The 72,089-nt window shown below is 45.8% G+C and overlaps 1 protein-coding gene across 5 annotated transcripts; it reads right to left on the bottom strand.

Moving 5' to 3' along the window:
* Positions 1–38,258: 38,258 nt before the first annotated feature.
* On the bottom strand, positions 38,259–40,954 carry LOC125532579. Of its 5 annotated transcripts, XR_007294171.1 has the most exons (5): positions 40,521–40,954; positions 40,276–40,371; positions 39,756–39,963; positions 39,585–39,663; positions 38,259–38,547 (listed from the first exon to the last, which is right to left on the bottom strand). XR_007294171.1 is itself a non-coding variant. In XM_048696589.1 (4 exons), exons 1-4 carry the CDS (start codon positions 40,523–40,525, stop codon positions 38,323–38,325), a joined length of 474 nt encoding a protein of 157 aa, XP_048552546.1. In that variant the 5' UTR covers positions 40,526–40,954; the 3' UTR covers positions 38,259–38,322. The 5 variants fall into 5 exon arrangements, 2 of the variants coding, with proteins under 2 accessions (XP_048552546.1, XP_048552550.1); XR_007294170.1 differs by lacking the exon at positions 40,276–40,371; XR_007294172.1 differs by lacking the exon at positions 40,276–40,371 and having other exon boundaries at positions 39,585–39,660.
* Positions 40,955–72,089: the final 31,135 nt, after the last annotated feature.

The raw sequence follows: 72,089 nt of genomic DNA, 5'->3' as shown, positions 1-72,089 counted from the left end.
AGTCAAAGGCGGTCTTAAAAATCTCATTACGCCCTATATAGATGGAAGGAGGGAGTATGAATCCATGTTATGTCCGATTAAATTTTTTCGCTTGCTGTATAATGCATGTAACCTACTCATACCAACATTTTAGTGCATTCCAAATGTCTATACTACCGCTGCAATTCGAACTAAATTTGAATTCGTTTCTCTATTTCAATAAGAATCTACAATCATGATTGTTGCCAACTTCAACCATCATAGTTTCCTTGCTATTCGCCGGATATAAATCAGACGGCCTATAATGCAGGATGGCAGGCACACCATCATCAACAACTCCGTTTTTTATAAGAATAGAGATAAAATATATTAAATGTAGTATACCATGTTCATAACCACACCATGTGTATCACCGTTATATATATTCACACATCCGTCGGTTTGCACTATGATAAATTCTTCAAATATCTGAATTCGCCCTATAGTGAGTCGTATTACAATTCACTGGCCGTCGTTTTACAACGTCGTGACTGGGAAAACCCTGGCGTTACCCAACTTAATCGCCTTGCAGCACATCCCCCTCATCCCTCTCACCCTCCCTCAGCATTCTCTAGCTCCATCGCGCAAATTCGTCTTTTCACTTTAGGTCGTTCACCCACGGTGTATGTAGGCCCCCCAGCTCCTTCTTTACAGCACACGTCGATCGATATGCCTCTCTAGCCAGGTGTGCCTAGCAAAAACACAAGCTTCCCCTCTTCTCTTGTCACCGTCCATGCCTCACTCCCACCACTCTTTTCATCGTTCTCGTACTCGCACACTCCTCCCCCTCGATATAGTATGCCTCTTGTACCACCTCCTACATGCATCCCTCTCTCTCTATCCTTCTCCTCGTGCCTCATTTGCTTCTAACACACACATGCATGTATACCGATCGATCTCCCAACATATACCTAGATCGACTTTAACTACCCCCCCATCGATCGACGTACCTCACAAGTTATGTCTCTCCTTTCTCTTACAAAGGGCGATTGATCTTCCTATGTAGTTACGTCTGCTTACCACAGCCACATCGTCCCCCCTCATCATTCGTGCATGCCTCCTGACCCGTCTCTCACACGCACGTGCACAGACAACAAGCAGCCATCTCCTCTCTTATTGATATTGCGGGCGTGCCCTCCGTTTGTCTAGCAAGCCTATCCCACCATTTGTTAGAAGCAACTCCACTACCACCCCCTCCAACACTCTAGCTCTGTCTCTCTCCCAACCTTATTCATCTCCTGCACATATGCATGGATGCCGATCGATCTCCCTTAATACATGAGGCAGATCGATCTCCTTAATACATGAGGTAGGCCTCTCTCCTCCTCCACACATATACCAGCCATTGTACCTCTATAGTTAATTGGGCCTCCCTCTTCCCCCACCACACACCGATAGTCGAGCGCTGCAGGTAGGTATCCATGCCACAGAGACAAACTGCACATGTCCCATCTCACGTTCCAGTAGGCCAACCACTCTATATCTTTGACGTGGGCACACACAAATTCGATGGCACTCTTTATCGATCGCGCGCGCGCACACACACACATCATCCCTCTCTTCGATTCTATGGACACCTCAAGCCGATGATACCTCCACTCTCTTCTCGTGGATCGCCCCCTCTATATATATGTTATATCCAGGACTCTATTTCACACACATTGCATATGTTAAAATTTTTGATTGACCCCCCCCCACAAAAAAACTCTCAAGAACCCACACACTATATCTCTCTAGGTTTTTATCTATCTCACACAACCCCACGCAGGTGGTGTACGTATACAAGAAGAGAATAGGTGCACCGTGCACGTACTCACGCTTCATGCCCAGCCACACCTGCGCGGGTACACGGTGGAGCTCATTTCTTTACGAAATGGCAGCCCACGTGCTAATTTCAACGCCTGTAGTGGTTGTTTACCTAGGGAGGTCGTGTACCACGCGTGCACGAAACAAAGTTCGACTTGACGCGTTGTCGCATTATTTTTAAATAAAGTTATAGTGCTCAATGGCACGTACACAGAATATAAAACGATTTTTATGGAGGAAAAGGTAGTCCGCTCTTCAGAGTATCTCACACAAGGCTCCAGTGGCCTCTCTCTCTCTCACCGTTGGTCACTGATCCGGCCGCATCCCGTCCGCCGAGGGAAAGGGAGTGCGGTGGCCTCTCTCTCTCACGTTGGTCACTGATCCAGCCGCATCCCGTCCGCCGGGGGAAAGGGAGTGCGGTGGCCTCTCTCTCTCGCCGTTGGTCACTGATCCGGCCGCATCCCGCCCGCCGGGGGAAAGGGAGGAAGTGCATCGTTTCTCCGTTCGACGGTGCCGAGGCAGCATGTCCCGATCTGCGGTACACGCTGTTCTCTCTGACCAAGCTCCGGCGCGGCAGGGCTTACGCCACCTGCTCGCAGATTCCGCCCGCTGCCGCTCACCTAGTTACATCCTGACGACCTCCAGGTATCCCCTCCGGCCTTGCTCCACTGCTTGTTTTACCCGTCGCTGCATGTGGATCTTCCATAGTTCTTTGCCCAAAACGTAGCTCGTCCGGCGTACTTTCCATATTGCATTCTCGTCCTCACACTGTTTTAGACAAACACAACCGTGTTGTTATCTTCCCTTATGACAAGGAATATGCTTCTTTTTTGTCATCGCATGTGTCATCAACTGTTATTGGCCAGTAATTGTTTCCTTTCTACCTCTTTTTTGCAAACATGGCTATCCATTTCACGTCATTGCTATTGCGACCTTTTGGTGAACTGCACAAATCACTTTTTTCTTAAGAGTGTTTTGTGAAGTTGTACTAAAATGTCACACGGGCAACGTCTCTACATTTCAGTGCGACTGCACAAAGGGAGATTGGTTTTGCTCTATCCTCCTCATCCAACTCTGAGCCTAATCTTCTCCAACTAATTAGTCTTAAGAGAGACTCCAAAGGTGACCGGCTTCTATTTGTGTGTTTATTGTTTCATCAGCAGTCCTCTATTATCATAATCACACTTGATATCTTTGGAACAGGGACGCTCAGCTCTATTTTTAGTGGAACTGCACAAAATGATCGGAATGTTGCATGCTCCAGACATCTACTTTTTTTCCCAACATGCCTTATTGATTTAGACAGAGCTGGGAGGATGTTGCTGCTAATGAAAGTATGGATCAATTTTAATTTAACACCTTCTCACAACTTTGTCTTCAGTTGTGATGTAATTATTAGCTCCGATCTGCTAATAATTTACATGCATTAGCAAGGAAGTTAGTTTTTTATTGTTTCCGAAAGAGCATCGATGGCAAGACATGCAAAACAAAAGCTGAAAGCTCACATCATTGTACAATTTCATGTCGCTGGAAAATTATTTGTATAGTACGTCAATTATGTAAACAAGTGATGGAAGCTTGATAGCATTTCCAGAAGCCTCTTCATCATCCGGGTCCATGTGCCATGCACAAAATTATACTCCTTCGTTCCTAAATATTTGTCTTTTTACAAATTTCAAACGGGCATATTTTACAGTGTATTCACTCATTTTGCTTCGTATGTGTACTCCCTCCGTTCCTAAATATCCTATTCGTCTTAACAGAGATTTCAACAAGCGACTACATATGGAGAAAAATGAGTGAATCTACACTCTAAAATATGTCTATATACATCTGTATGTGCCAGTCCATTTGAAATCTCTAAAAAGACAAATATTTGAGTAGTCACTCATTGAAATCTCTAGAAAGACAAATACTCTGGAGTATATTTAAGAACCGAGGGGGTAGTGCACAACCGCATGGGAGACTCGGCCCGGTCGTTGCGCCACATTAATAGTGAGTAATGAGCAGTCAAATCATAAGCCCCACCTTTCCCACTGTAAGTTGCTCTGAAGAAACAACCATCAATACGCTCTTCTTTGAATCCGCTCATACTACTCCATCCGTCACTGTTTATACAGCGCGGTTCAGAAAAAAGAAAAAAAATCTGTGGGACCAAGGCGACTAGCGATCGGCCTGAAAAATAGCATTGGTAGTTATAGCACGACGTCTATTACTAGAGGGAATAATGCGTACACACATGCATGCAGTGCTTCCACCCCGGGTACACACATGCATGCACTCCGTAGTAGTACAGTACATGAAGAGAAAATCATGGACTTGATTGCGGGTACCATGCCCTAATTAATTGAGCATTATACCAAACGCATCTAAAGTCTCTATAGCGGTGGAAATGCATTGAGAGAAATGCATCATAATGAAGCGCGCCCTGTAAACTGTGACGGAGGGTGGAGTAGTATGAAGGTGCAAAACCAAGTATGCGTATTATTGCGCTTGGCTCTTCGCCCCTTCGTGAAGTCGAACAATGATGGTACTCCGCATGTTGGGTACTACAGTGTATGCCTCTGACAATCTGACACCGAATGGACTGATGCATGTCCACAGAGGGTAGGTTGCATTAGTCAAAAGGCGTAAGCGAGCTTCACCTTGTCCTACAAGCTTCTCCTCGTTCTACGAGTTGACGGGACACACCAAAAAGTAGTGCTAGTCCATACTCCCTCCTTTCTGGTTAATATGGCTTAATCTTTTTTGCGGGTAAATGAGAGAGCTTTATTCATATATAAGCATTCTTAGGACGATCAGCCAAGACACTGGTCACTAGGAAGCGAGGTACCCCGCAAAAAAAGAAGTAGGAAGCGAGGTGTTTCATCAAGCCAGCTCTCGGCCACATTCAAAGTGCAGCAAGCACGGTTCGCACGAAGATGCGCCGCAAGGTTTGCTGACCTGTTTACATGCTGAATAAACAAAAAAGAGGAAATATTACTGAGCGCTACTATTTGTAACAGGATATGAGCCAGAATTAAGCGAGAATTGTGGCGAGTGTTCCATGCAATCAACTTCCATTATCACATGCGAGAACCCTCGAAGAGAACCAAATGTCTTGAAGATTGCTTTATCACATTTTAAAATTATAATAAGAGTGCAGACGCTCCTCCATCCGGTTCCTAGTACTAGTATAGTATGTACCTTTATGGACTATAGTAGTAGTACTAGTAAACTTTGCGCTTGGCTGTTCGGGAAGTCGAACAATAATAGCACTAGTAGTATAGTGTATGCTTCTGGCAATCTGACACCGAATTAACTGTTGCACGTCCACCGCCTGAGCGAGGGAGAGCTTGCATTAGTCAAAAGTTTCTCCTTGTCCTGCGAGCCACCGCACGCAAGCTTCTCCCACCCTGCAACCTTCTCCTCGTTCGGCAAGTTGACGGGACACAGCAAAGTAATGCTAGTCCATGCTGCCTCCTCTCTGGTTAATATGGCTTAATTCCAAACGAGATAAATACACTGTCTGTCACTGTATATTTGTAAAAATACGGTCGGTGGACTTCATAATACGCTCATTGCGCTCAATATATATATTTTCCGGTGTTCATACGGTCACTAGCTCACCCTGACTAAGTATGTGTGTGCATGCACGTGTAGGTTGAGCACTTGAGCGTGACCGTGTGTGTTCCGTCGTGTGCTCGAACATGCATGCATTAGGGCGTCGCGCGCGTTTTTGCGTCCATGTGTACGTGTGACTGTTGCATACACGTAGGGGGAGTACGTGTAGGGGCCACTAAGGAGCAGTCAAATCACACAGTAAGTTAGTTGGAAGAAGCAACCATCATTTCACTCTTGAATGACACGTACGCAATATAAAACGGTTGATATGGAGAGAAAAAGAAAACCACTATATATACACTAGCAGGAGCCTAAGCTACAAGCCTGCTTGCTTAGGTTTCTCTCTTCACAAGCATAGAATGACAGGCCTGATCCCGCAGCTGGGGGAAGGGAACAATGTTCTGCGTAGACGCAGTCAACATCGGCGAGGGAGAAAACCCACAGTCGGTGCATCCCAATCAGGGGTCACCATGGTATGGGCCGATGCCGCGTCCCAACCGCCCTTCTAGCTACAGCCCGACGTCCCAGGTAGTCCATCTTCCTTTTGGAGCCGGCTTGCTCCACTGTCGTAGCTCCATCTCCATGTCGATCTTTCTCTACTTCTACCGGCTTCTATTTGTGATGAGTTTATGTCTCATGAACTAGTGCCAGTACTATTATTCTAATCACACTTCTTCAATATCTTTGCCATCAGGGATGCTCAGGTCGATTTTAGTGGAACTGCACAAAAGCATCGTATGATCCGAGGGTGCCAGCTGTCTTTCCTTCCTGACATGGAAAGTGCTATGGAACAAGAGGTACCAGAAGGTGGAGAACCAAAGAGTGCTGCTTCTATTGTTACTGACATTCTCACTAAAGAATCTCCCTCTAGCACATTCCTTCGACAGGTTCTACCTAGCCAGGAAATTAAATCATGTTTAGGGTTTAGGGTTTAAGTTGTAGTGACCCCATCAGTAGTTTTTCTATCGTACACGCTATCACAACTTTTTTCTTTAGTTGTGAAGTAAATATTGGTTATGATCTGTGAATCATTGAGATGCATCAGCATGCGTGTTAGTTTTCCTTTGTATTTGATGGAATGTTGTAACGGGGCAACCTTGGAATAGGAATGAAAATGGAGTGGAAAAGTTTCCGTTCTTCCGGAGAAAAAATGGAAACGGAGAGAACCAACGTTTCATTTCGTTGGATCACGCCATCGAGCAAAACCAACGTTTAAATCACGTCTGTCGTGTTCGTGTCTCACCCTCCTCCACGGCTCGACCCCACACGGTCGCTCGGCATGCCACTCACCGCAAACCGAGTAGTATACCATAACTTTCCCGCCTGCATGTCGATGGATCGCGCCATGGAGTACTAGCACTACTGGAAGAGATTGACGAGTTGGGGGAGGATAGCTAGCTGTAGCACGGACTCCCAAGAACTTACTACTGGAAGAGATCGCGGATGTTGTAGCCGGCTATTGCGACCTTTGAACGTGGAGCAGCCGCGTGCACCCGGAAGTGGCACGGGCGACACTCTCTCGGCCGGCGCGCCGCAATCAATGTCGGCGCCAGTGAGAGGTCGCGTCCGCTCTAGCCGGGCATGAATGCGGCACTGACCGTTTCGGGCGAGAAGCACGCGCGGGTGATGAAGAGGGTTCGGGTTGGTCAGGACCGGCCGTGGCAGCGGTCCGGACGTGTGCAAACAAGAGATGTTGTACGTTAATATTGCTGCGTATATAATTAACAACGTAAATAATGTGCCAGTTGGACAAATATGATTGGAGATGGAGATGGAAATGGAATTTTACGTAAACACGGATATGCATGTCTATGTCTATGTGTGTGTGCGCGACGACTCTCGCGACCTGGAAGCGGGGGCGTGTTTTTGATCGAGTTTTCTTTCTTGGTACATTAGAAAATCAGTTTGTCTAATTCACATCTAGATGTTATTTAAGGATATCACATCTAAGCTCCCACAAGTATATAATGTAGCAACAAGAAACAAAAAAACTAGGAAAAGACCACAAACAGAGTGGACATCAACTTATATGTGACATAACTATGTCACATCTAGATGTGTCCTAGACAGACCCTTAAAAATTGTCCGCCAGTTTTCATTTCTTTTTTCTAGGAACGCGCGTATTCTATTTAAAACCACTGCTATGGAGAGATTTTTTACTCCATTATAGCCTCTTGTTTGATAGAGTTTCTCACGTCTCGCTCTCTCACCCTCTCCATATCAAAACAAGATGACAGTGTCCACTCTATCTCTCTCCTCACCGGTGGTCACAGATCCGGCCGAATCCCGTCCACTGTAGGAGGTGAGGAGGTGCAGCATTGACGTTGTCGCCGTCGGTGACGGAGGAAGCCGATGCGCACCGTCCTCTCGGAGCCGGCGCTGGCGTGGACGAAGATCCTCCGCGCCCTTGTTCGCTGCTGTCGTGTGGGCAGATCCCGCCTGCCCGTCTAAATGACATCTCGCCCACCTGAGGTATAACTTCTTGTACTGGTCCAGCTCCCCAGGTCGCTGCGTGCGGGTTTTCTTCTATGCGACTACTCCCCAGCTCCCCATGCATAGTAGCTAGGGTTCGTCGGCTGGTCCAACATCACCTACTAGTACTATTATAGAGGAAATGCCACTCAAAAAGTTGTCCTAATTTATGCCTCGGTGGAGGTATACATGTTGTTTCGACAAAAAAGTACATGGTGGTTGTGCGGTCATTGTCCATATGGTGGTAGTACTATCACTGGTTAAATGAAGAAATGCTTTTTTTCTCGGGTATCCTGGTTTAGTTCCCATCAAGATAATTATGATGCTTCTGTTTGTTGGTGTACTTTTCATTAATTCTTATTGACAATTGAGATGTCGTTGCTAACCCTTTTTTATATTTTTGGAAACAGCGATGCGTGTCTCCATACCCGGGCATGTCTTCCTAAATTTTAGTGGAACTGCACAAAATTGGATGGCCATTGTTGTTCCACCTCACTGTCCTCTGCCACGTGGTTCTTCCTTCCTCGAGCTTGATTACTGAGAAGAAACAGACCACAGTGAGGATTTGTCGAACTTCTTAGGTGCCTCACCCAAACTTGATGCCAAATGGATGATTCATCACCACGATGACCTATCGATGCTCATGGTTGCGCCTCATGGTTGCGTCGGCTGGTGAAGCTGATCGATTTTCGACGAAAAACAAGCTGTCTTCCATCAGTGCTCTTTGCTTGTTATGCACAAAGATGATATCCTTCGTCAGTTCACCTTGGTTGCGTTGGAGACGCGGTCGTCTTTCACGTTGGTGCAATTTTCGCCAGGGTTTTACGACAGGTGGGCCCAAAATGTGGCTGGCTCACCTGTCATACAGCCAAAAGCAGGTGCAGTGAAGGCACCGGAGCTTAGTCCGTACTATAGTAGTATATATATAAGAGGGAGCCTCAGCGCTTGTTCGCTAGGGTTTGCACTCTCCACACGCTTGCCGCACTACATATATGTTACTCCCTCTGTTCCGAATTACTTGTCTTAGATTTGTCTAGATACAGAGGTATCTAGCACTAAAATGAGTCTAGATACATTTTCTAGGGTTTGCTATATTCACAGTCTCTCACCCTCTCTTCACCAGATCTAAACAAGACTGCGTTGGCCTCTTGTCTCTCTCTCCCCCCTCACAGCTGGCGAAGGAGGCGTCCGTATCCCGTCGCACCGGGAAGGGGAGGAGGTGCAGCGTTCACTCTATCGCCTTCGGCGAGGGAGGCAATCCACTGCCGGCTGCGCTGTTCTCTTTCACCCAGCGCCTGTGCGGGAGGGCCACCGACCCCTTCTTCCTCGCTGTCGTACTTAGTGTGGGCAGATCCGGCCTCCCACCGCACGCCTTGCCACATCCCGATGACCCTAAGGTATAAGTTTCTTTGAAACACCGTCGTTGCTCTAGCTGCATGTGGGTCTTTTTCAATCTGTAGTCGAATCTAGGTCTTGGTTCAAAGAGGAAAGAAGGGTGCGGTGGGATGGAGCAAGAATCTAGGACGTGGTTCAATGAGGAAAGGAGGGCGGAAAGTAGTATAGACTGGCTATCCAGCCGCTTTGTAGGTCGAAAAGGGAAAAAGGGGGTAACCCAGTACACACATCTGTAAGGAACCGATCTCTTTGTTGAAAAGGGAAAGAAACTGGGGGGTCGGGTAGTTTGTGCACGACTAGATTTACTGCCCTCACATAGGAAGAAGGTTCAAAGAGAACAAATATGGGACCAGCGGATATATGTTGCTTGGCTACATACTCTGCATCACCCATTTATACGTGTGGACGCACATGGTGCTGGCATGTCCCATGCAACTATTTTGTTGTTGTTAATCTCAGAATTAACTACTGATCTATTTTAAAAGAATTTCTCTATTAATATGAATCAATGCAACTGTTTTAGAAATGCTACTGTCCTATACTTTGTTTTCCATCAAGATAAGGTAGATGCTTCTTTTTGTGGCCGCATGTTTCATCCTCCTTTATTGGCCAGTAATTGTTTTCTTTTTTGCCTCTTAAAACAGGGATATCTATTCAAATTGTTGCTATAGAAAACTTAAATGTCACACCAGCAACTTTGCTTGATTTCAGGGCAACTGCACAAAACTTGATTGGATTTCCTATTCGTGTTGGTAGATTCGTATTTTATGTTGGTCGTCTCATGAAAGGTCAGTACAGGCCTTCATCCACATGATTGTGCAGTGTGCTTTGAGATGCTGTGCTACTTGTATTGGTACTGTTTTAAATAAATGATGAATTAAAGCTATTGTATTGCTGTCTTTTCCCATTTAGTGAACAAAAATGGGACCAACCCAGACATGATGCTTGTTGCTTTGTTACAACAAATTCAGCATCACCCCCTTTATAAGCCAGTAATTGATGCCACTCTCAGAATTAACTACTGAATCTTATTTCAAAACTGCAACACTTGTTAGGGATTGGCGGGATTACCATTTTTGTGGCCGCATGTTTCATCCTCCTTTATTAGCCAGTAATTGATTCCTTTTTTGCCTTTGTTTATACAGGGATATCTATTCAACTTGTTGCTATTGTGACATTTTGCTTCGCTATGCGAAACACTTTGCTTGATTTCAGTGCAACTGCACAAAACGAGATTGGATTTCCTATTCGTGTTGGCAGATTCGTACGTGATCTTGTGTGTGTCATGACAGGTTGGTACTTGCCTTCATCCACATGATCGTGCAGTGTGTTTTGAGATGTTGTGCTACTTGTATTGGTACTGTTTTAAATAAATGATGAATTGAAGCTATTGTATTGCTGTCTTTTCCCATTAAGTAGTGAACAAAAATGGGACCAACCCAGACATGATGCTTGTTGCTTTGTTACAACAAATTCAGCATCACCCCCTTTATAAGCCAGTAATTGATGCCACTCTCAGAATTAACTACTGAATCTTATTTCAAAACTGCAACACTTGTTAGGGATTGGCAGGATTACCATTTTTGTGGCCGCATGTTTCATCCTCCTTGATGAGCCAGTAATTGATTCCTTTTTTGCCTTTGTTTATACAGGGATATCTATTCAACTTGTTGCTATTGTGACATTTTGCTTCGCTACGCGAAACACTTTGCTTGATTTCAGTGCAACTGCACAAAACGAGATTGGATTTCCTATTCGTGTTGGCAGATTCGTACGTGATCTTGTGTGCGTCATGACAGGTTGGTACTTGCCTTCATCCACATGATAGTGCAGTGTGTTTTGAGATGCTGTGCTACTTGTATCGGTACTGTTTTAAATAAATGATGAATTTAAGCTATTGTATTGCTGTCTTTTCCCATTAAGTAGTGAACAAAAATGGGACCAACCTAGACATGATGCTTGTTGCTTTGTTACAACAAATTCAGCATCACCCCCTTTATAAGCTTTGTCATTATTTATACATGTTGAAACAAGGCATTGTTAAGATAATGTCTCAGTCAATATGAATGAATCACATTGATGGAGAATTGCTACTCTCCTGCTTTGTTTCCCATTAAGATAAAGTAGATCAGCAGATGCTTTTCTTCTGGGAGTACAAGTCATCAACCGTTATTTCTTAGTAATTGTTTCCCTTATACCTATTGTTGCTTACATGGATATCAAAATTAAAGCTCGGTTTTATTCTGACTTCGATTTTAGTTGAACTGCACAAAAGGAGCCAATGTATAAGGCAAACTGCTGCATTACTGGGTCTAGTTGGTCGTTCCACTTTGCAGAAAGAAGCAGTCACTGTTTGCGCTACATTACAGAAGGAATGACCGAGAAGCTTTACAGAGTATTATTAGACACCGGTGACATGACTAGTCTGCAGAGACCATTGGCAATTTAATAATACATGGAGTGCCCTGGGCAAAAAGTGCCCAAACAAGTATAAAAGCTACGACAGGACTCCACGATCATAGGCATTGCATATTTTGAATGGGAAAAGCTTGTCAAAGTTTAATCATTGATGGTAGCAAGAATACGTTAGTTTAATATATTGGAATACGAAAACCTTGTCAAAATTTGCTCATTGATGTTAGCCAGAAGACATGCATTTGATATTTTTGAGTGGGACGCCCTTGCTGTGAGCAGCGTCGAGTGTTTTTTCCTATTCCTGTGTTCAGTTTAGAAGTAAATAGTTACTCTGCTGAGATATTCCTGTGTTAAGAGTTTGTTCTGAATATTGTCTATGTAATGCCAGGCCTTGTGTTTGATTGCAAAGTTGAGCTTGGAATGTTGTGGCATGCGGCATCACGAGCTGTTCACCGTGCCTCCTGAGAATAATGCTTCGTATTGTTTTGCATGTCGATCTAATGCCAGTTATTTGCTTGTTAAGAAGATCATCCTCTTCTGTTGTTTCCGTGCTTAAGAAGTTCATCGTCTGATGTTTCATTCATATCCTATATGACATGTCGGGTAGTTTAGACGTGAAACCATATGATCTTCCGACCAACTCATGATATTAGGTCGTGATTGGATCGTCGTTTTCCAACCAAAACCGCTTGTAAAACTGACGCTTGTAAATTAAAGCAGATGGTCTCGGGCGAAGGCGCTTGGTTGGTCGATTTCGACTAGTAAAATATTGGAAGTACTTGACACGCGATAAAAACACTGAACGACACTCGGACGATTGCTAATCCAGCCGTTAGTTGCTGTTTCAGCCTTGCCCATGGATGGCATGATACGCACGTCGTGCATGTATCGTCTGGTAATGTCGTCCATATAGCAGTGCTCGTAAAATATACACTGGTCTCTCAAATTACACGCGTAACCCGCCGGTTTTACTTACAGACCTCGTGCCCTCGGTTTCATTACGCCTGTATTTTACGCGTTGTTTTCGATGACGAGTAAATTACACTTGTATGTTAATACATGTTTGAAATAAACCAGAGCTCCCAAGCGCGGCCTTACCGTTTCATGCCGTCTCAGTTTATCGAAGGTGCTCATAGGTGTTCGATGATCCTGGCTTCCTGAATGAGCAGCGGGCGCTGTATCAGACCATCCGTAGGGCCCGCGAGGCCCTCTTCGTTGTCCTTCGAGTTGTTGCGCTCGCCGTGGCGCCGAGCATTGTTAACATCGTCAACGAACATGAGGATTCAGGAGATGACTTTATTTTGACTGGCTGACACTAGGGACCCACTAGGGCCATAGCCGTACGTACGCAAGTGCCTCCTTATTATGTACAACTATATTTTTTTTGCTTTCTCCTGGTTTCCTGACATCACGGTCCCACACCATTGTCAACTATGTAGTCAATATAACCGAGATAATTGCACAAGGTGCGGCCGACAGCTGGGACCAAGCAGCTCGAGCAGTATTTGTGTTTTTGAGGCATGATCACTGCAGAGTTTTTCTTGGCGATGATTTCGTTGTTGTTCAGAGGAGAGCAGGGTATTAACTGGGCGGGCTGTGGCCCGTCTAGCCCAGGCCAGATATCCAGCCCAGATACTAATTTTTTCAAGATGAAAATGGCTAGCCCAACTATACGTCTTTTTGAGGAATACCCAGGCAAGGTCAACTTGTTATTCTCTGGCCCGCTGGGCTGCAAATCTTTCCTAGGAGGGATGCATTAGGCTTAACAGGAAAATGGGCTTTAAAAATAATAAATGGGATGTAATTATAAAAACTGGGTAGTAACTATAAAAAATGCACCAAACACGAAATTAGTTTATTAAATATTATTTATGGATTTTGAAAATCTTAAATTTTCATTGTTGCGCGCGCAATGTTTCGTTGGATTTTTACGTAATACAAATTTATATTCTGACTAGAAATTTCGGGATAAAAATATTTAGGAGCCCATCAAAATGTGGGAAATTTTATTGAATTCTGTCTTCAACAGTTGGTTGAAATTATTAATCATTGTCCTAGCTAGAAAATGGGCTGTACTTTTAACAAACTGTAAATGGGCTGTTGTAAATTCCATTAGAATTCCAAAATGGGTTGTACATTCTTACAAAACGCAAATGGGCTATAAGTTCTCTGCCACACACTTGTGGGCCTACTAAGTGACGCGTCCCCTAAAAAAATAAGTTGACGCGTATGCAAGGCTTTGCCAACTTATTATAGTCAACACACGGTTCTAGCAGCAGTGGCCGTTGGATGTCTATCCAACGGATGTCGTGCTTCTTCTTCAATCTCGGATATTCTTAGCTTCGGCCGCCCAAAAAATGATTCCTCCCCCTGACATCTGGGGCGCACCATTTCGGAGGCTGACCTATGGGCCTACTAAGTTGGAGCGTACCAAGGGCTTTGTCAACTTAGTCAATAATAAACGTTTCTAGCTTCAGTGACCGTACGATGTCCATCCAACGGCCGTAGTGCTTCTTCAACCTCTGGTCTTCTTGGTCCAGCCGCCCAAAGCAGCGTCGGTCGTGCCGCCTGCTCCTGCCTCCCGTGGCCGGCTGTGCTGTCGCGGAGGCCTCACCGCCCCCATACTACTCCCACCGCTGGCCAGGCCATCCCTCCACTCACCCACACCCCCTGTTATTCTGTGGCGATGACAGCCTCACACCGCAGCCGAACCAGTGAACCCTCGTACTCCTCTCCGCGCGGGCTTCCACTACTGCGTCTTCCCTGGCTTCGCGTTGTCCCCTTCCTAGGCCTCTCCGTCGTCCAGACCACCGCCCTGGTGCTCTCGGCGCGGTGTGGTCAACGACCGACTTCCATTGGAAGAGTACTGTACATGGAGAGGCTGACAGCTGGGTCTAGGCGGCCGCAAGGAAGTGCCTCCTTATTACGCGCAAAATAATCATTCCTCCACCTTACAGCAGGAACCCACCGGACGGGCCACCTTATTTCGTGAAAAAACGTTTTCCCCCTGACTGCTCGGACCCACCGTACGGGCCAACGTATTTCATGAAAAAAACGTTCCCCCAGTTGTCAGCTTGGACCCACCTGAAGTGCCTCCTTATTACGCACAAAAAAATGAATACTCCCCCTGCTAGCTGGGACCCACCATGGTGGGAGGCTGACTTGTGGGCCTACTAAGTTGACTGGGACGGGGGCCTTTGTCAACTTTAGTCAATATGAACGATTCTAACTCCAGTGACCGTACGATGTCCATCCAACGGCCGTAGTGCTTCTTCAACCTCTGGTCTTCTTGCTCCAGCCGCCCAAAGCAGCGCCGGTCGTGCTGCATGCTCCTGCCTCCCGTGGTCGGCTGTGCTTCCGCGGAGGCCTCACCACCCCTACTATTCCCATCGCTGGCCAGGCCCTGCGGCGATGGCAGCCTCACACCGCAGCCGAACCAGTGAACCCTCGTACTCCTCTCCGCGCGGGCTTCCACTGCCGCGTCTTCCCCGGCTCCTTGTCGTCCCCTTCCTAGGCCTCGCCATCGTCCACTACCTTGGTGCTCTCGGCGCGGCGTGGTCAACGTGGTCAAGGAACGACTTCCATAGGACGTGGACTGTACGTGGAGAGGCTGACAGCTGGGTCCACGGCCGCAGCAAGGAAGTGCCTCCTTATTACGTGCAAAATAATTATTCCTCCACCTGGCTGCTGGGACCCACCAGCTACACCTTCGCACGCAAGGAAGTGCGTCCGGGCAAAAAAAAACGATTCGCCCCCCTGAGTGCTAGGACCCACCAGCTACATCTTCGCACGCAAGGAAATGCGTGACAGTCGGGACCCACCTGGTCGAAGCGTACGTAGCGTTGTCATTCTGGTCGCGAACGTGTATGTACATATATACTGGTCGATGTAGAGGCGCGCACGTGTCGTAGTAGAGGCGCGCACGTAGCATGTACACGTACGTACAGCGGTCAGGGTGCAAGAAAGAAAATACGGCCACAGATGTGTACATACGGGTGGGGTCTCGAACGCCTACTCGCGCATACGTATGGCGAGGGCTCATGTACATGGCTGGGTCGGAACAGAGAAACAACGTCATCGTCGTGTTCATGGGGAGGCAACGGAATGTGTCGTGTTCATGGGGAGGCAACGAAATGCGTCATGTTCATCGGTAGGGCTTGGACGGAACAGGCGATGGAAACGAGGCCTGGCGTACCGCAGAACGGAGGAAACGGCCTTGTGTTCGACCGGCCACGTTCGAAATGGGATCATGTTCATCGAGAGGGGTGTGGCGTACCGCAAAACAGAGGAAACGGACCTCCTACGGTCGAAATGGGGGTCCTGTTGATCGGGAGGGGTGTGGCGTACCGCAAAACGGAGGAAACGGACTTGTGTTGAAGCGCTAGTGTAACACCCCGGATATAATTTACCCAATATCTACTCCTACTCTTGCCGTTTCTGGCATTAAGTTATTTTATTTTCTCGGGTTCGGGTTTTTGTCTCCGTGTGTTGTTGTCGTTGTCATGCATCTCATATCAGGTCATCATGTGCATTGCATTTGCATACGTGTTCATCTCATGCATTCGAGCATTTTCCCCGTTGTCCGTTTTGCATTCCGGCGCTTCGTTCTCCTCCGGTGGTCAATTCTACCTTTCTTTCGTGTGTGGGGATTAAACATTTCCGGATTGGACCGAGACTTGCCAAGCGGCCTTGGTTTACTGCCGGTAGACCGCCTGTCAAGTTTTGTACCATTTGAACTTCGTTTGATACTCCAACGGTTAATCGAGGGACCGAAAAGGCCTCGTGTGTGTTGCAGCCCAACACCCCTCCATTTTGGCCCAAAACCCACCAAAACCCTCTCCATCATCTAGAGCATTCGATCACGATCGCGTGGCCGAAAACCACACCTCATTTGGACTCTCCTAGCTCCTCCTATGCCTATAAATAGACCCCCCACGAAAAATCCGGATCTCTTCCCCGTCCAAACCCTAAAATCGCCCCGCCGCCACCGGACACGTCCGGCCGCCGCCGGACGAAGTCGCCACCGCCACCCGCCGCCACTGGCAGAGCGCCACATGGCCCGGCCATCCCCCACCACCGCCGGCCCGCTCGGGCCCGAGGCCGGCCCCCGCGGCCCACCTCTCCGCCGACGCCGCCCGCGGGAGACCGCGCGCCCCCGCCGCCGTCCGGCCACCCGAGGCGCCCAGCGCCGCCGCCTCCGCCGCGCTCCGCCGCCCGTCGCCTCCAGCCCCGGCGAGGGAGCAGCTCTTGTGGCCCGCGCCGAGGTCGCCAAGCCGCCGCCCGGCCCGCTCGCCGCCCTCGGCTTCCATGCCCGACCACCACTCCGGCCACCTCGTCGGCGAGCCCATCCTCCCGGCCGGCAAGTCCCCCGACGACTCCGGCGACCTCCTGCTACAGTGCTCCGGCGGACCTCGTAAATCATGCCCGGATCCCGATCTGGATCTAGATCTCGGTTGACTTTCTCCCGAAACCCTAGTTCATATTGCCATGTTCGTCATGCTATAACTTTGCATCCATAGCTCTGTTTTGGGCATATAGCATATCAAAATGTTCGTCTCAGAGAGTATATCGTTTCATCTCATTGCATCATATTCATTTGAGTTCATCTTGATGCCCTAAATGCTGTTAGAAGTATGCTATTTGAGATATTTGTCAGATCTGCTGCTCCAATTAGTTATTTGTCATTTTTGCCATGATTATTGTGTGCATGATATGCCCCTGAGCTCTTCATGAGTTTTGTTATATGTTTTGCCATCTATCCAGAGGTGCAACCCATGTATTTTTGTGATGTGTGTGGTGACTAACACAAGCTTGCAAAGTGGAGCATTCGTTAATGCTGATTTCAGGGACTTAGCATTTCCACCAAGTCCTTGGACTGTTTATCTCATATTGCCATATGTCCATGTTGTTTCCTAGTGATCCGTGCCTATTTTGATGATGATCAGTAAGGATATTTTGTTAATCTTGTAGTGCTCTGTCCATCCATGTCTTTGTTTGCAATTATGGAGCACCCTAGCTTGAGTCAATCGAGCTCTACTTGTCATTTCGTGAATCTGGGCAGATTGTCTACTTGTTAGCAATTTTGCCGAGGATGTTGTAGTTGATCCGTGCATGCTATGTTATTGTTCTTGCCATGTCTAGCTTGTATTTTGTGTATTCTTGATGGGGGCATTCTTAGATTGTCATGACTTGCTCTGTAGTGAGTGCATCGAGCTCGTAAACATGCCTACTTGATATCTGTTTCAGCATGCTCCAGTTTTCACCCAGTCTGAGAACTGATTATGTTTTTGCCATGTTCACATGCTTGAAAATGTATTTTCTGATCCTTTTTGGCTCAAGGTCACTAAGGGACTTTTGTTAAGCTCTTTGAGTGTGCAAGCGTCTGGCCAGTTGAATTCGTCATTGATCTTGAGCCTGGCACGGAACTAGTGTGCAAGCGTCCTTACAAGCTCGGACCTGAAGAGTTGAAGGAGCTGAAGAAGCAACTCGATGTTCAAGAGAGAATGGGTCTCATCCGGCCTAATTCTTCTCCATGGGGTTGTGGTGTTCTTTTTGTGAAGAAGAAGGATGGAACGGACCGACTTTGTGTTGACTACCGTCCATTGAACAAGAAGACCATCAAGAACAAGTATCCACTTCCCAACATCAATGAGCTGTTCGAACAACTCAAAGGTGCCCAAGTATTCTCCAAGCTTGATCTCCGTATGGGTTATCATCAGATTCGAATCCGTGAGCAAGATATTCCCAAGACGGCTTTCAGGACAAGCTATGGTTCATATGAATACACTTTCATGTATTTTGGCCTCGTCAACGCTCCTCCGACTTTGTCTCGCATGATGAACTTCATCTTCAACGCCTACACCAGTGACTTCGTTTTGGTCTATCTCGACGAGATTCTGGTCTTTTCGGAGAACAAGGAAGATCATGCCAAGCACTTGCGTTTGGTGCTCGATAAGCTCAGAGAACACAAGTTCTACGCCAAGTTCTCCAAGTGCGAATTTTGGCTCGATGAGGTTCTTTATCTTGGTCATATCATCTCTGCCAAGGGCATTGCGGTGAATCCTGAGAAGGTGTCTGCAATTGTGAATTGGGAACCTCCTCAGAACGTGAAGCAACTCCGTAGCTTCCTCGGTCTCGCAAGCTATTGCCGAAGATTCGTTGAAAACTTTTCTAAGATTGCGAAGCCTCTCTCAAATCTTCTCCAGAAGCACATCAAGTACGTTTGGTCTCCAGAGTGTGACATTGCTTTCAACACTTTGAAAGAGAAATTGATCACTGCTCCAGTTCTGACTCCGCCTGATGAATCCAAACCGTACGAGGTCTTTTGTGATGCCTCTCTCCAAGGTCTTGGCGCAGTGTTGATGCAAGAGAAGAAAATTGTGGCTTATACCTCTCGCCAGTTGAATCCCAATGAGAAGAACTACCCCACTCATGATCTCGAGTTGGCGGCAGTTGTGCATGCTCTTTTGACTTGGAGACATCTCTTATTGGGAAGAAAAGTGGACATTTTCACTGACCACAAGAGTCTCAAGTACATCTTCACTCAGCCTAATCTCAACCTCAGGCAAACTCGATGGGTCGAAATGATTCAAGAGTATAATCCGAGTATCGAGTATACTCCAGGCAAGGCCAATGTGATTGCTGACGCTTTGAGCAGAAAGGCTTACTGCAACAGTCTGATTCTCAAGCCTTATCAACCCGAGCTTTGTGAAGCTTTCCGCAAACTTAATCTGCAAGTTGTTCCTCAAGGTTTCCTCGCCAACCTTCTAGTCTCTCCTACCTTGGAAGACCAGATTCGCCAAGCTCAGCTTCTTGATGCTATGGTGAAAAAGGTGAAGATTGGGATTGCCAAGAGTCAACCCAAGTACAAGTGCTACCGCCTTGATGACAAGGATACTCTCTTCTTCGAGGATCGTATTGTTGTGCCCAAAGGTGACCTTCGTAAAGTGATCATGAACGAGGCTCACAATTCTCTCCTCTCCATCCACCCTGGGAGCACGAAGATGTATCAGGACCTCAAGCAGGCTTATTGGTGGACTCGAATGAAGCGTGAGATTGCGCAATTCGTGAATGAGTGTGATGTCTGCAGAAGAGTGAAGGCAGAACACCAAAGGCCAGCTGGTCTCCTCCAACCTCTTGCCATTCCAGAATGGAAGTTTGACCACATTGAGATGGACTTCGTGACTGGGTTTCCAAAGTCCAAGCGTGGCAATGATGCTATATTCGTTGTCATCGACAAACTCACTAAAGTGGCTCACTTTCTGCCTATCAAAGAGTCAATCACTGCAGCTCAATTGGCGGAACTCTATACCTCTCGAATTGTCTCTCTGCACGGTATTCCACAAGTGATCTCTTCAGACCGTGGCAGCATCTTTACCTCCAAGTTTTGGGATTCTTTTCAGAAGGCCATGGGCACCAACATCCGCTTCAGCACAGATTCCATCCTCAAACTAGCGGTCAAGTTGAGCGTGTCAACCAGATTCTTGAAGATATGCTCAGGGCTTGTGTGATCTCCTTCAGCATGAAGTGGGAGGATTGTCTTCCTTATGCTGAATTCTCCTACAACAACAGTTTTCAAGCAAGTTCGGGCAAGGCCCCATTTGAAATTTTGTATGGCAGGAAGTGTCGTACCCCTCTCAACTGGTCTGAAACCGGTGAACGTCAGCTTCTCGGAAATGACTTAATCACAGAGGCAGAGGAAATGTGCAAAGTCATTCGAGATAACCTCAAAGCAGCCCAATCCCGCCAGAAGAGCTACTATGATAGTAAGCACCGTGATCTGGCTTTCGAGATCGTAGATCATGTTTACCTCCGCGTCTCTCCTATGAAAGGTACTCGTCGCTTCGGTATCAAAGGGAAGCTTGCCCCTAGATACGTGGGACCTTTCAAGATTGTCAGCAAGAGAGGCGATCTCGCCTATAAACTCGAGCTTCCTTCAAACTTTGCAAATGTTCATGACGTGTTCCATGTCTCTCAGCTCCGAAAGTGCTTCAAGACTCCTGACCGCACTGTCAACTTCGAGGACATTGAGCTCCAAGAAGATCTCTCTTATCGTGAGCACCTAGTTGCTATTCTTGAAGAGACTGAACGCAAGACTCGCAACAAGTCAATCAAATTCCTCAAAGTCAAGTGGTCACACCATTCCGACCGTGAAGCTTCCTGGGAACGCGAGGATCGCCTCCGTTCTGAGTACCCGGTGTTCTTTCAGTCCTAGATCTCGGGACGAGATCCTTTCGTAGTGGTGGAGTGTTGTAACAGCCCGGATGTAATTTACCCAATATGTACTCCTACTCTTGCCGTTTCCGGCGTTAAGTTATTTTATTTTCTCGTGTTCGGGTTTTTGTCTCCGTGTGTTGTTGTCGTTGTCATGCATCTCATATCAGGTCATCATGTGCATTGCATTTGCATACGTGTTCATCTCATGCATTCGAGCATTTTCCCCGTTGTCCGTTTTGCATTCCGGCGCTTCGTTCTCCTCCGGTGGTCAATTCTACCTTTCTTTCGTGTGTGGGGATTAAACATTTCCGGATTGGACCGAGACTTGCCAAGCGGCCTTGGTTTACTACCGGTAGACCGCTTGTCAAGTTTCGTACCATTTGGACTTCGTTTGATACTCCAACGGTTAACCGAGGGACTGAAAAGGCCTCGTGTGTGTTGCAGCCAAACACCCTTCCATTTTGGCCCAAAACCCACCAAAACCCTCTCCATCATCTAGAGCGTTCGATCACGATCGCGTGGCCGAAAACCACACCTCATTTGGACTCTCCTAGCTCCTCCTATGCCTATAAATAGACCCCCCACGAAAAATCCGGATCTCTTTCCCGTCCAAACCCTAAAATCGCCCCGCCGCCGCCGGACGAAGTCACCGCCGCCACCCGCGGCCACTGGCAGAGCGCCACGTGGCCCGGCCACCCCCCACCGCCGCCGGCCCGCTCGGGCCCGAGGCCGGCCCCCGCGGCCCGCCTCTCCGACGCCGCCGCCCGCGGGAGACCGCGCGCCCCCGCCGTCGTCCGGCCACCCGAGGCACCCAGCGCCGCCGCGCTCCGCCACCCGTCGCCTCCAGCCCCGGCGAGGGAGCAGCTCCGGTGGCCCACGCCGAGGTCGCCAAGCCGCCGCCCGGCCCGCTCGCCGCCCTCGGCTTCCGTGCCCGACCACCACTCCGGCCACCTCGCTGGCGAGCCCATCCTCCCGGCCGGCAAGTCCCCAGACAACTCCGGCGAACTCCTGCTACAGTGCTCCGGCATACCTCGTAAATCGCGCCCGGATCCCGATCTGGATCTAGATCTCGGTTGACTTTCTCCCGAAACCCTAGTTCATATTGCCATGTTTGTCGTGTTGTAACTTTGCATCCGTAGCTCCGTTTTGGGCATATAGCATATCAAAATGTTCGTCTCAGAGAGTACATCATTTCATCTCATTGCATCATATTTATTTGAGTTCATCTTGATGCCCGAAATGCTGTTAGAAGTATGCTATTTGAGATATTTGTCAGATCTGCTGCTCCAATTAGTTATTTGTCTTTTTTGCCATGATTATTGTGTGCATGATATGCCCCTGAGTTCTTCACGAGTTTTGTTATATGTTTTGACATCTATCCAGAGGTGCAACCTATGTATTTTTGTGATGTGTGTGGTGACTAGCACAAGCTTGCAAAGTGGAGCATTCGTTAATGCTGATTTCAGGGACTTAGCATTTCCACCAAGTCCTTGGACTGTTTATCTCATATTGCCATATGTTCATGTTGTTTCCTAGTGATCCGTGCCTCTTTTGATGATGATCAGTAAGGATGTTTTGTTAATCTTGTAGTGCTCTGTCCATCCATGTCTTTGTTTGCAATTATGGAGCACCCTAACTTGAGTCAATCGAGCTCTACTTGTCATTTCGTGAATCTAGGCAGATTGTCTACTTGTTAGCAATTTTGCCGAGGATGTTGTAGTTGATCCATGCATGCTATGTTATTGTTCTTGCCATGTCTAGCTTGTATTTTTTGTATTCTTGATGGGGGCATGCTTAGATTGTCATGACTTGCTCTGTAGTGAGTGCATCGAGCTCGTAAACATGCCTACTTGATATCTGTTTCAGCATGCTCCAGTTTTCATTAAGTCTGAGAACTGATTATGTTTTTGCCATGTTCACATGCTTGCAAATGTATTTTCTGATCCTTTTTGGCTCAAGGTCACTAAGGGACTTTTGTTAAGCTCTTTGAGTAGCTCCATGCCATGCTTTACTTTGCCATGTTCAGGTCCTGTAGCATGTAGTTTTGTTGCTCCAAAGTGTGCTATCTGATCTGAAATTCCAGACAAGTGTTAATTTCACTAAGTCTGAAATCTGTTTACCAAATGCATTTTGCCATGCTTATTTGAACCTATTAATGGATGAATTGGTCGTAGCTCAGTGCTAGACTTTTGTTAAGCATCATGAATGGATCCCTGCCATGTATTTTGTTGTCATGTTTGGGTGCTGTAGCATGTTCATCTTGTTGCATTTAGATGGCTACTTGCTGTAAATCACAGAACGTGGTCATATTTGAATTGCTTGCCATTTCCAAACCGTAACTCCGATTCCGACGTTCTTTATATTGTTTTCAAGCGATTTCATCTCGTATTTCCAGTGGCACACTTGGATTTCCAAGTTGGGGCCAGGTTCATGCTTTCCTTGTCAAATCTTGCATATGCATCACATATTGCATCCCGCATAGCATACCATGTTTGCATCATATTGTTTGAGCTTTGCACGTGGTTGATTGTTGCTTGTTTGTATTGTTTGGGTAGAGCCGGGAGACGAGTTCGCTAACGAGGAGCCCGTTGAGTTTGCTTTCGAGGATCCAGTCAACTCTGACAACTGTGCAGGCAAGATGATCATACCCTCGAAATCACTACTATCTTTGCTTTGCTAAATGCTCGCTCTTTTGCTATGCCTATGCTACGATGCCTACCACTTGCTTATCATGCCTCCCAAATTGCCATGTCAAACCTCTAACCCACCATGTCCTAGCAAACCGTTGATTGGCTATGTCACCGCTTTGCTCAGCCCCTCTTATAGCGTTGCTAGTTGCAGGTGAAGATTGGAGACCGTTCCTTGTTGGAACAGTATTTACTTGTTGGGATATCATTATATTACCATGTTATCTTAATGCATCTATATACTTGGTAAAGGGTGGAAGGCTCGGCCTCTCGCCTAGTGTTTTGTTCCACTCTTGCCGCCCTAGTTTCCGTCATATCGGTGTTATGTTCCCGGATTTTGCGTTCCTTACGCGGTTGGGTGATAATGGGAACCCCTTGATAGTTCGCCTTGATTAAAGCTTTTCCAGCAATGCCCAACCTTGGTTTTACCATTTGCCACCTAGCCTCTTTTTCCCTTGGGTTTCTGGAGCCCGAGGGTCATCTTATTTTAGCCCCCCCCCCGGGCCAGTGCTCCTCTGAGTGTTGGTCCAACCGAGCGATGTCCGGGGCTACCAGGGGCAACTCTGGGCTGGCCTACCCGACGTCTTGCTCAACCGGTGTGCCCTGAGAACGAGATATGTGCAGTTCCTATCGGGATTTGTCGGCACATCTGGGTGGTGTTGCTGGATTTGTTTTAACTTGTCAAAGTGTCTTGTAGAATCGAGATACCGAGTCTGATCGGAACGTCTCGGGAGGAGGTCTATTCCTTTGTTGACTGTGAGAGCTTGTCATGGGCTAAGTTGGGACTCCCCTGCAGGGATTTGAACTTTCAAAAGCCGTGCCCGCGGTTATGGGCAGATGGGAATTTGTTAATGTCCGGTTGTAGATAACTTGAACCTTAACTTAATTAAAATGTATCAACAGTGTGAGTTACCGTGATGGTCTCTTCTCGGCGGAGTCCGGGAAGTGAACACGGTGTTGGAGTAATGCTTGCGCAGGTTGTCCTTTAGTTACTCGCTCGCGCTTTGCCTCCTCTTCTCGCTCTCTTTTGCGAACAGGTTAGCCACCATATATGCTAGTCGCTTGCTGCAGCTCCACATATTTTCCTTGCCTTACCCTTTAAGCTTAAATAGTCTTGATCGCGAGGGTGCGAGATTGCTGAGTCCTTGTGGCTCACAGATTACTTCCAAACCAGATGCAGGGCCTGATGATTCCGCTCCAGATGGCGCGCTTGAGCTCAAGTGGGAGTTTGACGAGGACTCACGCCGATACTACGTGTCTTTCCCTGATGATCGGTAGTGGTGCCCGGTTGGGGTGATCGGGGCCGTGTCTCATGTTGGGTTATCTTTCATTTTGGCACCGTAGTCGGGCCATGAGTGTTTGAATGTTGTAATGCTATTTATGTACTCTGATTGACGTGGCGAGTGTAAGACAACTATGTACCTCCCCTTTTATTATCTATATATTACATGGGATGTTGTGAAGATTGCCTAACTTGCGACATTGCTTTCAATGCGGTTATGTCTCTAAGTCGTGCCTCGACACGTGGGAGCTATAGCCGCATCGAGGGCGTTACAGCTACGGTCGAAATGGGGGTCCTGTTCATCAGGAGGGGTGTGGCGTACCGCAAAACGGGACTCCATGGGATACTGTTCATCTCCACCGTCGACCTCCTCCAGCCTCCACGGGCTCCTGTTCATCCAGCCTCCACCGCACGCTACTCCATCGGCTACTGTTCAACCACCCCTCCATCGTCTACTGTTCATCCAGCCCTCCACACCATGAGTTCCTATTCAACCACCCCTCCACGGGCACCCCTCCACCGTCTACTGTTCATCCAGCCCTCCACACCACGGGGTCCTGTCCAACCACCCCTCCACCGTCTACTGTTCATCCAGCCCTCCACACCACGGGGTCCTGTTCATCCACCCCTCCATGGGCACCCCTCCACCGTCTACTGTTCATCCAGCCCTCCACCACACCACGGGGTCCTGTTCATCCAGAGGCAACGCCAATTCTCACTGTTCATCCAAACCCCCCCGCAACGCTCACTGTTCATCCCATCGATCGGCTTCAGTTAGCAGCAGTAGCGAAGGAATCGCTCAATCGGGTTCAGTTAACAGCCATCGATCGATCGCTCGGGTTCAGTAACGCGTAGCCTGCAGTGCAATCGCTCGGGTTCAGTTAGATCCCAACGCCTCGCTCGGGTTCAGTTAGAGCCAATGCCTCGCACACACACGCGTACGTGTACGAGAGAAACGCGCATCGCTCGGCCCCTGACCTCCCACCGTAACCGGGAACTCCCCGAAATTTTCCTCCCCCTCGCTTCTACCACGGTTTTTTCCGTCATGGACGGCCCAAAGAATGTCATGCAGCTGCGTCTCCGGCCCGCCCAGGACGAAAAGCCCATTTTCTGTCATGATTTTTTGTCATAGAAGTAGGAGCCCACCACATCTATGATGATACCAGGTTTTGTCACAATTATCGTCATAGAAGTGTCATATGTATGACAGAAAAAAATTCGTTTGGCCCAAAATGTCACGGATGTGTCTTTTTTTTGTAGTGTAAGTTCTAGTAACTTGGTGATAGTGACTAGAGAACTTTGTCAATTACAATCTTATCTGGAAGATTAACTCCCACTTGATTCAAGCAATTGTAGTACCCAGACAACCTGAGCACATGCTCACTAGTTGAGCTATTCTCCTCCATCTTGTAGGCAAAGTACTGTCAGAGGTATTCTACCTCTCGACACAGGCATGAGTACGAAATACCAATTTCAACTCTTAGAACATCTTATATGCTCTGTGGCGTTCAAAACATTTTTGAAGTCCCGGTTCTAAGCCGTAAAGCATGGTGCACTAAACTATCAAGTAGTCATCATACCGAGCTTTACCAAACATTCATAATGTATGTATCTACTCCTGCAATAGGTCCGTCACCTAGTGGTGCATCAAGGACATAATTCTTCTGTGCAACAATTAGGATAATCCTCAGATCATGGACCTAGTCCGCACCATTGCTACTATCATCTTTCAACATAGTTTTTCTCTAGGAACATATCAAAAATAAACGGGGAGCTACATCGCGAGCTATTGATCTACAACATAGTTATGCAAATACTATCAGGACTAAGTTCATGATAAATTAAAGTTCAATTAATCATATTACTTAAGAACTCCCACTTAGATAGACACCCCTCTAGTCATCTAAATGATCACGTGATCCAAATCAACTAAACCATGTCCGATCATCACGTGAGATGGAGTAGTTTTCAATGGTGAACATCACTATGTTGATCATATCTACCATATGATTCAGCTCGACCTTTCGGTCTCCAGTGTTCCGAGGCCATATCTGCATATGCTAGGCTCGTCAAGTTTAACCCGAGTATTCTGTGTGTGCAAAACTGGCTTGCACCCGTTGTATGTGAACGTAGAGCTTATCACACCCGATCATCACGTGGTGTCTCGGCATGATGAACTGTAGAAATGGTGCATACTCAAGGAGAACGTTTATACCTTGAAATTTAGTGAGATCATCTTATAATGCTACCGCCGAACTAAGCAAAATAAGATGCATAAAGGATAAACATCACATGGAATCAATATAAGTGATATGATATGGCCGTCATCATCTTGTGCCTTTGATCTCCATCTCCAAAGCACCGTCATGATCACCATCGTCACCGCCTTAAAGCATTGATCTCCATCGAAGCATCGTTGTCGTCTCACCAACTATTGCTTCTATGACTATCGCTATCGCTTAGTGATAAAGTAAAGCAATTACATGGTGATTGCATTTCATACAATAAAGCGACAACCATATGGCTCCTGCCAGTTGCCGATAACTGTGTTACAAAACATGATCATCTCATACAATAAAATTTAGCATCATGTCTTGACCATATCACATCACAACATGCCCTGCAAAAACAAGTTAGACGTCCTCTACTTTGTTGTTGCAAGTTTAGGGTGGCTGCTACGGGCTGAGCAAGAACCGTTCTTACCTACGCATCAAAATACCACAACGCGGTATAGTGATTGCTTTTTGATCTTCAGAAAGAACCCTATTCATTGAATCCGATTCAACTAAAGCTAGCGAAACAGACACCCACTAGCCACCTGTGTGTGAAGCACATCGGTAGAACCAGTCTCGCGTAGGCGTAGCGTAATGTTGGTTTGGGCCACTTCATCCAACAATGCCGCCGAATCAAGAATCAACTAGTGACGGCAAGCAATATGTATATACCCGCGCCCACAACTCCTTTGTGTTCTACTCGTGCATATAACATCTACGCATAAACCTGGCTCGGATGCCACTGTTGGGGAACACAGTAATTTCAAAAAAATTCCAACGCACACGCAAGATCATGGTGATGTACATCAACGAGAGGGGAGAGTATCGTTTACGTACCCTCGTAGACCATAAGCGGAAGCGTTATGACAATACGGTTGATGTAGTCGTACGTCTTCACGATCGACCGATCTAGTACCGAAGATACGACACCTCCGCGATCTGCACACGTTCGGCTCGATGACGTCTCGCGAACTCATCATCCAGTAGAGCTTCGAGGGAGAGCTTCGTCATCACGACGGCGTGATGACAGTGATGATGTTGCTACCGGAACAGGGCTTCGCCTAAGCACCGCTACGATATTACCGAGGTGGATTATGGTGGAGGGGGGCACCGCACACGGCTAAAGATCAATGATCAACTTGTGTGTCTATGGGGTGCCCCCCTCCCCCGTATATAAAGGAGTGGAGGAGGGGGAGGGGCCGGCCTCTCTAGGCACGCCCCAAGGGAGTCCTACTCCCACCGGGAGTAGGATTCCCCCCTTCCCTTTGTTGGTTCTAGGGGAGAAGGAAGGAGGAGGAAGAAGGAAGGAAAGGGGGGCCGCCCCCCTCCCAATTTGGATTGGGCTTGGGGGGGCGCCCCCTCCTTTGCTTCTTTTCCCTCTCTTCCACTAAGGCCCAATAAGGCCCATATACCTCCCGGGGGGTTCCGATAACCTCCCGGCGCTCCGGTATACTCCCGATTTCACCCGGAACCATTCCAATGTCCAAACATAGGCTTCCCATATATCGATCTTTACGTCTCGACCATTTCGAGACTCCTCGTCATGTCCGTGATCAAATCTGGGACTCCAAACTACCTTCGGTACATCAAAACACACAAACTCGTAATACCGATCGTCACCGAACATTAAGCGTGCAGACCCTACGGGTTCGAGAACTATGTAGACATGACCGAGACATGTCTCTGGTCAATAACCAATAGTGGAACCTGGATGCTCATATTGGTTCCTACATATTCTACGAAGATCTTTATCGGTCAAACCGCATAACGATATACGTTGTTCCCTTTGTCATCGGTATGTTACTTGCCCGACATTTCGATCGTCCGTATCTCAATACTTAGTTCAATCTCGTTACCGGCAAGTCTCTTTACTCGTTCCGCAATGCTACATCCCGTAACTAACTCATTAGCTACATTGCTTGCAAGGCTTATAGTGATGTACATTACCGAGAGGGCCCAGAGATACCTCTCCGATACACGGAGTGAGAAATCCTAATCTCAATCTATGCCAACTCAACAAACACCATCGGAGACACCGATAGAGCATCTTTATAATCACCCACTTATGTTGTGACGTTTGATAGGACACAAGGTGTTCCTCCGGTATTCGGGAGTTGCATAATCTCATAGTCAGAGGAACTTGTATAAGTTCTGAAGAAAGTAGTAGCAATAAAACCGAACGATCATTATGCTAAGTTAACGGATGGGTCTTGTCCATCACATCATTCTATAATGATGTGATCCCGTTCATCAAATGACAACACATGTCCATGGCTAGGAAACTTAACCATCTTTGATTAATGAGCTAGTCAAGTAGAGGCATACTAGGGACACTCTGTTTGTCTATGTATTCACACATGTACTAAGTTTCCGGTTAATACAATTCTAGCATGAATAATAAACATTTATCATGATATAAGTAAATATAAATAACAACTTTATTATTGCCTCTAGGGCATATTTCCTTCACACATGGCTACAACCACATCACGGACATGGAAACAATTTTGTTTGAACACCTGCATTGCATCACTACCATCACCTCTTAGGATGGCAACTGTTGTCGATCTCCCAACCATATCCTAGTCTAGATGCACTGCCACTACCTACATGTGGCAAGATCGGTACCAACCACGTCCTACATATTCCCAGATCTTGCCATGGTAGTTTCCCCCCTACAGATCAGTGGTTCATGGGAAGGGTAGGAGATGGTGGGGTGCGGGTGGGGTGATGTGGATGGTGCTCGCGAAGAAGGGGGTAAGGGATTCATGTGGCCGGCGGCTCAATTTGGGCTACAAGTCATCGATCTTGCCATGGCAACTTAATGGATACACGTGCCCGGCGGCGGAGATGGGGATGACGGGGACCAGAAGGGATGGGTGAGGAATTCACCTGGTCGGTGGCTCGAATTGGCCTACAGATATTTGAATCTTGCCATGGCAACTTGAGGGAGTCTCAGGCCGCCGATGGAGAGGAAGAAGGGACTGTGAGGGGTTCGGGAGGGTATCCGGATGGATGGAGGTGGGTGATGACCTCGGGTGGGACGTGCCATGGTCAGGGTCGCGCGCTGACCAGGTGCATAGGGGACGCGCTGATTGGGGTCGTTCGGGGGATAAGCGATCATGTCTGAATGTTTTCGTTTGGCTTGATCCGCTACCAGTCCGAACGGGGTCGTTCGGCGCGGCCACCCTATAGCCCGAACGTCAACGCGTTATCAGCGTCCTATTTTTTTGGTATGTAATAGTCCGACGGAAGTGATTTTTTCAGTAGCATTCAAATCTTATTTTAATGAAGCTAGTGAGCTTTAGAAAAGCTAAAAACTAGATCAGGCGATCGTTTTTTTCGAGGGTATGCCAAAGGCGTACCATAGCTTTATAGAAGGGGAGAAAATATGTACAAGAGAAGATTAGTTGCTAGTCATGTGGTCACAAGTCGACCATGACACCGCCTCCACTTCACTCCCAATACACTACGTACTACTCGACTATGTGCGCCACTCCAGTCACTCCAGCCTCCTTCCAGTAATACAGTTCCTGAAAGATAGCCTCAATCACGCCGAAAACATCTAACGTGCCACTCCTACCAAAGACCCTAGCGTTTCTCTGCTTCCACAGCGACCAACAAATTAACATTACAACCATGTCGAAGCCTTTCCTGCTCCTCTTGACCATCCGCTTCCTCACCTTGCCCCACCAATCTGTGATCTGGGACTGCGACATGGGGCATAGTGTTTGATCCACGCCGATCCTGGTGAAACAAAGATACCACACGTGCCTGGCATACATACACTGTAGCAGGATGTGGTCCATGGTATCCTCGTCATGGTCACAGAGGTAGCATGGGGATGCTTGGTCTTGTATTTTTTTGAATAAAATGAAACTTTATTCATTAGAAATAACCAATACATCGTTTGTGAGGAAGAGTACAATTTCATTGATAGGCTCCTCGAACCAATCTGAAGTTGAAGAAAATCTAGCTAACTTAGCAAGTTCATGTGCTACTCTATTTGCCTCTCTATTACAATGTTCGAATCTAGTCACGATAAAATCACATGCGTAGTGGAAGCAGTCATCGAAAATTGCCGCTGCCGCACCCGTTGACTGTCCTCCATCCTGCATGGTCTCAATCACCTCCAGATTATCTGAGTTGATGATTAGGCGGTTGCACCCTGCCCTTTGCGCTAGTGTTAGTCCAAATTTGAGGGCTAAAGCTTCTGCCATCAGAACATCCACACAATGGTCAATCTTTTCATTTCCTCCTGCAATAAACCTACCTTTGTCGTCTCGCAAAACCGCCCCCATCGTACCCTTCAACATGGCATGGTCAAAGAGGCGTCAACATTGAGTTTCACGAAACCCCTTGGGGGACAATGCCAACCCCCTTTTTTCATGGACGCCTTTGAAGATGATGCATTTACAAAATTGTATGTGAGGGCTATGATCCCCATTGATATCTGAGTTGCATTCTGAGTTGTTTCCTTGTGCACTAATTTCCTTCTCTCCCACCATAGATACCAAGCTGAAATAGCTATCATTTCTCGTATATTTTGGTACCCCATAATACGCAAATCTTGATCTGGAAGAACTAAAAGGTATTCCAGTATCGCCTCTCCAGCACGATCAACCTCACAAGCTCTATCAATAATCTCATCTATTCCTAGCCTCTTCCAAACCTCCTTTGCTTTATTACATAGGAAAAGCATATGCTTCGTGTCTTCTACACCCTGAGAGAAAGTAGGACAAAGGGGCGAGACCTTCATGTGTCTATTAGCAAGTGTTGCCCGACATGGGAGAGTGCCATGTAACGTACGCCATATAAAAATTTTGACTTTTGCCGGACAGGATAATTTCCATATCTGACACCAAATAGGGTTAGTTGTGGTTCGCCCCATCCCGTTAGAGTGTTTTAGTTTACTGCCGTACTGATCATTCCACTCCATGGAATAAGCAGACTGTACCGAGAACATACCATTTTTCGTATAACTCCAAGCAATGAAATCTGACATGTTATGTTGCGAAAGAGGGATTTTAAGAATCCATTCAGCGTCAATGGGCCACATAGTTTATCTAATCAGGTCCTCATCCCAAATATTGGAAACAGGGTCAATCAGATCAACCACTCTTGATAACAATTGTCCCCTCCTAGGAGTCACAATCTTCCTAGTGGCACAATTTGGGATCCATGCATCTTCCCAAATGTTGATGTTATGTCCGTTTCCCACTCGCCAAATATAGCCGCGTTTCAGAGTAGTAATGCCTGCCATAATGCTTTGCCAGGTGAAGGAAGCACCATGTTTTGGCTTGGAATTCAGCAAATCGCCATCAAGGTAGTATTTGGCCCTTAGAATAGTGGCACACATTTGGCCAGCAGAGCCAGGTTGAAACAGTGGATATCACGGAATCCCATTCCTCCTTGGGTTTTTGGTACACACATTTTCCACCAGGCCATCCAGTGCATCCTCCTCTGGTTCTCCTCATCTCCCCACTAGAAATGCGTTATCGCGTCAATGATTCCTTTACAATTTTTTTTAGGAATTTTAAAGACCGACATTGCGTAGGTATGTATGGCTTGGATCACAGCCTTGAGCAGGATCTCCTTCCCCCCGGCAGATAGTAGTTTTTCCTTCCAACCACTAATTTTCTTAACAATACGTTCAATCAGAAATTTAAAGCAGTCTGTTTTATCAACGCCCACATTTGCTGGCAAGCCCAAGTATTTTTCATTCAGGGCCTCCATCATTATATTGAGCATTGTACACAAGTGTTCTCTGACCTCTACCTTTGTATTGGGGCTAAAGAAAATACTAGACTTTTCCACGCTTACCAGCTGTCCCGACGCCGCACAATATAAATCTAGTGCTGATTTCAGGGCCGCCGCATTATGTTGGTTGGCTTTCATCAAGATCAACGAGTCATCCGCAAAGAGGAGATTAGTTACTGGTGGGGCATCTCTACAGACTTTAACTCCTGAAATGTTCCCATTCTCCTCAGCATGCGAGAGCAAGGCATTCAACCCTTCTGTGCACAGCAGGAATAGGTAAGGTGATAGCGGGTCCCCCTGTCTCAACCCTCTAGTAGGCTTAAAACTCTCACTTTCCTCTGCATTTATCCTTACTTTGTATTCTACTGTTGTGACGCATTGCATAATCAAATTAACCCACTCTCGACGGAAACCCAATTTCAGCATAATCTCCTTCAGAAAAGCCCACTCGACTCTATCGTAGGCTTTGTGCATGTCAAGTTTTATAGCACACAAGCCCTCTCTACCCTCTCTTTTGTTCTTGATTGTGTGAAAACATTCATAGGGCCACTAAAATATTATCGGTTATCAATCTTCCTGGTACAAAAGCACTTTGTGTTGGACTAATAATTTCTGGTAGAAGGATCTTCAATCGAGAGGCCACCATTTTTGCAATTATTTTGTATACCACATTACATAAGCTGATCGGCCTAAATTGGGATACCTTTTCTGGTGTGTTAATCTTGGGAATCATCACGATTGCAGTATCATTCCAACCATCCGGGATAGTACATGTGTTGATTGCTTTCAGAACCTCCTCAATTAGGTCTTCCCCTAGCATGGGCCAGAACCTTTTATAGAAGATAGCGTGGAGTCCATCTGGTCCTGGAGCTTTCAAGTCCCCAATATCAAATAAAGCCTTGCGAACATCTTCTGCGGTATAAGGAGCAAGTAGAGCATTCTTCATTTCGTTTGACACTCTCTTACGCACAATTGATAAAACTTCTTGATTCGGATGCTGAACTTCCGATGTGAAAAGCTTTGTGAAATATTCAGTTATGTGATTCGTCAACTCCTTTTCTGTTAACCATTTTCCAGACTCATCTAATAGTTTCTTTATATTATTCCTTTTTTTCCTAGCTGTGGCAGCATTATGGAAAAAATACGTATTACGATCCCCATGCATCAACCAGTTTGCCCGTCCTCTTTGTAACCAGAAAATTTCCTCTTGATCCAAGATATTTTCAATTAGCACAATAATTTCCTTCTGACGACCTTGAGACTCCATATTTAATGGGCCCCACCTTAATCTCTCCAATTCTTTTTTTAATTTTCTAATTCTCACCTTTGGTCCCTTTAGAGTTTCCCGGTCCCATGTATGTAGATCGGCATGTACTGCTCTCGTACGATCAGCAAGTGATGGTCCAATCCCGGCAAGTCTTGCTTTCTCCCAAGATGCCTTAACAATTTCAGTAACTGTCTCTTCCTTCAACCACCTCGCCTCAAACTGTTTAACCCGTCCTTCTGGTCGTTTAAAGATTTTTTCATCCAAGTAATCCGTATCCAGTAACTGTCTAACCGTGCCTAGTTCTCCTGTCCGAAGTCCAAAGACGATATTTCACCGCAAGCCACATGAAGATTCGACAGGATAGCGATGCCCAACATTTCTAGATGGCCGCGAAGGAGTGGAACCGTATCCCTCCCATACATAGCACCGTGTACGCCGAGGATGCCGAGTAGCTGCCGAACTCATTCCAGGCCCAAAGCGGAGTGTCCTCTAACTACGGGTCCAATTGCGCATCCATCAGAAACTCCCATAGCCGTATGAACTGTGCAAGAGCGTCAGTGTCAAGGTCCCCAGTGATGTCATTTGTCCAGGCGTGCATACAAAGCCCATCTCTGATAAGGCGTTTGTTTGCCACCTGCGTCCTGACTCTGGCCACCACCAAGGGCGCAATCTCAGCTGTCGTACCTCCGTTGAACCATCTATCTCTCTATAAAAGGGTGTGCCCTCCGTTTCCGACCCGCCATTGTACTAGGCTCCCAAAAGCCTGCGCCACCTGCTTGTCTGCGGTGAGATTTAGGTCCTGCCATGGTCTAGACGGGTCCGTCCTCCTTAGCCATCCCCACCTCAGTCTCACCGTGATACCGTGCTTGTGGAGATCAATGATGCCCAACCCTCCGAGCTGCTTGGGGCGACATACCCTCTTCCAAGATACCACACATTTGCCTCCGCTTACAGCTTCCGTGCCGGCCCAGAAAAAAGCGTGACAACCCGTATGAACTTGTTCCAGGGCCCACTTGGGCGCCTCAGCCACCATCAGGTGGTGCGTTGGCCTAGCTCTCATGACTTGGTTAACCAAGATGAGCCGACCCGGCCTGGTGACTAGGCCGCGTTGCCAGTCGGGCATAATGTGAAGTGCAGTGTCAACTATCGGGTGCCACTCATTCCTCTTGAGTTGCTTGATGCCTAACTGTAGCCCAAGGTATTTGCACGGAAACGAGTCAATCTTCCACGGTAGAGCATTCCTGACCAGCTCCACATCACCCTCCTCTAATCTAATCAGAATTGCCGCAGACTTGGCAAAATTCACTTTCTAACCAGAAGCCGCTCCAAAGATACCAAGCAGGTCCTTCACCAGTTGCAGATCCGATCTGGTAGGCCTGATGTAGAGGAGCATGCCGTCCGCATACAAGGAAAGTCTCTGCATTGGGTTACAGCCGGTGATAGGGCTGAGAACCCCGTGCTCATGCGCCTTGATGACAAGCGAGGTGAGAACATCCATAGCTATGATGAAAAGCAAGGGGGAGGCCAGATCCCCTTGCTGAAGCCCCTTGGCATGCATAAACTTTGCGCCAGCACATCCATTGACCATGACTCTCGAGCTAGCAGATGTAAGCAAAGTGCCGATCCATGAGATCCATCTCTCTGAGAACCCTTTCGCGCGTAGAACCTCAAAAAGAAAAGGCCATGATAGCGAGTCAAAAGCTTTAGAGATGTCCAGCTTGAGCATTACTCCTTTGGCCTTTCTTTGGTGCAGACCACAGGCCATTTGCCTAACGAGCAAGAAGTTGTCGTGGATGCTCCTCCCCTTGATGAACGTCGATTGGTTAACATGAAGTAGCTCTCCCATGCGAGGACTGAGCCTATTTTCTAAGAGCTTGGATGAAATCTTCGAAAGGCTATGCACAAGGCATATGGGTCGACAATCATTTGTCGTGGAGGCCTCCGGGGTTTTTGGGATCAAGGTGATCAAAGCTTGGTTCAACCTGCCGAAACCTCTCCCGTTCCCAATGAATAGTTTGTGCACCGCCGCAATTAGGTCCGCCTTAATGATCTCCCAGGCCTTTTGGAAGAAGAGGCCAATGAAGCCATCCGGCCCCGGCGCTCGGTAAGTCGGCATGCCCTTGACCATCGTCCAAATTTCCTCCTCACTAAAGATTTGATCCTACTCCGATAAGTCTAGTCTAGCAATGTCGAGCGCGTCCAGGTCCAAGGTGAGCTCACGCGCGACATCCTTCCCGAGGAGCTCTTTGTATGCCTCATGAAACGCCACCTCCTTCTCAGCTTGGTCCGTGACAATGTGCCCATCCACCAAGAGGGACAGTATGTAGTTCTTCGTCCTCCTACCATTCGCAACCAAGTGGAAAAGCTGGGTATTTGCAAATCCTTCCCTAAGCCAAGTAATGCGAGATCTCAGGCGAGTGATTGTTCTTTCCAGCGAGGCCAGCCCCAGCACGAGCTGCTTGATGGTTCTCCTGATCCACCTCTCCTCATGAGTGAGCAACCGAGTCTCCTGGGCGCAGTCAAACCTCAAAATGGCATGCCTCCCACGGGGGAAACATAGCTAGTGATGGAATGGGTATCATTGACATGATTTGTCAATTGCACCCTGGTGGAGTCCCAAGCGATAAAAATCCCTTCCCTAGTATTAGACGCCGGTAAATAGGTGTAGCCATCATAAGTAGGCCCCATACATTGCAGAGTCGTGCACTGGTCCACCCTTTCAAGTTTGGTCTCTAGGATACAACAGATCACCACATGTAAAGAATCTACCAATTCGCGTAAAGTCTTCCTCCTAGCTGGTCCATTTAGACCACGCACGTTCCAACAGACCAACTCCATTCCTGCATACGACATGGCCAGGAGCGCCTCCACGTCGACCGGCCCCCTGCGTCTAAACCATGATAGGTGACGCACTCTCCAAGTCACCTCCTAGGTCTAGTGGTATCGCCTTCCTAAAGATCGCCACGATTGCTCTCAGCTGTGTCTCCTGGAGTGGTGAGTCAAACACCGTGTGAAGCTGATCTAGCGCATCTTCCCAGACCGCCAGATCATCACAATCAAAGCCCAACGCCTTTAGCAAGACCGCTTCAGCTGCCGACACTTTAGTCCTCCTCTGTCCAATCGAGCACCCTGATCTGGTGGCACGCCACGGTGTGAATGGGTCCTGGCCGGCACGGACCCCTCGCAGCCCTTCAAATTCCTTGAGCAGCGGTGGAGCAAGCTTCTTAAGAAGTCTGGCGCAGAAAGTTTTGATGTTTCCATGGGCGATGATGTCCTTGTTGGACAGGGGCGTGTCCAAAGCGCAAGCATCCCTCCCTCCCAGCTGCGGCACAGTGATTTCCAGGGCCTCGTCGTGCATGCATGCACCGTATGTGGTCACCTCAGCACCAGGGTCCGCGGGTCCCAGCTCCCGCGCGACCTCGAGAGCCAGCTGTCCTCCAGCATGTGGGTCGGTTGCCCCAGTATCCGCCTCGGGCGCGATGTGCAAGGTATCCGATGTTGGGTCCCCTCGGCCAGCCACATGTGGTGCCGTCGGGCCCATATCCTCCCGCTCCTGTGGTCCCACCGCCAGGACGTGCGCCAGTGTGGCGTCCGCGCGATCTGCCTCGCCCTGGCCCAACACGACCAGAGTCGAGTCACGGTTGGCCAGCACCTAACCACCAACGGTCTGTTCTGCTGCAATCGATGTCCCCGACCTGATCTCCTCGGGATCCACCAACCCTTCTAGAGCTGTCCTGTTGTCAATCACGGTCGCAAGTGGCCCAGCTTAGCCAACCACTACTAGGAAAAACCTTACCAGTAGCGTGGGTTTTTGGACTACCAGTAGCGTAGGTTCCCACGCTACTGCTATGACGCTACAACTATTTTTAGCAGTAGCGTGTGTTTTACCCCATGCTACAGCTAAACAGACATACCAGTAGCGCTGGTGCCCCACGCTACTAGTATTCCACACCCACGCTACTAGTAAAGGAATAGCAGTAGCGCTTCTATGATACACCCACGCTACTAGTAACAAATTAGGATTTAAAAAAATAAAAGTCTACCTATTTCAGCTTAGACATGCATTTCACAATACGTACATGTTATGCAAACAGTCAATCATCAATCATACATATCTGATGTAGATAATTAACACACGCACACCCACACACGCGCACATGTGCGCGCGCACACACACAATATATACCACGCATATAGGTCGTCGGCATCAGCGCCTCCACAAGCCCGTGTTGATGGTGTTGATGTCGTAGTCACCACCGCACCACCGTGACGATGATGTCGTCGTCGCCGCCGCAGCCCCGTCGATGTCGATGTCGCCGTCGCCGCCGCAGCCGCCGCACGCGAGCTAACTTCCTGAAAGTTCATAATATTACATTGTCCCGTACCAAGTACTTGCAGTCAACTGAAGGAATGATCACGGAGAACACAATTGCCAAAAGTGAGATGGTGTGTAAAAAGGTACTTGTGCATAAAATAAAAATAGTGTGGACTATAAGTAAACTGACAAATGGCAATATACAGGTTGGATGTCTGACAATAAATATATTTATTTTTGCCTCTCTATCCAACTTCTCATCAACTATATGATAACTTAATACAAATGAAGTTGCACCATAACACAGAACAGTTGTAAAAGGGGGAGGGAAACTTTAGCAGGTTTCTGCTTTTTAGAGGAAGAAGTAATTAGATCATTGACTTTCTTTTCAGCAGCTACAGTCTCAGTTGATTCTCTAAGCTGTCTACTAGTTGATTAACTGAAAAAGTTTTCATTTAGTTTTAACTAAAGAAAAAGATTCATTTAGAAACTACTCCTATTTCAATACAACTACAGAAAACTGCTGGAGTAAAAGCAACAACAGCATCACATTAAGAAACTACTCCTATTTCAATGTGAATTAGGGAGTACAGCAGCAACATCACATTAAGAAAAGTGAAAAAATTTATTCAACCTACTCCTGACTTGCACAACTACTCCAATTACTCCTGATCAAGCAGCCCCATCACATTAGTTTTACAGAACTGAATTTCAATACAACTACTCCAGCAAGACAAAAGCAAAATGGAGAAGTTCAACTACACAAAACTTGCCATGTTAAACTCTTTGATTTTGACTTTACTAGTAGTTCTTTGAATTTCATTTACAAAACTTGCCATGCTTGATTTACAAAATGGAGTTTACCAGTACAAACTCTTTGATTTTGATTTGTGTACTGCTCAACTATGTTGGTTTTGAGGCTGTGATCTACACTCTCGATGTCTGAAATATGCAAGGCCGCAGCAAGAACAAAGCTCACTTCTGGCCAATTCAGTTGACGAGCAGTACAACTAAATTGGACTTATCTAGCTACTGAAGAAATAAGCAGTGACTGAATCAACTGAACTGAACTTACTTAGCTACTGAAAGTAGCAAGCAGTGACTGAAACTGCACATACAAGTTCTATTGTCGGCACTCCCTGTTTCTTGGCCTGCTGAAGAAAGAAAGCAAGCAACGAAATTCAGAGTTTACCACGGCTCGTAAGCAAGAAAGCAAGGCATGAGAGGGATCAGAGGAGGGGCTTACCATCAGCTCTGCCGGAGTGGAATAGAGGAAGCCGGGTGAGGCAGCGCTTGCTGAGGTGGTCTTGGTGTAACCGTCGGACAGTCGATGGAGATGCCTAGGTCGCCGGGTGTGGGCGCATTCCGGTTCCTTGGCCTGCTGAAGCAGCCGGAGGCAGGCCACGACGGCGCGTGCTTCGAGATCGACGAGAGCAATGTTGTGTGGCCGACATCTGATAGGTAGAGATAACTAAAATGTCAATCGGCAGCATCGAGCCAACAATGATGAAAGAAATGTTCCGGCTCCTTCCTAGGGAACTATAATTTACGGCATAAAAAGGTTAGATAATATGCCGCATAACCACTATGAGATTCAAGTAGTTACGCCATTTATTGTTCTAAGCAGAATAAACAAAGTACATCTACTGAGCTAAAGCTTTCCAGTTCGAACTGAGTAACCACACACTGTTACTTGTTACTGTTAATACAACTATACAGCTAAAGGCCCCTATTGTTTGTTCATTCACAAATTACTTGTTGCATACCTGAAGGCGGTCAAAGTAAACAACCATGGATTTCACAAGTTCAAGTAATTTCCTGTCTCTGAATCCTGGCTCTTGGTCTGTACATTCGATTTTAGTCTAGCAGAAAGAAGTATGAATGGATTATTGCGACCAAAAATAGACTGTAGCAAGAAATCACAACCCGCCACACACTAGCTAGAGGCAGCAACAAATTGACTAGTTACACAGAACCACATGGAAGGACGAGTTTGCTTGCACTGACTCACAGCATGGGACGGCGATGCGGTCAACGATGTTCTCAGGCATCTGGAAGATGAGCTTGCTGTCAACGAGGAAGCGCATGTAGGCCTCAAGGTTAGGCTCTGCTCGTTGGCCGGCGGCTGACCTGGGCACTCGGCAGCAAGAACACAGGGGCGCCCGAAACCCTAGCCGCGGGCAAGTGTGCAGGCCTTGTAGCACGGATCTGGACGGAGGGGAGGGAGGGGCGGAGCTTGGGGAGCTTGGGGCCGTGTTGCGCGCGACCGGAGCTTGCCGGAACCGGCCGGCATGGGTGGCGGCGGCGGCGGCGGCGGCGAGGAGATCGAGCGGTGGGGGAGAGGTGCTCGACCGAGAGGGGTGAGGGTGAGATTCGTCAGAGAGAGTTTTTTTAGATGGTGCGGCGGTGGACACGCTCAGTAGTAGCGTGGGTGTCTCATCTATGCTTTAGCTATTCATTTAGCAGTAGTGCTGGTTAGACGACAAACGCTGTATTTTGATCGGGTGGTGTGGCGTGATAAACTTACCAGTAGCGTGCCCTCTGAAAGTAGTACCAGTAGCGCGTTTTATAACAAGCGCTACTAGTAATTATCAGTAGCGTGGGCTCCAAAACAGATACTACTGGTAAAATTCTATGTATAAGCATTTCCCTAGCAGTGAACTCCAAAACGGCTCCAGTCTCCTGATTCGTTTCGCTCTTATCCTCCTGCCTAAGTTCAAACAAAAGTGGTTGCGGGACCGGCACGTGGTCAAAAAGCACCTGAGTATTAGCAGGCGTGGCCTCATCCTGCAGTCAGGCATCGGTGTCCTGGCAGTCCTGGTGCACAGCGGTGGCGCCCACCACCATGGGAGGGATTCGCCAGTTGGAAGGCCCGACGTGCTCCAGAAGTGCCTGCCTATACGTGCCTTCGTGGTGACCATTGAACGAGCCGTGGTGATCGCACACACCCCGCGTCCAAGGCAGGACTCTCCATTCTCCCTAACCGGAGAAATCTCCTGAGTCGTCCGGCAAGCTGCTCTGGCCGCTCCCATCAGAGCTGGGCGGCCGCATCCAGGTCCCCGGCCCCTCATGATCCCTGTTCCGACTAATGTGGATTAGTGCCTTGTACTCCAAGAGCTGCTGAGAAGTCGGCATCCGTGTCGCCGGTCCCTAATCAACCTCCGGCTCTGGCACCCAGATCCGCTTGTCCGTCGGCACACCGTCAGGATCCACACACCAAGCACGCATCTTGAATAGAGACAGGTCCTTCCTATTGGTAGTTTCCAGCGCGAGACTCTCCACCAGGCACGCCGTGCCCAGAATTTCCGTCGCTGTATCCCAGGTCCAGGCGTGAGAAGGGACACCTTCGATCATGAGATCCACTTGCGTGCGCATCATCCTCGAGACTGCCTGGGCTTGTCTCAGCCATGGGCGAATGTAGAGCTTGAACGCGCCACGGCCGACAGAGCCCGCAGCCAGAATCTTGTTTCGCAGGTCAGGTGATGAGAACACCACAAGGAAATCCTCCTAGTGGTACTTGTGCACGGAGAAGCGATGGCGCGGGATGCGCAACTCCGTCGCGATGGCCTTCGCAACATCAAGGCATGACACCGGCGGTCGGGACCCGCCGACGTATGCCACCACCGCAAGCTTGAGCCGACGCTCAAGGTCATCGATCTTCATAGAGCGGCGAAGGATGCAAACGTCTCCTACAGTGGCTGGCAGTGCCTGGCTGAGCCCCACAGGTGCGGTGTCGGCCGGCGCTGGCGAGGGCCTCTCCGCCGGAGAGGCCTGCCGAGCGGCCGGCGACAGCCTGTTCGCAGGCCGAGCAGGCAGCAGCTATTGAGAGGAGCGCGCCACCTTGGCCATGGCATCACGTCGGAGCTCTTCCTCCGAACGGGGGCTGCGCAGCCGCTTGCACTCCATCGATATGTGGCCCTCGAGCCCATAACGAATGCACAGAGGCTTGAAGGTGCAGTCTTCCCTCCGGTGGCCCTCCCGGAAACACTTGAAGCATAGGCCAAAGAGATCCGCCGGAACCTCCTACCTCACTGGGGAAGACGACAGCGAGCGCGAGCGAGGCCCAGATATGCCTGCCCCGGCCTACTTCTACAGCGCCTTGCGCCTGCACCACATGGCCTTGTAGGAAGGGCCGGGTCTGCGCCAGCGCACCACTGAGCCCGCCACCGGCGTAGGTGCAGCATCGTGTGTGGCCTCACGGACCCGCGCCGAGGATCCAGCGGAGCCCGACGACTCCGAGAGCCCCAGCCCTGAGACGATGGGCTGCATCCTGGAGGACACCGAGGAGGGGCTGCCTCCATCGGACGCCATGGAGATCTGAGCACCCGGGGAAGAAGGGAGAGGGTGGACGCTGGGGTCGGAGTGGCTGCCGGCGGGGAAGGGGGAGCGCCTGAGCGAGAGGGGAGCGCCGGAGCGAGAGAGCACTAGCGTGGACTCATGAGGCAATCGTTTTCAACCAAACAATAAATAAATCTCCCCTTCGGAGCATCCGGAGCAGATGCAGATAGTGGTTTATGTCGGTGGCATCTGAAAGACGGTTGATCGTGGTTGGCGGACAAAGCGGATGCAAATGTCGGTGGCATCCGAAAGACTGTGGATCGTGGTTGGCGGCTGGTAGGTTCCAGACAAGATAATCATCCCTACGCACACATGCCTTCATCAATCGAGGTGTCGCTAGACACCATAGTGCTTGTTGCACCACCACGACACCACATCGCACACCGAGGACTGTGTCCGCCAGCCCACACCCAAGCCGCGTGCTTCGCCCACGAACACCACGTCCCCCACGACAGGGCAGCCACCCTACATCCAGGCAACCCTGAGACCAACCAAGGAACCGGCACCCCAACCACTGGTGGAGTCGCCAGCGACTGCTCTACCTCAAACAATGTTAGATCTAAGACCAGGAAGTACCATCTCAGGGAAAGAGGGATGAGTAGGAGGGGATCAAAGCCACGACCAACTCCATCTGCGTCGGTGATGGGAGGGACGACCACATCGGAGCCTACCATCCATCATGCCAACCTTCCCATTCTGGACACCCCCTATGTTGCCCCACCACGACCACTATCTAATATCAATGCAGGGCCACTGTCCATCGACGGGAGAATCAGACCAGCCGTTGATGTCCTACAAGTGCATCAATGTAGCAATTTTGTGACAAGTAAGTTTTGTCGACCCCGCAGAGAGTGAAAAGGTAGTCACTACTATCCGTGCAGTTGTGTCATGACTTACCGAACTATGCTTACGCCCAAACAGGAGTTTGAAAATAGTTCACGCGGAAATCTCAAAAGATAGAATTTAAATAAGGTACTATAACAAACGAAAAAAAGATACTAAAGTAAAATGAGAAAATAAACGACGGAGAAATATGTGATGCTTTAGATGAGAACACTGGCGTTTTGGTACGGCCTCCTTTGGCTTTGGCACTGATTGGGGTTAAGATTTTCGACCATTAGCACATACTGCTAAGTCTATTCCTTGCATTATAGGATATGGTGATTGACCGATGGTGGCGATATCTCACATAAATTGTCTCTCAAGCCGCACCATTTTGAGACAACTCAATTGTCCTTGTTCTCATCCCATACCAATGGTGGATAACAGAAAGACATCATGACCACAAGGACCGGAACGAAGGCAATAAGTTATATGAACAATCGTGATCTCTAGAATAATTGTGTTCCCTCAGGATATCGATGCTTGTCACGCGGAGCTCTCTCGGTTTGCGCAACTATCTATCAACTTCATGTGTGGCCTAGGGAGTTGAACGTTTTCAACTACATCGATGGATCGGACGTCCAATCACTAAGTTACCACAAAGGTAAATAATCAACACGGAGAAGGCACACATAAATAGATGATGCATTGGCTGACCCATAGCCAATAATTACTCAAATAACATCACATACAAAGGGGGTTCAAGAGTTGTTACAACCCATCACGGAGACCATGATGAGGGAAGGAGAAGGGGTGTTGGTGAAAATGATGCGGTGGCACATGACCGCGCACCACGGCTGTGCTCTTTCGACGGCGACTCCCTTCCGTTCTTCCTCCAAGATTGCAACGATGGACATGCATGCTTGGCACAACCTCCAAGTGCTTTTTGATATGGACGGTGGCTGGATGTGGAGAAATGGATAATAGATGGTTGTCGAATTAAATGACGGTGGCGTCTAGGGTTGGAGTTGTATATACAAGAGCTCTCCCAAAACCTCCTCCATTGATGTAGCACCTCTCCTTTGATCCAAGGACTCTAGCCTCTAGGTGAGCCCAACCTTTTCCTGAAACATCCTTTATGGCCAATGAAGTAGTAGGAAGAAACATGGACAAAATCCGCGAAGAATCACGCCTGGAAATGCAACTTTGAGGCTTGTCCAGGCCTGGTACGAGCAGGTTTGCTCATATAAAGCATCGTCTTGCGTTCTGGACTCTCTAGTAAAATGGTCGCTATTTTCTTCATACTAAGTCAGAATTTGACATTGTAAGAGTTTGTAGAGACGCCCCATCGATAACTAATCTTCTCTTTGCGGATGATTCCTTAATTCTTATGAAAGCTAACAAACAAAGGGCAGAAGCTCTGAAAGCTGCACTTGATCTATATTGTTGTAACATCCCAAATTTTCAATTTGAAATGTTATACAATAGATCATCTTTGCATATCATATTTTATTGGCATTTTGGGGTTGATCCTAGAAATTCTACGCAACTCGAGGACCCTCAGAGAGAGTTGGGGATTTCGTTATTTTCATATTTGAGTTTTCTCAAATTTTGAAAATAGGATCATTTGATTTTATTTATTTTTATCTTCAATTATTTCTATTATCAAAATATGAGAGAGGGAATAAAATGACTTTCCCAAAATAAAGAAATATTGAGGATTTAAATGATAAAATCAAATAAGATTTTCTTTTGGTTTTATTTGCTATTTTATTGAATTTAGGAAAAATGCGCGTTTTTCAAAATTGCATTTAGGTGCCAAATAAATGTTCATTCTGTGCGGCTTGATTTTAGAAGCCGGGGAAATTTATTTCGGGATTTTTGGAGTCCGTTTAGTATTCCTTTTGTTTGTTTTTCTGCGCGTAATAATTTTAAAAAAAAAAGGAGCCGCCGCCGCCCCCAAACCCTCGCCCCAAGCCGCCCGCCGCCCCAGATGCCGCTGCCGCGCCGCCGCCCGCCGTCGCCGCCGCCGAGGTCGATCTCGCCGCCGCCGTTTTTCTTAGAAAACCGTTGGTTTTCGCCGGGTTTCGTTCGGTTTCTTTAGATCCGTTTTTTTAGATAGATCGGTTTTTTCCGGTTTAGTTTAATTAGCGAGCGTTCGCTCATTCGTTCATTTTAACAAACACGTTCATCGTTTAGATCCAGATAACGAATGTTTGTTCGTTAATCTGTTCGTCGTTTTTCTTTTTCTCGGATTTATTCTGCGATTTTTCTGATCACGATTTCTGATCCGATTTTCGTTCTAGTATAATTTTTCGCTCGCTTATCGGAATCAGGCGATTCAAGCGCCTGGAGTTTCATCTCGAAACCGTCTTTCCGTTTAACCAACTGAAACAAGTTTTTGCCTCTGTAAAATTTGACCTAGATCCAGATTAGTAAATGAAGCTTGTTTCTTTTGCCGTTTGTCTTTCGTTGCTTCGTTCGATTTGATTCTTTTTGCCAACTGGAGTTCTTAAGTTGAACTTTCTAGTTAGATCTCTTATTTGGGTTTTATCTGTGCATTAGTTGAGTACTTATTGTATGCTTGTTTGTTTGCGATAGAGTACCCGGAGTGCGCCGCTTGCTACTTTGAATCGCTAGGTTTTGCAGATCATCAGCAAGGCAAGTAACACTTTGATCATACTTCCTATTACCCAGTTTTTATTGCATTAGATCAACCCTCACACATTGCATGATTAGGATCTAATTAAATTGTGGGTTTGGGAAGTAGATGAGGTAGTACCTATTACCTGTTATTATCAAACCTCTGGGAGTTACTTCTACGTTTGCTTATTATGCCATGCTATGCTAGTAGACGTGGATTGGGTGAGTGTATCCATGACAAATGTGAGTTTGTTAAATTAATGGTTTATCTAAGGTGGCAACTTAAATACACATCTGGGTGGATTGAGGCACCTGGGTATTCCAGCGATTGCCTGTTTTTCTTTTGGACCGCCACCCAGGCTCAAATGGATCATGAGTTTGAAGTATATTTTCACGCAGAAGGAGTTGAATCTCAGGCAAAGGAGATGGTTGGAGCTCATCAAGGATTATGATATGAGATTGCATTATCACCCCGGAAAGGCTAACGTAGTAGCCGACGCGCTGAGCCGTAAAAGTCATGTCAACACCCTAATGACAGGAGATTTACCAAGGGAGTTAGCCAAAAATCTTCGTGAGCTATGTTTGGAGATAGTCCCGAGAGGCTATGTAGCAGCATTGGAGATTCAGTCTACTTTGATGGATAAGATCAGAGAAGCTCAAAGGACTGACAAGGATATTGCTTCTATTAAGGAGAAAATGAGCAAAGGAAAAGCTAAAGGATTTCATGAGGATGAGCACGATACCTTATGGTTTGAAGACCGTGTTTATGTGCCTAATGATTCGAAGATCAGGACGTTGATTCTGCAAGAGGTCCATGATTCACCATATTTGATTCACCCAGGAAATACCAAGATGTATTTGGATTTGAAGGATACTTTCTGGTGGACCGGAATGAAGAAGGATATTGCGGAGTATGTAGCAGTTTGTGATGTATGTCAGAGAGTAAAGGCAGAGCATCAGAAGCCAGCAGGATTGCTACAGCCATTGCCGATACCCGAATGGAAGTGGGATAAGTTAGGCATAGATTTTATTACAGGATTACCCAGAACTCGTTCAGGCTATGACTCGATATGGGTTGTAGTCGATCGTTTGACAAAGGTAGCTCATTTCATTCCAGTGAAGACTACCTACACTAGTGCCAAGTTGGCAAAAATATACATGACCAGAATCGTATGTCTGCATGGAGTTCCACGGAGCATTGTATTAGATAGAGGAACCCAGTTTACCTCAAAGTTCTGGAATCAGTTACATGAAACTTTGGGTAACAGGCTAGAGTTCAGTACAGCTTTCCATCCGCAGATAGATGGACAAACCGAGAGAGTCAATCAGATTTTGGAGGATATGCTGAGAGCTTGTGCGCTAGATTATGGATCTAGTTGGGACGACAATTTGCCATACGCAGAGTTCTCTTATAACAACGTTATCAATCCAGTTTGAAGATGGCCCCTTTCGAAGCCTTGTATGGAAGGAGGTGCAAGACCCCATTGTTGTGGGATGAAGTTGGAGACTGGCAATTGTTTGGACTAGATTTGATTAAGGAGTCAGAACAGAAAGTGAAATTGATTCGCGATAGGCTCAAGGTAGCCCAGTCTAGGCAGAAGAGCTACACAGATCCTAAACGCAAGGAGACAGTTTACGAAGTCGGAGACCGAGTTTATCTTCGAGTATCTCCACTTCAGGGAGTTAAGCGCTTTGGAGTTAAGGTAAAGTTAGCACCACGTTTTGTAGTACCATACAAGGTTTTGGAGTGTATGGAAGAAGTAGCTTATAAGTTGGAATTGCCCGAAGGATTGTCAGGAGTTCACGACGTGTTCCACGTTTCACAGTTGAAGAAGTGCCACGCGGAGATGGTTGATATACCGCTGAGAGATACAGTGCCGCCGGAAGCAATTCAGTTGGACAGTGATTTGACCTACGAGGAGAAACCAGTTAAGATTCTTGAGTATGCCAGCCGAGTCACCCGCATCAAGGTTATCAAGTTTTGCAAAGTTCAGTGGAGCCACCACACGGAGGATGAAGCCACCTGGGAACGAGAGAAAGAATTGCTGAAGGACCACCCTCACTTATTTTCTAGCCAACCCGAATCTCGAGGGCGAGATTCATCTTAAGGGGGTAGGTTTGTAACATCCCAAATTTTCAATTTGGAATGTTATACAATAGATCATCTTTGCATGTCATATTTTATTTGCATTTTGGGGTTGATCCTAGAAATTCTATGCACCTCAAGGACCCCCGGAGAGAGTTGGGGATTTCGTTATTTTCATATTTGAGTTTTCTCAAATTTTGAAAATAGGATCATTTGATTTTATTTATTTTTATCTTCAATTATTTCTATTATCAAAATATGAGAGAGGGAATTAAATTACTTTCCCAAAATAAAGAAATATTGAGGATTTAAATGATAAAATCAAATAAGATTTTATTTTGTTTTATTTGTTATTTTATTGAATTTAGGAAACATGCGTGTTTTTCAAAATTGCATTTAGGCCCCAAATGAATGTTCATCCTGTACGGCTTGATTTTAGAAGTCGGGGAAAATTTATTTCGGGATTTTTGGAGTCCGTTTAGTATTCCTTTTGTTTGTTTTTCTGCGCGTAATAATTTTAAAAAAGGAGCGAACCGACTACAGGCCGGTTTCGGCCAGGACTCCCTGGCCGGGGCCTTTATATAACGCGACCCCGGGGCCCGACCAGCCCAAAGCCGCCGCCGCCCCGCCGCTCGCCGCCGCCGCCGCCCCCAAACCCTAGCCCCAAGCCGCCCGCCGCCCCAGCCGCCGCCGCCGGAGCTCCGCCGCCGACGACGATGTCGATCTCGCCGCCGCCGTTTTTTTAGAAAACTGTTGGTTTTCGCCGGGTTTCGTTCGGTTTTTTTAGATCCGTTTTTTAGATAGATCGGGTTTTTTCGGTTTATTTTAATTAGCGAGCGTTCGCTCGTTCGTTCATTTTAACGAACGCGTTCATCATTTAGATCCAGATAACGAATGTTCGTTCGTTAATCTTTCCGTCATTTTTCTTTTTCTCGGATTTATTCCGCGATTTTTCTGATCGCGATTTCTGATCCGATTTTTGTTCTAGTATAACTTTTCGCTCATTTATCGGAATCACGTGATTCAAGCGCCTGGAGTTTTGTCTCGAAACCCTCTTTCCGTTTAACCAACTGAAACAAGTTTTTGCCTCTGTAAAATTTGACCTAGATCCAGATTAGTAAATGAAGCTTGTTTCTTTTGTCGTTTGTCTTTCGTTGCTTCGTTCGATTTGATTCTTTTTGCCAACCGGAGTTCTTAAGTTGAACTTTCTAGTTAGATATCTTATTTGAGTTTTACCTATGCATTAGTTGAGTACTTATTGTATGCTTGTTTGTTTGCGATAGAGTACCCGGAGTGCGCCGCTTGCTACTTTGAATCGCTAGGTTTTGCGGATCATCAGCAAGGCAAGTAACACTTTGATCATACTTCCTATTACCCAGTTTTTATTGCATTAGATCAACCCTCACACATTGCATGATTAGGATCTAATTAAATTGTGGGTTTGGGAAGTAGATGAGGTAGTACCTATTACCTGTTATTATCAAACCTCTGGGAGTTACTTCTACGTTTGCTTATTATGCCATGCTATGCTAGTAGACGTGGATTGGGTGAGTGTATCCATGACAAATGTGAGTTTGTTAAATTAATGGTTTATCTAAGGTGGCAACTTAAATACACATCTGGGTGGATTGAGGCACCTGGGTATTCCAGCGATTGCCTGTTTTTCTTTTGGACCGCCACCCAGGCTCAAATGGATCATGAGATTATTCATACTAGAAACTTTCGTGTGCAGCCACAAGCTACTATGGGCTCTAGCATAGTTGACTAAGGTGTGCGAACTTTTACAGTGGTAGACTAGAAGATGTAGGGGAAAGTAGGTGTAACGATCTACCCGATCGTATGGTGCTAGTGCTTCTGAAAGACTATGTCTCGGTCATCCGTTTCTCAAACACCATGTAGTGCGAGAATCCCAACGGAGGAGATCGAGTCTTGTGGGGAAAAGTGTGCAAACCTCTACAGAGTATATAAACTAATCATGGTTAGCCGTGTCCCCGGTTATGGACAACTTAAGTATCTAGTTCTTGGATTATCATGTGAATCTCATCATGTTACTCTAATTAATTTTGTTGGGTTTTAATGATGATATTTAATTGGGATTGAGAGGGTGTCTACACTCTCAATGTTTAACAACCACCATGATAGTTAAATAAAATGTATTCCTTTGCAGTAGGGAAAAATTGGCTTTACGCAAAACTGTAACCATAGAGCTTTCCACCAGCCAAATATGCATGTAGTATAGCCTTATTCCTTCATTGTTCTCTATGTGTTACCTTGCCAGCATATTCCATGTGCTGACCTGTTTCGGGCTGCAACGTTTATGTTGCAGACTTTTCAGACGACGAGTAAGGTGCCTTTAGGTCGTGGTTCTAGACTTAGTGATGCCGTTGGAGTTGATGGACTCACTTATCTTCCAAGCCTTCCGCTGTTATTGTTATTAGATGGCCTTAAGCCATATTTATTGTAATAAGTTCTCTTTTAAGACACTCGATATAATAAGTGTGTGATTGCTACTCTGTTATAAATCCTTCAAGTACTATGTAGTGTCAGCATTACTGATCCAGGGATGACACCGGAGCACAGAGATTGGACCGTTTGAGGTCTGGTCGCTACAATTGTGAGGCATCGGGACAATTAGTTAGCGTTGAAAAATCCAGTATTTTTTTAGTCCTAACACGAAGGTGGAGATTAGAGCACAACTTTGCACAACACTGAATATAATGATGGAGGCGCTTAGTGATAAATAAGTGGGTTTGCCAGCAAATGTTGGGATAGATAAATAAGTGGGTTTGCCAGCAAATGTTCATGTTGCAGACTTTTCAGACGACGAGTAAGGTGCCTTTAGGTCATGGTTCTATACTCAGTGATGCTGTTGGAGTTGATGGACTCACTTATCTTCCAAGCCTTCCGCTGTTATTGTTATTAGATGGCCTTAAGCCATATTTATTGTAATAAGTTCTCTTTTAAGACACTCGATATAATAAGTGTGTGATTGCTACTCTGTTATAAATCCTTCAAGTACTATGTAGTGTCAGCATTACTGATCCAGGGATGACACCGGAGCACAGAGATTGGACCGTTTGAGGTCTGGTCGCTACAATTGTGAGGCATCGGGACAATTAGTTAGCGTTGAAAAATCCAGTATTTTTTTAGTCCTAACACGAAGGTGGAGATTAGAGCACAACTTTGCACAACACTGAATATAATGATGGAGGCGCTTAGTGATAAATAAGTGGGTTTGCCAGTGAATGTTGGGATAGATAAAACATATTATTTGCAATTTTTAATTGAACGTATTGTCAAAAGAATTAGTGGATGGAAGGAAAAATTACTATCTATCAGGGGAAAGGAAATCATGATCAAGGCTGTGATCCAAGCCATACCCACCTATGCAATGTTGGTCTTTAAAATTCCCAATTTTTTTGCAAAGGAATCATCGACGTGATAACGCATTTCTGGTGGGGAGATGAGGAGAATCAGAGGAGGATGCACTTGATGGCCTGGTGGAAATTATGTGTACCAAAATATCAAGGAGGGATGGGATTTCGTGATATTCACTATTTCAATTTGGCATTGTTAGACAAACAAGCATGGCGTCTTCTGCATAATCCTAATTCTTTGTGTGCTTCTATCCTAAGGGCAAAATATTACCCCCATGGCGATCTGTTAAGTGCTAAGCTCAAGAAAGGTTCTTCCTTTACATGGCAAAGCACCATGGAAGGCATAAATACTCTGAAATGTGGTTATATTTGATGAGTGAGGAACGAACATAACATTAATATTTGGGAAGATGCATGGAACCCAAACTATACCACTAGGAAAATTGTAACGCCTAAGGGACATAACATGTTAACTAAGGTAGGTGATCTCATTGATCCTGTCTATAATACTTGGGATGAAGACTTGATTAGGCAAACTATGTGGCCAATCGATGTACAAAGGATTCTCTCAATTTCCCTACCACAATATGATATGCAAGACTTCATTGCCTGGAATCATACGAAAAATGGAATATTCTCAGTTAGGTCAGCCTACTCTATGGAGTGGAATCACCAGTATGGAAGCAAACTGAAACACTGTAATGGGATGGGGTGAACCATAGTTAATCCTATTTGGAGTAAGATATGGAAATTAGCATGTCCGGCAAAAGTTAAAATTTCTTATGGCGTACGCTACATGGTACTATCCCGTGCAGGGTTACACTAGCTAATAGACATATGAAGGTTTCACCCATCTGCCCAATTTGTTCTGAGGGCTTAGGGGAAACAAAACATATGCTGTTCTGGTGTAGTAAAGCAAAGGAGGTTTGGAAAAGACTGGGACTGGATGATATCATTGAAAAAGCTTGCGAGATTGATCGTGCAGGAGAGGCGGTGCTGGAGTACCTACTACTCTTACCAGATAAAGATTTGTAGATATTGGGTTGCCACAATGTGCGTGAGATGATTGCTATCTCAGCATGGTACCTATGGTGGGAAAGACGGAAGTTGGTTCACAATGAGAATATACAAAATGTAACGGAGATTTCAATGGGAATCCTTGCCCTTACCAGAAATTTTGTTAATGCATTATCCCCCAAGGCGTCTATGAATAAGGAGAGTTGGTCTTGCCCTCCAAGAGGTTTTGTTAAACTCAACATTGATGCTTCCTTTGATCACGGCCTTCTTAGGGGCACAATGGGAGCAGTGCTTAGAGAAGATAGATGCAGGTTTATTGCTGGAGGGAATGAGAGAATAGATTTTTGTTGGGGAACGTTGCATGGAAAACAAAAAAAATTCTACGCATATGCAAGATCTATCCATGGAGATGCATAGGTACAAGAAGGGAAGAGCATCTTCATGCCCTTGAAGATCTCTAAGAGGAAGCGTTTATTAACGCGGTTGATGTAGTCATACACCTTCATGATCCGTCCCGATCAAGTACCAAACATACGGCACCTCCATGTTTAGTACGCGTTCATATCGATGACGTCCTCGCCTTCTTGATCTAGCAAGAGGGGTGAAGTAGTATATGAGTTCCGGTAGTACGACGGCGTGGCGATGGTGGTGGTGAAGAACAATCTCCGCATGGCTTCCCCAAGCACAACGGAAACTAGACGGAGGATAAACTAGAGGGGACGGGGTTGCCGGCACACGGCTTGGTGAACCTTGATGTGTTCCGTGTGCTAGCCCTGCCCCTCTATTTATATGTTGAGCCCTGGAATCATTTCTTGGAGAAAGAGCCTCCTCAAAGTCAGTTTGGCACGCAAGGCAAGAGTCCTTCTCGGACTCGAGGGCTAAACGCCATAGTTCCCAGCGTTTACGTAGACGCCACGGACTCCGGCGTCTATCCCAGGGGTACATGCCATGAACCCTAGCATCTAGCCCCTCCCTTCCATACAACTTCTTTGTGCACCGACCTAAAGCTTCATGGGCTTTACCCCTTGGCCCAACAACTTCTCGTGGCCTTCCGGAACCCCTTCCGGTGATCCGATAATTATCCAGTGTATCCCGGAACCCTCCCGGAGACCAAATACTATCATCCTATATATCAATCTTTACCTTTGGACCATTCGGAGCTCCTCGTCATGTCCTTGATCTCATCCGGGACACCGAACAACATTTGGTCACCAACATACATAACTCATATAATACTATATCGTCAACGAAGTTAAGCATGAGGACCCTATGGGTTCGAGAATGATGTAGACATGACTGAGACGCTTCTCCGGTCAATAACTGTAGGATCGAAAGTATGTCTAGAGGGGGGTGATTAGACTACTTGACCAAATAAAAACTTATCATTTTCCCAATTTTAGTTCTTGGCAGATTTTAGCAACTTTGGACAAGTCAAGCAATCTTAACGCAATTCAAGCAAGCATGCAAAGAGTATATGAGCAGCGGAAAGTAAAGCATGCAACTTGCAACAATGTAAAGGGAAGGGTTTGGAGGATTGAAACGCAATTGGAGACACGGATGTTTTTGTTGCGGTTCCGATAGGTGGTGCTATCGTACATCCATGTTCATGGAGACTTCAACCCACGAAGGGTAACGGCTGCGCGAGTCCACGGAGGGCTCCACCCACGAAGGGTCCACGAAGAAGCAACCTTGTCTATCCCACCATGGCCGTCACCCATGAAGGACTTGCCTCACTAGCGGTAGATCTTCACGAAGTAGGCGATCTCCTTGCCCTTACAAACTCCTTGGTTCAACTCCACAATCTTGTCGGAGGCTCCCAAGTGACACCTAGCCAATCTAGGAGACACCACTCTCCAAGAAGTAACAAATGGTGTGTTGATGATGAACTCCTTGCTCTTCTGCTTCAAAAGATAGTCTCCCCAACACTCAACTCTCTCTCACATGATATGGATTTGGTGGAAAGAAGATTTGAGTGGAAAGCAACTTGGGGAAGGCTAGAGATCAAGATTCATATGGTAAGAATGGAATATCTTGGCCTCAACACAAGTGTAGGTGGTTCTCTCTCAGAGAAAGTAAGTTGGAAGTGTAGGTTTGTTTTGATGGCTCTCTCCCCGAATGAAGAGGTGGTGGAGGGGTATATATAGCCTCCACACAAAATCTAACCGTTACACACAACTTGCCAATCTCGGTGGCACCGAATTGATAGAATCGGTCAGACCGATTCAGCAAAGCTAGTGACCGTTAGGAGTTTTGGTGGGACCGACATGCAACTCCGTAGGACTGATATGGTTAGGGTTAGGGCATAACGTAATCTAGGTGAGACCGATTACACAAACTCGGTGAGACCGATTTTGGTAATAAGCTAACCAAAGAGTTGGTCACGTAAACTCGGTGGGACCGATTGCCTCATTTTGGTGAGACCGAAGTGTTACAAAAGGGAAATAGAGAGTTTACATTGCTATCTCGGTGGGACCGATCGCTCATCTCAGTGGGACCGAAACGTTACGAAGGGAAACAGAGAGATTACAATCCCATCTCGGTGAGACCGAGATCGCTATCGGTGAGACCGATTTTCCTAGGGTTTGTGGCAGTGGCTATGACATCTGAACTCGGTGGCTCCAGATAGAAAGAATCGGTGGGGCCAAGTTTGACTTTTGGTTTAGGTCAAATGTAGATGTGAGAAAGTAGTTGAGGGCTTTGGAGCATATCACTAAGCATTTTGAGCAAGAGCCTTGTCGGTGTCAAAACCAGCGGATCTCGGGTAGGGGGTCCCGAACTGTGCGTCTAGGCGGATGGTAACAGGAGGCAGGGGACACGATGTTTTACCCAGGTTCGGGCCCTCTTGATGGTGGTAAAACCCTACGTCCTGCTTGATTAATATTGATGATATGGGTAGTACAAGAGTAGATCTACCACGAGATCAGAGAGGCTAAACCCTAGAAGCTAGCCTATGGTATGATTGTATGTTGTCCTACGGACTAAAACCCTCCGGTTTATATAGACACCGTAAAGGGCTAGGGTTACACAAGGTCGGTTACAAAGGAGGAGATATGCATATCCGTATTGCCTAGCTTGCCTTCCACGCCAAGTAGAGTCCCATCCGGACACAAGACGAAGTCTTCAATCTTGTATCTTCATAGTCCAACAGTCCGGCCAAAGGATATAGTCTGGCTGTCTGGAGACCCCCTAATCCAGGACTCCCTCAGTAGCCCCTGAACCAGGCTTCAATGACGATGAGTCTGGCGTGCAGTATTGTCTTTGGCATTGCAAGGCGGGTTCCTCCTCCGAATACATCTCGAAAGAATTTGAATACAAGGATAGTGTCCTACCCTGCAAAATAAGTTCCACATACCACCGTAGAGAGAATAATATTTCCACAAATCTAATCTGCCGACACGTTTTGGCAACATGACATTATGCCGTGGCTCGGTGATTATTCGAACCGTTTTTCTACAACCAGCTCTACACATAACGCGAGGCGGTTTCTTGACACGTCTTGTCAGAGCAGAGATCGTGTTTCCCTAATTGCGGGATTCTCATCAATACGGTCGTGGGTAACCCAACCGTGTCTGGGACTCCTAGATTACAGGCAAGTCCCAAACGGCCATGGAGAGGACGCTTGATATTCACCCTCTTTATAAAGGGACAAGGCTTTTACTTTTTTCCCTCTCGTGCTTAATCGAATCCTTCCCCCGCCTCGAGTTCTAACACCCAAAGCGCAGGTCAGGTGCTCCGGATCTTCAATCATGTCCGGATCCAGCCTTCAAGGTCGATGGATGCCCTCCTCCGTTACGGAAGAGGATATCGGGAAGTTGAGGGAGGCCAGATACCTGACCGCCGAGGTTTCGCATCGGCTGCCTGCCCGAGGGCAGGTCGTCCCTACTCCTGAACCCAATGAAGAGTCGTGTTCATCTCCCACTTTCTCCGAGGTCTAGGCCTCGCTCTGGATCCCTTCGTAAGGGGTTTGATGTTCTATTACGGGCTAGACTTCCACAATCTAGCCCCGGACTCCTTTCTCCACATCTCTACATTTATTGTCGTGTGTAAGGCCTTCCTCCGCATTACCCCTCACTTCGGCCTGTGGCTCAAGACCTTTGACATGAAGCCGAAGATGGTCGAGGGGCAGCACGTAGCGTGCGGAGGCGGATTAATAAGAAAGATCGCTGGAGCTCCATGGCCAAAGGGTTCCTTTCCAGAGGTGTCCGGATTATGGAAACGAGAGTGGTTTTACATCACAGCTCCCAGAAGTGCCAAGTGGGTGGCTGCCCCTGCTTTCCGCTCGGGCCCCCCACCACAACTGATGTCATGGATTAGCAGAGGGCTGAGCTGGGGTCCAACCAAGGACGTGCCTATACTACACATGTCTATGGTTAGGAAACCTTAACCATCTTTTGATCAATGAGCTAGTCTAGTAGAGGCTCACTAGGGAAACAATATTGTCTATGTATCCACACATGTATCTGAGTTTCCGATCAATACAATTCTAGCATGGATAATAGACGTTTATCATGAATAGGGAAATATGATAATAACCAATTTAGTATTGCCTCTAGGGCATATTTCCAACAGTCTCCCACTTGCACTAAAGTCAATAATCTAGTTCACATCTCCATGTGATTAACACCCAATCAGTTCTGGGGTTTGATCATGTTTTGCTTGCAGGAGAGGTTTTAGTCAAATGGGTCTGCAACATTCAGGTCCATGTGTATTTCGCAAATCTTTATGTCATACTGTTGATACTGCTATCACGCTTTGCTTGGAGCTATTCCAAATGACTGCTCCATTATACGTTTCCGGTTTGCTACTTAGAGTTATCCGGATCGGTGTCAAAGCTTGCATCGACGTAACCGTTTTAAGACGAACACCTTATCACCTCCATAATCGAGAAACATTTCCTTAGTCCTCTAGTTACTAAGGATAATTTTGATCGCTGTCCAGTGATTCACTCCTGGATCACTCTTGTACCCCCTTTGCCAGACACGTGGCAAGGCACACATCAAGTGTGGTCCACAGCATGGCATATCGTATAGAGCCTATGGCTAAGGCAAAGGGGACGATCTTTGTCCTTTCTCTTTCTTCTGCCGTGGTCGAGCTTTGAGTCTTACTCAACTTCACACCTTACAATACAGGCAAGAACTCCTTCTTTGACTGATCCATTTTGAACTCCTTCAAAATCTTGTCAAGGTATGTACTCATTAGAAGTCTTATCAAGTGTCTTGATCTATCTGTATAGATATTGATGCCCAATACGTAAGCAGCTTCATCTAGGTCTTTCATTAAAAAATTCTTATTCAAATATCCTTTTATGCTATCTAGAAATTCTATATCATTTCCAATAAATAATATGTCATTCACATAAAATATCATAAATGCTATAGAGCTCCCACTCACTTTCTTGTAAATACAGGCTTCACCGTAAGTCTGTATAAAACCAAATGCTTTGATAACCTCATCAAAGCATATATTCCAACTCCGAGATGCTTGCACCAGTCCATAGATGGATCATTGGAGCTTGCACACTTTGTTAGCATCTTTAGGATCGACAAAACCTTCTGGTTGCATCATATGCAATTCTTCTTTAAGAAACCCGTTAAGGAATGCAGTTTTGACATCCATTTGCCTGATTTCATAAAATACAGCAATTGCTAACATGATTCTGATAGACTTCAAGCATCGCTACGGGTGAGATAGTCCCAACGTAGTCAACCCCTTAAACTTGTCGAAAACCTTTTGTGACAAGTCGAGCTTTGTGGACAGTGATATTACCATCAGAGTCCATCTTCCTCTTGAAGTTCCATTTATTCTCAATGGCTTGCTGATCATCAGGCAAATCCACCAAAGTCCACACTTTGTTCTCATACATGGATCGTATCTCAGATTACATGGCCTCAAGCCATTTTTCGGAATCTAGGCTCATTGTAGCTTCTTCATAGTTCGTAGGTTTGCCGTTGTCCAACAACATGCCTTCCGGGATAGGATTACCATACCACTCTAGTGCAGAGCGTGTTCTGGTCGACATACGAGGTCCAGTAGTAACTTGATCATAAGTTTCATGATTCTCATCATTTGCTTCCTCTCTGGTTGGTGTAGGCATCACAGGAAGGGTTTTCTGTGATGTGCTACTTTCCAATTCGAGAGCGGGTACAACTACCTCATCAAGTTCTACTTTTCCGCCCACTCACTTCTTTCGAGAGAAACTCCTTCTCTAGAAAGGACCCATTCTTAGCAACAATGATTTTTCCTTCGGATCTGTGGTCGAAGATATACCCAATAGTTTCTATCGGGTATCCTATGAAGATGCACTTCTCCGCTTTGGGTTCGAGCTTATCAGGTGATACGTCTCCAACGTATCTATAATTTATGAAGTATTCATGCTGTTATATTATCATACTTGGATGTTTTACAATCATTTTATAGCAACTTTATATCATTTTTTGGGACTAACCTATTGACCCAGTGCCAGTGCCAGTTGCTGTTTTTGCTTGTTTTTTACATCGCAGAAAATCAATATCAAACGGAGTCCAAACACCGCAAAACTTTTTCTGGATTTTTTATGGACCAGAAGACTCCCGATGGGCCAGAGCAGCACCTGGGGGGTGCCCCGAGGGGGGCACAACCCACCAGGGCACGCCAGGCCCCCCTGGCGCACCCAGGTGGGTTGTGCACACCTCGGGGCCTCCCGTACCCCTTCTTTGCACTATAATTTCCCAAATATGAAACCCCTTGGGGTTAACCTAGATCAGAAGTTCCGCCGCCACAAGGCTCTGTAGCCACCGAAAACCAATCTATACCCGTTTCGGCACCCTGCCGGAGGGGGGAATCATCTCCGGTGGCCATCTTCATCATCCTGGCGGCCACCATGACGAGGAGGGAGTATTCCACCCTCGGGGCTGAGGGTTTGTACCAGTAGCTACGTGTTTAATCTCTCTCTCTCTCTCGTGTTCTTGAGATGTCACGATCTTGATGTATCGCGGGCTTTGTTAATATAGTTGGATCATATGGTGTTTTCCCCTCTCTATCTTGTTGTGATGAATTGAGTTTTTCCCTTTGAGATTTCGTTGTTATTGGATAGAATACTTTTATGGATTTGAGAACACTTGATATATGTCTTGCAATTGAATACTCGTGGTGACAATGGGGTATCGTATTGATTCACTTGATATATATTTTGGCACTCAACTCGTAGATTCCCGAGGTGACATTGGGGTAATCTATGCATAGGGGTTGATGCATGTTCTTGTCTTTGTTTCTCCGGTAGAAATCTTGGGACACTCTTTGAAGTTCTTTGTGTTGGATTGAGTATTATGAATATGAATTTGCTTTGGTGTTATTTTAGTACGAACTCTAGGATAGATCGAACGGAAAGAATAGCTTTATGTTATTTTAGTACGAACTCTTGAATAGATCGAACGGAAAGAATAGCTTTGAGGTGGTTTCGTACCCTACAAACAATCTATTCTAATGTTCTCCGCTAGATAGGAACTTTGGAGTGATTCTTCATCACACTTTGATGGGTGGTTATATGATCCAATTATATTAGCATTATTGTTGGGAGATTGCACTAGCGAAGTACGGACCCTAGGCCTCATTTTCAAGCATCGCAATACCGTTTTTGTGCCCGTTTACTATATCCTACCTTGCTGTTTTTATTTATTTAGATTATAAAAATATATTTCTACCATCAATATTACACTTCTATCACCATCTCTTCGCCGAGCTAGTGCACCTATACAATTTGCCATTGTATTGGGTGTGTTGGGGACACAAGAGTTTTCTTGTATTTGGTTGCAGGGTCATTTGAGAGAGACCATCTTCATCCTACACCTCTCACGGATTGATAAACCTTAGGTCATCCACTTCAGGGAAAATTGCTACTGTCCTATAAAACTCTGCGCTTGGAGGCCCAACACGTGTCTACAAGAATAAATTTGCGTAGTAGACATCATCAGGCTGAAGGCCTTTTGACATAAGCGTTGCATGCCCAAACTTTAAGGAACGACAACTTAGGTTTCTTACCAAACCATAGTTCATACGGTGTCGTCTCAATGGATTTAGATGGTTCCCTGTTTAACGTGAATGCGGCTATCTCTAATGCATAACCCCAAAACGATAGTGGCAAATCGGTAGGAGACATCATAGAAGGCACCATAGCTAATAAAGTACGGTTACGACATTCAGAAACACCATTACACTATGGTGTTCCAGGTGGGCGTGAGTTGTGAAACTATTCCACATTGTTTTAAATGAAGGCCAAACTCGTAACTCAAATATTCGCCTCCGCGATTAGATCGTAGAAACTTTTACTTTCTTGTTATGATGATTCTCCACTTCATTATGAAATTCTTTCAACTTTTCAAATGTTTCAGACTAGTGTTTCATCAAGTAGATATACCCATACCTACTTGATACGTCTCCAACGTATCTATAATTTTTGATTGTTCCATGCTATTATATTATCATCCTTGGATGTTTTGTGTGCATTTAAATGCTATTTTTGGGACTAACCTATTAACCTAGAGCCCGGTGCCAATTTCTATTTTTTTCCTTGTTTTAGAGTATCGCAGAAAAGGAAAATCAAACGGAGTCCAATTGACCTGAAACTTCACGGAACTTATTTTTGGAAGGAAAGCAACCCGAGAGACTTGGAGTCCACGTAGAAGCAACGAGGAAGCCATGAGGCAGGGGGCGCGCCCACCCCCTGGGCGTGCCCTCCACCCTCGTGGGCCCCTCATGGCTCCCCTGGCGTACTTCTTCCGCCTATGTATCTCCATATACCCTAAAATGATCAGGGAGCACAATAGATCGAGAGTTCCGCCGCCAGAAGCCTCTGTAGCCACCGAAAACCAATCTAGACCCGTTTCGGCACCCTGCCGGAGGGGGAATCCCTCTCCGGTGGCTGTCTTCATCATCCCGGTGCTCTCCATGATGAGGAGGGAGTAGTTCTCCCTCGGGGCTGAGGGTATGTACCAGTAGCTATGTGTTTGATCTCTCTCTCGTGTTCTTGAGGTGGCACGATCTTGATGTATCACGAGCTTTGCTATTATATTTGGATCCTATGATGTTTTCTCCCCCCTCTACTATCTTGTAATGGATTGAGTTTCCCCTTTGAATTTATATTCTCGGATTGAGTCTTTAAAGATTTGAGAACACTTGATGTATGTCTTGCCGTGCGTATCTGTGGTGACAATGGGATATCACGTGATTCACTTGATGTATGTTTTGGTGATCAACTTGCAGGTTCCGCCCATGAACCTATGCATAGGGGTTGGCACACGTTTTCGTCGTGATTCTCCGGTAGAAACTTTGGGGCACTCTTTGAGGTTCTATGTGTTGGTTGAATAGCTGAATCTGAGATTGTGTGATGCATATCGTATAATCATACCCACGGATACTTGAGGTGTCATTGGAGTATCTAGGTGACATTAGGGTTTTGGTTGATTTGTGTTTTAAGGTGTTATTCTAGTATGAACTCTAGGGCTGTTTGTGACACTTATAGGAATAGCCCAACGGATTGATTGGAAAGAATAACTTTGAGGTGGTTTCGTACCCTACCATAATCTCTTCGTTTGTTCTCCGCTATTAGTGACTTTGGAGTGACTCTTTGTTGCATGTTGAGGGATAGTTATATGATCCATTTATGTTATTATTGTTGAGAGGACTTGCACTAGTGAAAGTATGAACCCTAGGCCTTGTTTCAACGCATTGCAATACCGTTTACTCTCACTTTTACCATTAGTTACCTTGCTGTTTTTATAATTTCAGATTACAAAAACCTTTATCTACCATCCATATTGCACTTGTATCACCATCTCTTCGCCGAACTAGTGCACCTATACAATTTAACATTGTATTGGGTGTGTTGGGGACACAAGAGACTCTTTGTTATTTGGTTGCAGGGTTGCTTGAGAGAGACCATCTTCATCCTACGCCTCCTACGGATTGATAAACCTTAGGTCATCCACTTGAGGAAAATTTGCTACTGTCCTACAAACCTCTGTACTTGGAGGCCCAACAACGTCTACAAGAAGAAGGTTGTGTAGTAGACATCAAGCTCTTTTCTAGCGTCGTTGCCGGGGAGGTGAGTGCTTGAAGGTATATCTTTAGATCTTGCAATCGAATCTTTTTGTTTCTTGTTTTATCACTAGTTTAGTTTATAAAATAAAACAATAAAAAATGGAATTGAGTTTACCTCATACACTTCATCTTTTTAATATCTTTCGTGAGTATGATGGGAAGGAAAATTGTGCCAAAGTGTTAGAAGAAGAATGCATTAAAATGTTTGGCACTAAATATTTGAATGATGAGCATGATTGCAATGTTGTTAGTATGAATTCCTTGAATATCTATGATGCTAATGATATGCAAAGCCACAAGCTTGGGGAAGCTATGTTTGATGAAGATGATATTTTTTGTCACCCAAGTTTTAATGAGCAAATTTATTATGATGAAAGCATGCCTCCTATTTATGATGATTATATTGATGAAAGTGGATTTGGAGGGGTCATGACTTTATTTTGTGATGAATCCACTATTCCAGAAGAGGTTCCAATTGATTATGAGAACAAAGTTGCTATCTATGATGATTATTGTGATGACTTGTATACTATAAAGAATAATGATATCCATGAAACTTGTCATCATGATTTTAGTTTTCAATTGGATTATGCCTCACATGATAGTTATTTTGTTGAGTTTGCTCCCACTATCCCGAATGAGAAGAATTTTGCTTATGTGGAGTAGTAAAATTTCTATGCTTGTAGATCATGAATAGAATGCTTTAGGTGATGGTTATATTGTTGAATTCATTCATGATGCTACTGAAAATTATTATGAGGGAGGAATATATGCTTGTAGGAATTGCAATAATATCAAGTTTCCCCTCTATGTGCTTAAAATTTTGAAGTTATGCTTGTTTTACCTTCCTATGCAAGTTGATTCTTGTTCCCATAAGTTGTTTGCTCACAAAATCCCTATGCATAGGAAGTGGTTTAGGCTTAAATGTGCTAGTAATATTCTTTATGATGCTCTCTTTATGTTTCAATTCTTATCCTTTATGTGAGCATCATTGAAATCATCATGCCTAGCTAGGGGCGTTAAACGATAGCGCTTGTTGGGAGGCAACCCAATTTTATTTTTGTTCATTGCTTTTTGTTCTTGTTTAGTAATAAATAATTCATATAGCCTCTGTTTAGATGTGGTTTTATGCTTTTAATTAGTGTTTGTGCCAAGTAGAACCGTTGGGAAGACTTGGGGAAAGTCTTGTTGACCATGCTGTAAAAAATAGGAACTTTAGCACTCACGAGAACTGCGCCATTTTTATTTGGAAAGTGCTATTTAGTTAATTATTTTTGCAGATGATTAATAGATAAATTACTCATGTCCAACAATTTATTTGAGAATTTTATAAGTTCAAGAAGTATACGTTTGATAAAGATTACTACAGACTGTTCTGTTTTTGACAGATTCTGTTTTCTATGTGTTGTTTGCCTATTTTGATGAATCTATGAGTAGTATCGGAGGGTATGAACCATAGATACCTTGGAATACAGTAGATATTACACCAATATGAATTTATAATGAGTTCATTACATTACCTTATGATGGTGATTTGCTTTCTTATACTAACGGAGCTTACAAGTTTTCTGTTAAGTTTTGTGTTGCGAAGTTTTCAAGTTTTGGGTAAAGATTCGATGGACTATGGAATAAGGAGTGGAAAGAGCCTAATCTTGGGGATTCCCAAGGCACCCCAAGGTAATATTCAAGGACAACCAAGAGCCTAAGCTTGGGGATGCCCGGAAGGCATCCCCTCTTTCGTCTTCGTTCATCGGTAACTTTACTTGGAGCTATATTTTTATTCACCACATGATATGTGTTTTGCTTGGAGCGTCATGTCATTTTATTTAGTTTTGCTTGCTGTTTGAATAAAATACCAAGATCTGAAATTCTTAAATGTTAGAGAGTCTTCACATAGTTGCATAATTATTCGACTACTCATTGATCTTCACTTATATCTTTCGGAGTAGTTTGTCGTTGCTCTAGTGCTTCACTTATATCTTTTAGAGCACGGTGGTGGTTTTATTTTTATAGAAATAATTGATCTATCATGCTTCACTTATATTATTTTGAGAGTCCTTTAAAACAGCATGGTAGTTTGCTTTGGTTATGAAACTAGTCCTAATATGATGGGCATCCAAGAGGGATATAATAAAAACTTTCATATAGAGTGCATTGAATACTAAGAGAAGTTTGACACTTGATGATTGTTTTGAGATATGGAGGTAATAATATCCAAGTCGTGCTAGTTGAGTAGTTGTGAATTTGAGAAGTGCTTGTGTTGAAGTTTGCAGGTCCCGTAGCATGCACGTATGGTAAACGTTGTGTAACAAATTTGAAACATGAGGTGTTATTTGCTTGTCTTCCTTATGAGTGGCGGTCGGGGACGAGCGATGGTCTTTTCCCACCAATCTATCCCCCTAGGAGCATGCGTGTAGTGCCGAGGTTTTTGATGACTTGTAGATTTTTGCAATAAGTATGTGAGTTCTTTATGACTAATGTTGAGTCCATGGATTATACGCACTCTCACCCTTCCATCATTGCTAGCCTCTTAGGTATCGTGCATTGCCCTTTCTCACATTGATAGTTGGTGCAAACTTCGCCGGTGCATCCAAACCCCGTGATATGACACGCTCTTTCACACATAAACCTCCTTATATCTTCCTCAGAACAGCCACCATACCTACCTATTATGGCATTTCCATAGCCATTCCGAGATATATTGCCATGCAACTCTCCACCATTCCATTTATCATGACACATTCATCATTGTCATATTACTTAGCATGATCATGTAGTTGACATAGTATTTGTGGCGAAGCCACCGTTCATAATTCTTTCATACATGTCACTCTTGATTCATTGCATATCCCGGTACACCGCCGGAGGCATTCATATAGAGTCATACTTTGTTCTAGTATCGAGTTGTAATCATTGAGTTGTAAATAAATAGAAGTGTGATGATCATCATTTTCTAGAGCATTGTCCCAAGTGAGGAATAAAAAAAAGAGAAAGGCCATAAAAAAGGGAGAAGGCCCCAAAAAAAGGAGAGAGAAAGGCCATAAAAAAGGAGAAGGCCCAAAAAATGAGAGAAAAAGAGAGAAGGGACAATGCTACTATCCTTTGCCACACTTGTGCTTCAAAGTAGCACCATAATCTTCATGATAGAGAGTCTCTTGTTTTATCACTTTCATATACTAGTGGGAAATTTTCATTATAGAACTTGGCTTGTATATTCCAACAATGGGCCTCCTCAAGTGCCCTAGGTCTTTGTGAGCAAGCAAGTTGGATGCACACCCACTTAGTTTCTTTTGTTGAGCTTTCATACATTTATAGCTCTAGTGCATCCGTTGCATGGCAATCCCTACTCCTTGCATTAACATCAATCGATGGGCATCTCCATAGCCCATGATTAGCCTCGTTGATGTGAGACTTTCTCCTTTTTTGTCTTCTCCACATAACCCCCATCATCATATTCTATTCCACCCATAGTGCTATATCCATGGCTCGCGCTCATGTATTGCGTGAAAGTTTATGAGTTTGAGATTACTAAAGTATGAAACAATTGCTTGGCTTGTCATCGGGGTTGTGCATGATGAAAGCATTCTTGTGTGATGAAAATGGAGCATGACTAAACTATATGATTTTGTAGGGATGAACTTTCTTTGGCCATGTTATTTTGAGAGGACATAATTGCTTAGTTAGTATGCTTGAAGTATTATTATTTTTATGTCAATATGAACTTTTCTCTTGAATCTTATGGATCGAAATATTCTTGCTACAATAAATAGAAATACATGATGAATATGTTAGGTAGCATTCCACATTCTGTTTTTATCATTTACCTACTCGAGGACGAGCAGGAATTAAGCTTGGGGATGCTGATAAGTCTCCAATGTATCTATAATTTTTGATTATTCCATGCTATTATATTATCAACCTTGGATGTTTTATATGCATTTATATGCTATTTTTGGGACTAACCTATTAACCTAGAGCCCAGTGCCAGTTTCTGTTTTTTCCTTGTTTTAGAGTATCACAGAAAAGGAAAATCAAACGGAGTCCAATTGACCTGAAACTTCACGGAACTTATTTTTTGAAGGAAAGCAACCCGGGAGACTTGGAGTCCACGTAAGGGAAGCAACGAGGAAGCCACGAGGCAGGGGGCGCGCCCACCCCCCTGGGTGCGCCCTCCACCCTCGTGGGCCCCTCATGGCTCCCCTGATGTACTTCTTCCGCCTATATATCTCCATATACCCTAAAACGATCAAGGAGCACAATAGATCAGGAGTTCCGCCGCCAGAAGCCTCCGTAGCCACCAAAAACCAATCTAGACCCGTTCCGGCACCCTGCCGGAGGGGGAATCCCTCTCCGGTGGCTATCTTGATCATCCCGGTGCTCTCCATGACGAGGAGGGAGTAGTTCTCCCTCGAGGCTAAGGGTATGTACCAGTAGCTATGTGTTTGATCTCTCTCTCTCTCTCGTGTTCTTGAGGTGGCACGATCTTGATGTATCGCGAGCTTTGCTATTATATTTGGATCCTATTATGTTTTCTCCCCCCTCTACTCTCTTGTAATGGATTGAGTTTCACCTTTGAATTTATCTTCTCGGATTGAGTCTTTGAAGATTTGAGAACACTTGATGTATGTCTTGCCGTGCGTATCTGTGGTGACAATGGGATATCACATGATTCACTTGATGTATGTTTTGGTGATCAACTTGCGTGTTCCGCCCATGAACCTATGCATAGGGGTTGGCACACGTTTTCGTCGTGATTCTCCGGTAGAAACTTTGGGGCACTCTTTGAGGTTCTATGTGTTGGTTGAATAGATGAATCTGAGATTGTGTGATGCATATCGTATAATCATACCCATGGATACTTGAGGTGACATTGGAGTATCTAGGTGACATTAGGGTTTTGGTTGATTTGTGTCTTAAGGTGTTATTCTAGTACGAACTCTAGGGTTGTTTGTGACACTTATAGGAATATCCCAACAGATTGATTGGAAAGAATAACTTTGAGGTGGTTTCGTACCCTACCATAATCTCTTCGTTTGTTCTCCGCTATTAGTGACTTTGGAGTGACTCTTTGTTGCATATTGAGGGATAGTTATATGATCCAATTATGTTATTATCGTTGAGAGGACTTGCACTAGCGAAAGTATGAACCCTAGGCCTTGTTTCAACGCATTGTAATACCGTTTACACTCACTTTTACCATTAGTTACCTTGCTGTTTTTATAATTTCAGATTACAAATACCTTTATCTACCATCCATATTGCACTTGTATCACCATCTCTTTGCCGAACTAGTGCACCTATACAATTTACCATTGTATTGGGTGTGTTGGGGACACAAGAGACTCTTTGTTATTTGGTTGCAAGGTTGCTTGAGAGAGACCATCTTCATCCTACGCCTCCTACGGATTGATAAACCTTAGGTCATCCACTTGAGGGAAATTTGCTACTGTCCTACAAACCTTTGCACTTGGAGGCCCAACAACGTCTACAAGAAGAAGGTTATGTAGTAGACATCACTACTCAAATAATATGTGAAGGTTAAAAAATAACGATACCCGCCGCGTGCTTCAACACTCATCGGACTGCATACATCGGCATGTATTATTTCCAGTAAGTCATTAGCTTGCTCCATTGTTCTAGAGAACGGAGTTTTAGTCATCTTAGCCATGAGGCATGGTTCACAAGTACCAAATGTTTCATAATCAAGTGATTCCAAAAGTCCATCCGCATGGATTTTCTTCATGCGCTTTACACTAGTATGACCTAAATGGCAGCGCGACAAGTATGTTGCACTATCATTATCAACTTTGCATCTTTTGGCATCAATATTATTAATATATGTATCACCACGACCGAGATTCAATAAACTGTTCACATTGGGTGTATGATCATAGAAGGTTTTATTCATGTAAATAGAACAACAATTATTCTCCGACTTAAATGAATAGCCGTATTGCAATAAACATGATCTAATCATGTTCATTCTCAATGCAAACACCAAATAACATTTATTTAGGCTCAACACTAATCCTGAAGGTAGAGGGAGTGTGCGATGGTGATCATATCAATCTTGGAAACACTTTCAACACACATCGTCACCTCGCCCTTAACTAGTCTCCGTTTATTCTGCAACTCCTGTTTTGAGTTACTAATATTAGCAACCGAACCGGTATCAAATACCCAGGGGCTACTATGAGCACCAGTAAGGTACACATTAATAACATGTATATCAAATATACATTTGTTTACTTTGCCATCCTTCTTATCTGCCAAGTATTTGGGGCAGTTCTGCTTCTAGAGACCATTTCCTTTGCAGTAGAAGCACCTCTTGATGTTTTACTAAAGCGACCACACCTTGAGAACTTCTAAAATTTCCTCACGAGCATTGCTAGCTCCTGACTCGGTTCTTTAGGATCACCAAGACTGCTACTGGAATCCTCACCTTCAGATTCAGAGACTGCCTTGGCCTTCAGTGCGCGTGATATGCCATAGCTCGGTCCATATAGATCTCTCTTCTCAGCAAGTTGAAACTCATGAGTGTTTAGCCTCTCGAGGATATTAGCAGGATCAAGTGACTTGTAGTCTCCACGTTCTTGAATCGTCAGTGCAAGAGTGTGTAAGTGCATCTAGTGCCACCCCTAGTTGGTTTTGGAGTATTGACGACAAACCTGGTTGAGGAACTAATGTGTTTGTGAGAATTGCAGGATAACACAGGTAGAAGTCCCTCATTGATTCGGTTTTCCTACCAGAGGTGACCCCTAAAAATGTATGAAGACATTGAAGTCAAAGGTGGTATGTGAAGACATCACATGAAGACTATGGAGCACGAAGACTTAGTTGTTTCGTCGTTCGTTTTCTTCTTTGTTGAGTCATAGGAACCACCGTACTATTAAGTGGGGTCCAAGTGAACCAGTCAGAATGACTGAAGTGATGCTTAACCAAAAATCCTATGTCTTCGAGCGAAGACAATGAGAGCAAATCTTATCCAGAGCAGGATAAGTCAGCTTTGCTTGTAGCTGAAGTAAAGTTGCCGTGTGTGTTTGAAATCTGACCGTTGGAACACGTGTCAGTTCCTTAGTGACCCAGGGTCATTTCAGACAAATCAGGCCGGGTTGCCTAGTGGCTATAAATAACCCACCCCCTACAACCATAAACGGTTGGCTGCTCAGAGTTAGTGTATGGCTTTTGTCGTTTGAGAGCAACCCACCTCGAAGCCTTTGAGAGAGAAATCCTTGCGAGGTCAAAGCCCTAAACACCCAGAGCCAAAGAGTGTTAGGCATCACTGAAGTCTTCCTGTCTGTGTGATCTGAAGACTTGTTACACTTGAGGACTATGAATCCTCCAGCCGGTTAGGCATCGCGTTTTGAGCATCCAAGAGTCATTGTGGATCGCCGGTGAACGAAGTCTGTGAAGGTTTGGAAGTCTACCTTGGAGACTTACCAGAGTGATTGGGTGAGGACTGGGTGTCCTTAGCTCAAGGGGAATAAGGTGATGACGCGGTCTTCTGAGTTGAATCTCAGCCTCCCTAACCAGATGTACAGTTGTCACAGTAACTGGAACTGGTCCAACAAATCATTGTCTTCAACGAGCCACTGGTTCTATCCTTCCCATCTCTTTATGTGCAGATTGGTATTTGTGAAGTCATTGCCTATTTGCATTATCTATTTGTCTTCACTGTGTGACTGCTTGTTCTGATTGGCTTCATACTATCTTCCGCCCTGATCTATACTGCCTAGCTGCTCTTAGTCTTTGTGCTTTCACTTCATTGAATACTTGACTATGGCTTGCTTAGTGTAGTCTACCTTCCGCTGCATGGTTATAGGTTTATTTCTATCGTTTGTCTTCGAAACTCCCATGTTTTGAAGACTTTCATAAAAATCGCCTATTCACCCCCCTCTAGTCGATCACTAGCACTTTCAATTGGTATTAGAGCAAGGTACTCCCTTGTTCTGTGTGATTCGGTTTAACCACCTGGAGTTTTAGCTATGTCGACTGCAGGGATAATCAAAGTCTCCGCTGCTTGCCCCGTCTTCGATAGAACTGAATATCCCTACTAGAAGAATAAGATGCGCATGCATATTGAAGCCATTGATGTCGACCTCTGATATGTCATCAAGAATGGCGTCCCCAAGGCTGGTGAAGGTGTCATCGTTGCTGATGTCAAGAAGTTCGTTCAACTAGACTCCACTGCCAAGAACATCATTTGTGGTCATCTGACCAAAGGGCAGTATGGCCGTGTGAGTGCTCTGGAAACATCCAAGCTAGTCTAAGACTGGCTCTCCAAGGTCAACGAAGGTGTCTCAACCCAGAGAGATCAAAAAATCAGTGTCCTTTGCAACCTCTTCAACCGCTTCAAGAGAAACGACAATGAGAATGTTCAGCTCACATTTGATCGACTCACTGACATCACAAATGAGCTTCAAGCCCTCGGCGCTACTGAGATCACCAAGCATGAAGTCGTCAAGACACTCCTGAGATCACTTGACAGCTCGTTTGACACCTTAGCCCTGATGATACAAGAACGCCCTGACTTCAAGACACTCGATCTGTCTGACATACTTGAAAGGCTCAACACACATGAGTTTTAGCTTTCTGATAAAAGAGACATCTACGGTCCCAACTATGGGCGAACTCGTGCTTTTAAGGCAAAAGTTGTTTCCTCATCTGAAGAAGAATCTGATTGCAGTTCTGATGATCCTGAAGACATTGGAAAGGAGCTTGCTATGCTTGTGAAGAAGTTCCAGAAATTCACCAAGAAGAAAGGCTTCAGAAAGTCCTCACGATCCAACTCAAGGAATGATGAAGCTTCTGCTCATGACTACAAGAAGAGAACATGCCACAAGTGCAAGAAACCTGGTCACTACATCTCTGAGTGTCCGCAGTGGGACAATGAGAACAACAAGAAGAAGAAGAGCAAGGAATATGATTCTAATGACAAGAAGAAGAAGAAATACTCAAAGTCGTCTTCCAAGTCTTCATCAAAGTCTTCATCACACAAGAAGAACTCATCTCGCAAGGCTCGTGCGTTTGTTGGCAAGGAAATGGATTCAGAGGAGGAGTCTGCTTCTGAGGAGGCGGAGGTGGAGTCCGAGGAGGAGTCCGATTCTGGCATTGCAAGTCTGGCTACAGCCTACGTTGCCAAGTCCATCTTCAACATTGAAGACAATGACTTCATCACCAACGCCGATGCTAATGACCAGGACACCTCCGCTCCCACCTACTG

This window comes from Triticum urartu, chromosome 1, assembly GCF_003073215.2.
Source record: "Triticum urartu cultivar G1812 chromosome 1, Tu2.1, whole genome shotgun sequence".
Taxonomy (NCBI): Eukaryota; Viridiplantae; Streptophyta; class Magnoliopsida; order Poales; family Poaceae; genus Triticum; species Triticum urartu.
Note: the sequence above shows the minus strand (reverse complement) of the source record. Positions and strands in the feature narration are given on the sequence as shown.

What these genes read in the sequence shown, in the direction of transcription:
- LOC125532579 (XM_048696589.1), bottom strand. An exon ending in CCACTCCGGCAGAGCTGATG is followed by an intron (nt 39,664 to 39,755) that starts GTAAGCCCCTCC and finishes TTCTTTCTTCAG; the next exon opens with CAGGCCAAGAAACAGGGAGT. An exon ending in GAGTGCCGACAATAGAACTT is followed by an intron (nt 38,548 to 39,627) that starts GTATGTGCAGTT and finishes ATGAACTTTCAG; the next exon opens with GAAGTTAGCTCGCGTGCGGC.